The sequence below is a fragment of the Prosopis cineraria genome, unplaced genomic scaffold (genome assembly GCF_029017545.1).
Source record: "Prosopis cineraria cultivar Desert tree isolate PC_DT_omini unplaced genomic scaffold, ASM2901754v1 PC11, whole genome shotgun sequence".
Lineage (NCBI taxonomy): Eukaryota > Viridiplantae > Streptophyta > Magnoliopsida > Fabales > Fabaceae > Prosopis > Prosopis cineraria.
Window position 1 is genome coordinate 11664290 of NW_026555342.1, and position 72089 is coordinate 11736378.

Here is a 72089-nt window from a genome sequence, read left to right on the forward strand (position 1 = left end):
TTTTACACGCAGTTGTTGTTAGTTTATAGATTTTATATATGATTTTACATATTTGATGGAAGGAAATGGTTCCATTGTTTCTTTTTACTATAAGTTGTAGCTTGTAATTGTAATTTGTAATTATTTTTTAATGAAATAGATTGTAATTTTAATTTGTTATTCCTTTTTATTTGTGGATTATGTGTTTTCTTAACTTCACTATTCAAAGATTGCATTTTCTTTGATTCAAATGTTCCAAATATGAGGACTTCCCTTTGTTATATGTATTATATTCAAATATGTGAGGTATGTTAGTTTATTTTTGAGGTCCCTTTGTTCCAAATGCTCTAGATGCTGTTAAATGTATCAAAATTTGAATATTATATATTTACTTTAAAAGTTATTTTAAACATTAGTAAGTTAAATTTAAAAGTTATTCACTTAATAATATTTTAAATTTTACGTTTTTATTAAGTATTATTATTTATTTAAATAATATTTTATTATCTTAACATTCCATTTGTTGCATAGGAGGTTAGCACCGACGTGCTTATTACTAGAGAAGATCTAGGCCATTTAGATTTTTAATATGAATAGTCCAAATTTTTTTAATTTTAATTTCAATTTTATAAAAATAAAATATATAAATTTTTTTTATAAATATATTCATCATCAATCTGAATAGTATTGATTGAATTTAAATGATTCAATTTAATATCATAATTTTCATAAATTGACTATCTAGATATATTTTAGACAATCTAGATTCAATATTAATTTTTTATCTGCAAGGTTTAGATTCAAAGTTTTTATTTTACATTTATTAAAATAAAAAATTATTAAAAAATCTAAAATTAAATCTATCTTATCCAGAATACATCTAGATAATCAATTTACAAAATTTATAATATTAAATTGAATCAATACTATCCAGATTGATGAAAAATATATTTATCAAAAATTTTATAAATTTTATTTTTATAAAATTAAAATTTTAAAAAATATGAATCTTCCCTGATAATGAGTACGTCGTACTGAAACCAGACTCGTGTTTCAGAAGCCATGTTCCAGTATGAGATTATAATGCTGCATAATGCACCCTATGAGGCCCGTCTTTTCATCATTTGCCCTCTCTCGCGTGTCCAACAATTTTGCTATAAGGAAACGTTTGGGACAAAAGTAATAAATATATTCTTTCTCTATTTAAAAATATAAAATATTTTTTTAAAAAATTATATATTTAAAAATATAAAATATTTTTAATATTTTGAGGTGAAATTATTTTTTTTAAAAATATCACTATTGATAATCACTTTATATTTATTATAGAGTATTTAATAAGGATAAATATAAAAAAATAGGGTTCGTTAAAAAGTAAATAACTATTTTATTAAGGGTAAGATTGAATTAAAAATATTTTATATTTTTAAATAAAAGAAATACATCAAAAATATAAAACAATAAAACAATAAAAAAAAACACAAAAGTATTGAAACACATTAAGGAAGCAGGCGTAATAAAATGGGATGACATAGGCTAGACTAGAAACAAAAGCTTTGACGGGAGAGGTAATTAGTTAGATGTGGTTGGGATTTAAAAATTTTAATTTATAATTTTTTTAAAAATATATATTTCAAAAAGTGAGTGTTAGAAGATTATCTTTATTTTAAATATTATATTTATTAAAACAAAATTTTTAAAAAATTAGAGAGAATGACATTTAAGGCTATCTAAAATGAATTTATAGCAATAAATGCCCAATAAATTTTGCAACAGATATTTGCATTGTGAAAACGTATATGTTATTTTAAAAAGTGAACCTTAACTAGTTAAATTTCTAAGGAAATAAATGCTAACAAAAAAATGCAAGTTAAAATTCAGCTTTTAATAATAAGATATAAGTATTTTCACAAGACAATATCTAATGCAAAATTTATAGACTCTTATTCTGATAAATTTTTTTGAGAGAGCCTTAAATGTCATTCTCTCCAAAAAAATTAATATTAAATTTGCATTATCTATAATATGTTTAAATAGTTAATTTATAAAAATTATATTAGCTTTAGTATTAAATGGACCGTCCATATTTAATATGTAACAGATTGGTAGTAAACAAATTTATTAAAATTTTTATAATTAAATTTTCATTTTAATAAATACAAAATAAAAATTAAAAAAATTAATTATGTACGGTCAAGATTTATTATGATTGTCAGCTGGGTCCCCATTCTCGTGCTATTTATATTCATGAACAAAGCAGCCATTGTCGAACAAGAAGGAGAAGAAGAAGGCATATACTAATGGGGATAGCGTGGGAATTGGTGAAAAGAGCAGTGCTAGTGCACATGCTGTTGCTTCCTCTGCTCTCTTCAAATGATCATAAAGCAATCTCAGTTCTTTGCTTTCATCATTCTTCTCACAATAATTTCCCCAACCACTTTCTCTTTGGCACTGCTTCCTCTTCTTACCAGGTTCTTCCTTCTCCTTTCTTTCTCTCATCTATACAATCGTGCGCTTCATTGCTCCTCACATCCTCAAGTCTTTTTTTTTTTTTTTATCACTTTGTGTCTCTCTCACGTTTTTCTTGCTCGATCGGCTATTCAGTATGAGGGAGCATACTTGACTGATGGCAAAGGACTCAGCAATTGGGATATTTTCTCTCACATTCCAGGTACTTTCAGCTCTATCTGATACAACATATTCAAAATACACACAATTTTCGCTCAAGTTAGATATTTATTAAATTACATTAGAGGTAAACATTTATCAAAAAATTAAATGCTAAATAATGAGGCTTTTAATTTTTGTTGTTATTAAATTTTTTTATCCTTTATTAGATAGAATTCATTTATAGTAGAGAAACAGTTAAAAAATTTATTGTTGAAATTATTGCTTCCTCCATTCTTAAATTATTGAAATTTAATAACATAATAGTATATAAAAAAAATTGGAGTTAAATAAACTTTTTAATGGATAAAATGCTTTACCACCAAAGTTGACATAACTGTTAGGACTTTTGTCACTCAAATAAATAGTTAAAGGTTCAAACTCCAATTCATCTATATGTTTTAATTTAGTTAGGACTTGACAAATATTCTCCAAGACAGAGCCTACTTTTTATATTAATAAAAAATGAAAAAATGATATTTTTTTGTTTTTTTATCTTTTGAAGGATGGGCAATTGTAATTTGGGAGAATATAAGTGAAAGACATATCAAATAATTTAATATAAAGCAAGGATTTCTAACAAGTAAATATTAATAATTAATAATTAATAAAAAATTTAAATTTTGACAAGCATCCAATTCATTCAAATTCTTGTCTGATATTAAATTTTTTAAATGATCCTTCATGCATAATTTGTTTTTTAATTCCTTGAAGAGAAAATAATAATATTTAAAATTATTATGTCTAATTTTTTCCTTCCTTGTGGGACAAATTGCTCCTCCATCCCACAAGCTACTAACTAGGTCGGTGCCCACTGCCCAAGATAAGCATGAGTGTATGACATGACTCTTTCCAACGAACCTAACAAACCTCTATTATTACTAGTATTTTCTTTATATTCTCTCTCATCTTAATTGTATATACTTAGAACTTCTTTATAAATAATTTTTATCAATTTTATTAATATTAATAAAATAAATAAAAATATAAAAAATTTTAAATATACTCTATATATAATAAATTTAAAAAATAATAGTATGTTATTTTTTTATAAAAAATAATTTTAAAAATAAATTTTAAATATTACTCAAAAAGTTATACCTAAATTTATGAATAAAATTTAATAAATTTTTTAAAATATGTTTTATAAATGAGATGGAAGAAAATATATATAAATCATTTTAGTTTGATTTGAAATACTCCCTCATATTCATTCAACTAAAAAAAATCTCTTCTATTTCTTCTATTTTTATTATAATATTTTTTAAAATATTTCATTAAACAAATTTTATTTTTATTTTTATTTAAATAAAAAATTTTAAATTTATATTATATTTTCCTCATGATTAATAAAATGTAAATAATATTAAAAAAATTTAATTAATATTTTATATTAAAGTCCAATTGTTTTTTCTGCAAGGCGTGGTATGATAAGAAAGATAGGAGGGAGTACAATGTTTCTTTCCCTCTTGCCCTTTACATTAAATTTTTCTTTCCTATAACACCCCTAATCATTAAATAGCATGGATAATTTTTTAAAAAGTCGCATTTTTAGACATTACTTACAAATAATTAATTTACCTGCTTTTTGTCAATTTTACGAATTAATTAAGAGAAGGTTGTATTTTGGATTGAAGGGACGAGGGAGTGTATATATTTGAAGCTTCATGCATCCATATGTATGAGTTTCACTGCAACCTATGGAATTTTTATGTCCTAACAATTATGGAATTTTTAAATTTAAATTTTAAATTTTAAAAAATTAATAATTAATAATTAATAAAAAAATTTAAATTTTGAAAAGCATCCAATTCATTCAAATTCTTGTCCGATATTACATTTTTTAAATGGTCCTTTATACAATTTTTTTTGGTAATTTCTTGAAGAGAAAAAAATAATATTTAAAATTATTATGTCTAAATTTTTCCTTCCTTGTGGGACAAATTGCCCCTCCATGCCACAAGCTACTACCTAGATCGGTCCCCGCTGCCCAGGATGAGTATGACATGACTCTTTCTAACGAACCTAACAAACTTCTATCATTGCTAGTGTTTCTTTTACATTCTCTCTCATCTTAAATATATATATTCCTCATATATTTTTAATAAATTATTTTTATCAATTTTAACAATATCAATATAAAAAATAAAATAAATAAAAGTGTGAAAAATTTTACTCCCTTCATTAAAAGATAGAAAATATTTTTTAAAAATTTATATATCTAAAAATATAAAATATTTTTAAGTCTTTTAAAGTATAATCATTGTTTTTTTTAAAAAAGTGCCTCTATTAATAATGACTTTATATTTATTATAGGATGTTTAATAGGGATAAATATGAAAAGATAACATTAATTAAAAAGTAGGTAACTATTTTATTGAGAAATGATATTCAGTTAAAAATAACTTACATTTTTTAACGAAAAAAGTAATTATGTTTCATGCATAACAAATTTAAAGGGTAATATTATATTATTTTTTTATGAAGGATAATTTTAAAAATATCTTTTAAATATTATTTAAAAGATCATACCATAATTTATAAATGAGATTAAATAAACCTTTTAAAATATGCCTTATAATTCTGACTGAAAAAAATATATAAATCATTTTAGTTTGATTTGAAATAATACTCCCTTATATTTGTCAACTAAACAAAAAAAATTTCCTTATATTTCTTCAATTTTTATTACAATATATTTTTAAATATTTCATTAAATAAATTTTTATTTTTATTTAAATAGAAATTTTTAAAGTTATATTATATTTTCCTCATAGTTAATATTTTATATTAAAGTCCAAAAAATTTTTCTACAAGGCGTGGTACGATAAAAGAGATAGGAGGGAGTATAATGTTTCTTTCCCTCTTGCCCTTTAGAATTAAATTTTTCTTCCCTATAACACCCTTAATCATTAAATAGCATGGATAATTTTTTAAAAAAAGTCGCATTTTTTAGATATTACTTACAAATAATTAATTTACCTGCTTTTTGTCAATTTTACGAATTAATTAAGAGAAGGTTGTATTTTGGATTGAAGGGACAAGGGAGTGTATATATTTGAAACTTCATGCATCCATATGTATGAGTTTCACTGCAACCTACTTGAACAATGTTCTCTTCTCATTGTTATCATTCAAATTAAAGACCTCAACTTTCCCTTTCTCTTTAGCCTTTACTTTGGCTTCAAGTATTTTCTGTCATTATGTTATTTCATTTTATTGTCAATTATTGCAGGCAAAATAATTGATGGCAGTAATGGGGACATTGCAGTTGACCATTATCATCGCTACCTGGTATTCTCTCTCCATCCCCTGCATATGGCGTGAATCACGCGTGATGTTTAATTTCTTTTATATTGAAAGATAAATAATTTATGGCTTCGTTTGATATAATAAAATAGCTTTTGATAGAATTAAAATTAAAATTAAAATTAAATTTTAATATTGTGTTTGATATGAAGATAAAATCATGATATAATTTTAATAAGTATACATATTTAAAATAAAAAAATTAAAACACTCTTTATTTTATTTTTTAATGAAAAACTTAACAATTAAAAAAAAAAAAACATACTTTTAAAGCTCAAAATATTCTTTATTTTATTATTTTTTAATGACATATAAGTCAATTTATGTTGAGTTTGCCAGTTTCATGACTTTTACAATGGAATTGGATTCCATCAATTTTGATGGAATCAAAATCAAATTCTTTCAAAAAAGTAATTCCAACATATCAAACAAGTCAACTAAACAATTTCATGTTTGATTACATTTCTCTAATCACAATTCTAAAATATCAAATATGGCTTATATGTTATTGTATATCCAAGTATTAATCAAAAGCAAGAGGACTTGCTTCTCCTGATGCAGAGATGGAATCACTGAGATTAGATTTAGTTTATTAATTAATAACACCACATGTAATATGTGATTCAAAATTTATTTGTGAATCAAATTAACAGGAGGATATTGAGCTGATGGATGCACTCAAAGTCAACAGCTATCGATTCTCCCTCTCTTGGGCAAGAATTTTACCAAGTATGTATGCTTCTCTGTCGTTTCAGTTCAATTAATATATATTTGTATTTGTAATTTCAAATACTTGAGAATGATGAAATTTTTAAATCAAATTAATGCAATGTTTACACAAAAAAAAGTAGTTTGATTCCCACGGTGCCATAAAAAATTGTTCTGCCAGTTTGCTGTTTTAGCATTTTTCTAAATAAAATTTACATCAATTGAACTAGTGAGATCTAAAAAGAAAAGAAAAGAAAGGTGAAAGTGTATATTTGATCCTCTAATTATATATAAAGTTTTATTTTATTCTCTTAATTTTACAAAGCATATTTTTCAGTCCCCTAACCCTAGTTTTGCAAAGCATATTTTATTCTTTGAAATGATAATTATTTTTGTGTCAATTATTATTATTTTTTTAAAATAATTAAACTTAACATGTCAACATTTGAAAATATTTTATCAATATTTAAAAGTGTAATGTAAAAATTAATTTTTTTATGAAACTAATGGTATTAGAATTAAATGACTAAAAATACATTTTTTAAAATTGAAAAATCAAAAATAAAATTTGTATAAATTCAAAGTACTAAAAGTTTTATTTTAATTGAAAAGAAATAAAGCACACCTTTGTTTTTGGGACATGAGAAGTAGGTTAGGTCGACAGTAAAAGTTATCGAGGACAAAGCATAAACCTTTTTCAATTAACTTGTTACATAGGCATCCACAGCATTGCACACTTTAGCAAATGTAAATTTAGATTCCAATTAAATAAATTAAATAATATTATTTGGAACAGAAGGGAGATTCGGAGCAGTCAACATGGGCGGCATCCACTTCTATAACAGATTAATCGATGCTCTTCTGCGGAAAGGTTTAATTTAGTTTCTTTTTTTTTTTTTTTGTTTTTTTATGACATGAAAGGTTTAGTTTCTACTTTCAATCTTCAATTTCTTTCAAAAGAGCACAATCTGCGAAGGAATAAAGAAAGCTAATGAGTCCATTTCTTGGACTGGGAAACTTACAGGGATCCAACCCTTTGTGACTCTGACTCACTTTGACATGCCTCAAGAGCTCCAGGATAAGTATGGAGGTTGGCTTAGTCCTCAATCCCAGTAAGCAATTATTATTATTTTCCCCTCTTCATAGATTATTAAAGGAACTTAACGCGTGTAAGTTTTAGATATGTAATCTCAGTGAAACATGTAGTGTGATTTTTCTGAGGACAAGTGCAAGTCTCATATGTAGTAACAGTATATTGATCCAGAACCAAACTATACTCGCATTGATGTGCAGGGAAGAATTTGCATTTTACGCAGAAATTTGTTTCAAATGGTTCGGAGACAGAGTAAAGTACTGGACTACCTTCAATGAGCCAAATCTGCAAGTTTCATTCGGTTACCGTACAGGAAATTATCCGCCAGGTAGATGCTCTAAACCATTTGGAGATTGCATTGAAGGAGACTCTGAATCTGAGCCCTTCATAGCAGCCCATAACATTATCCTCTCCCATGCTTCTGCTGTTGATGTCTATAGATCCAAGTACCAGGTAATAGTGACTACCGAGTCATCTTATTGAGTCTGTACAGCTAGATGATTGTGTAATAACTGTGTTGTGGATGAAACACCTAGAGGGAACAAAAGGGGAGAATTGGCATAGTCTTACCAGCCTCGTGGTATGAACCTATCAGCAATTCTACAGCCGACAAAATGGCCTCTGAAAGAGCACAATCATTCACTTTTAATTGGTGTGTTCATTTAATCTCTTTCAATTTTGTTCAGTTCATTCAGCCCCATCACAAAGCAGCCATGAGATGTGCCATCCACAAATACTTATCGTGATGCAGGTTCTTGGACCCAATTATCTTTGGAAAGTACCCTTCTGAGATGGAGAAAATTCTGGGGACTATCTTGCCCAAATTTTCCAGCACTGAAATGATAAAACTCAATAAAGGATTGGATTTCCTAGGCATGAATTACTATACCAGTTACTATGTCCAAGACTGCATTTCCTCAAAATGTGAACCTGGAACTGGAGTCACTAGAACAGAGGGTTTGTACCTAAGAAGTACAGAGAAAAATGGTGTGCCCATTGGAGAACCTGTAAGTAGCCTCAACTCTATGATGATCATTCCATTTTCCCTTGCAAAATATTATTATTTAGGCTTAGAGTGAATCCATTACATAATCAAAATGAAATTCCATTGAACATGTATTCACTACAACAAAACAGTGGTTTTCTCTGAAGAATTTACTATCATGCAGACCCCAATTGGTTGGTATAGTTACCCACAAGGCATGGAAAAAGTTATCACATACGCGAAAGACAGATACAACAACATTCCAATGTTCATAACAGAAAATGGTGAGGGAAAAATGAAGCAGTTATTTAGTTTAATCCTGTCTCTGTGCATTTATCAACAATCTAAACCATTTTTTTAGGCTATGCTGAAAAGAATAATCAAAATTCCACCTTGGAAGAACATGTTAATGACGTAAAGAGAATGAAGTTCTTGGAAGATCACTTGGATGCCCTTCTTTCAGCAATAAGGTAAGAATATTAAATAAACAAAAACATTAATGTCAAGCAGATCATTAGGATACACTTTTCTTGTTCATTATACTCTGCCATTACATTTACTATAAATTTGTCTGACGAAATGTTGATATTTGCATTAAGACTAATGAAACACCGACGCATAAACATCTAAATTATGGTTGTTTTTTCTGTTCTTTCATTCTCTCTTACCATGTGATCAGGAAGGGAGCAGATGTGAGAGGATATTTTGTCTGGTCCTTGCTTGACAACTTTTCGTGGATACGTGGCTATACAAGAAGATTCGGTCTATACCATGTTGATTATTCTACCCTGAAGAGAACTCAAAGATTATCAGCACGTTGGTATAAACAATTCATTACCAACCAAACAATAACAAAGGCTTCTAGGCCGGAACATGAGAGGGGGCAAGAAAATCAGTACAGGCTTTAGCCGGCCAAGCTTAAATCATTCATTTATAGCAGAGCCTGATCAGGTTCAGTTCAAGCTTAAATCGGAGGGAGTATTGAATTCAGGAATCACTGGCACAGAAACATATGATACTACACTTAACACCCTCTGTTGTCTTCTCCTTTTCATTGTATTGTGGAACCCGTGAATAACCTCAAACCCTATCATCTCCAACCTTTAGGTTGCATTTAGATGTTTGGATTTAGGTTGAGAATTTAAATTTGAAATATCACATTTAAAATTCATAAATTATAAATTTTTTGTTGGAATGATATAAAAATTTTAAATTAGAATATTAAAACCTTTTGTTTGAATCTTAAGTAAAATTTTAAATTTTATATTTAAATTTAAAGGCAACTTAGATGTCAATAATCCCGTCTTAACTGGGACAAGACCGCCAACATTGAACGAGACTGACCACCAACTTCAACGGGACTAGACTTAAATGCTAATCGGGACTAGACTATCAATTTCCATAGGATTTGATTGTTGATGTTGACTAAAATCAAACTGTCAACAAGGACCAAACAACTGACTTCCAGTAAAACCGAATTGCCGACACTAGCAAAGACTAGACATCTAGTGCTGACCATGACAGGATTACAAACTAAAACCGAATCGTCAAGGCTAACCAGGACAAGGGTGAAAATAGGTTAGGTGGAGTTGCAATTTGGCTAAATAGGCCGAGCCTATATAAGGTTTTTCTCACAACTCAAGTCTGAGCTTATCTAAAACTTAACCTGACCTCAAAGTCTATTTGAAAGTCTACTTAAAAGTAAACCCTTTAAATAAGCTCACATTTTAATTTTAAATATCTCAAATATACTTTAGGACTGTTAGTGTAAATATATAACCTAATTTATCAATTATAATATATAATAATTGAAATAACTTACTAACTACAATACAATAAAGTAATAACATTAAAATTAATATAAAAGTAAAATCTAATTGAAAATATAACTAGAAATAAAAAAGAATAAATTGATTGAAAACCAAATGGTGAAACTGATGTGTGTGATATATATGTAAACTGATGTCCCGATTGAAGTCGGCGATTTAGTCTCAGTCAACGCTAATGGTCTTATCCTAGTTTTAGTTTGTCATCTTGTCTCGATAAAAGTTAGCCATCGGTCCCAGTCAATGTTGATGGTCCAGTCCCAGTCAAAGTTTGCCATCCTGTGGTGGTCGGTGCCGACAGTCCGATCTCGCTTGTCATCGATGGTCCAATCCCGATGATGCCAATCAATGAATGAACGAACGCAAAGGAAGAGAGAAGCTTCATTAAAATTTAAAATAATAGGAGTTTATAAATGATTTGAAATTATAAAAGGATTGAAGCATGATTTGGATTCGAGTTAAATAAAAATCTTTACATTTTTAATGACCCAAATAATGGACATACATCTAAACATAACACTAAGGCATTCTTATATAGAATAAGGACTAGAGGAAGTAATTTACAGAAAAAAAGCTGTGTCTTGCATTCCAAACAGACAATATTTTTAGTTAGACGTGAATGATATATGCTCTAATTATCAATAGCAAAATTTAATTGGCCCAACATATGAAAATGCGTGAGTAGAACCACATGAAGTAGGTTTTTGTATTTCTGTAAGAGTTTGAGATTCGAAAGCCGAATATCACTTGTTTAAATTAAATAATAATTTGACCTCTACAGCATAAACCAACTTGATTTACCAAAAGAAATTTAAACAGCAAATTGAATATGTAAAGGTCAAAATTATTTAAAACTAGATAAATGATTTTAGAAAAAATTAAAGAATAAAATAAATGATTCTACAAAAAACATAAGAATTAAATGGTTTGAAATAAAAGTTTTAATAAAAATTATCACTCATAATATTTAAGTTATTATTATTTTTTGTAATGATATTTAAGTTATTCTAAAATATTAATCATCTCTCACTACCCGTTGTTCTAAATTTTAATTGTCTCATTATCAACTTTACACCCTAATACATTAAATCTAAAGTCTTATATGCAAGTCCAACTATACTCACTCTTCTCCCTACACCCAGCCTTTTGCCTAGATTTTAGGTGAATGTCATGTCTCTCTTCCTCTTCTCATATTCTTTTTTCAATCAATGAATTCAAAACTAACATATCAGTGAAGCAAATCAAAACTCAATCCACATTTGCATGAGGTCATGAGATATTACAAAATTGAAGAGGGACAATTGTCCACCCTCAAATATAAGTAGCCATGTTTATGTGTGTGAGGATATGCCATCTTATTTAAAGTGTTGGGTTTACATGATACCCTCTCCATATCAAATTATAAGACAATTATGGAAGTATTTCATTGTTTCAAAATATAAAATAATTTAATAAAAATAAGATGTTATTAATAATAATTTTTTCAATATTATCTTCTAAGTGGAGAGAGAATTGAAATAATTATAGTGTAAATTTAAAGTTATATTAAGTGAAAGACATTTTTAAAAATTTTTATTTTTATTTTGAAAATATAAGTTTATAAAGGGTCATTATTAAACTTTATTTGTATGTATATGTCTACTCTCAACTCAAATTGTCTTATACTTTTATAATTTGGGACCGTACTATGCAAATTGTTAGGTTGTTTGCAATTTGATGCCTACAAATTAAAATAAGCATGCTAAGCCTAAATAATTAGACCATGAATCCAATGTCTTTGTATTTTTAGTTATTTATTTTTTAACGGTATTTACGTGAATAAAAATTCTCAGTGTTTTTCTGGGGGCGAGTCATCATCAGTTGCGGTGCAAGCAGATAATTTGTGGAAGTAATTGCCAAAGCTGGGAGGTGTAAACGTAATGGATGTGATTCAAGTCAAAGTCAGCGGTTATCGATTCCCAATTTTGTTGGACAAAAGATCTGATATCCGAATAAGAGAGATTTGAATTGGCTAAAAAAAGAATAAGAGATATTTGAAAGTGACGTATAATGTTAAAATAGGAACATTTCATAATTTCATTTCAGAGAGGTAACTTCAATAAATAGTTCATCCGGTTATTGGAGTCATTTTCCAAAACAATTTTAAGATTTTTTTTCTTAGTTTATTATTTTCCCTGTGATTTTATGATATCTTAAGGACACATATACATTGCAAGGGCTTAATAGTTATATTTTTTTAATACTCAAACTCAAGATTTTCGTTTAAATTAGAACAATTTCAATTGATCTAAGTACTTGGTAATTGATTTAATTTTTATTTTAAAACTCTTATAAGAAAATACTTCCCAATCCTAAAGGTAGAAAATTGTTAATTCACTAACATAGATTAAGAAAATTAGGTAAGATAGTCATTTATTTTAAAAATGTATGTTAGTTTTTTTCCAAATACCCCATTCAATCATTTACATTTAATTTTTTCTTATTAATTGTATATAATCAATCAAAAAAGAATAATTAATGAGGGAGACAAAAGAGGTTGAGTATACATTGTCAAGTGATTATAATTCTAATATCTCTACCTCATTTTTTAAAAAGAGAGGAAAAAAAAAGATTGCATTGATAAAAATTAGAATGACAGAAATTTGATTAAATCACAGAAGCCCAGCGAAGATGTCTACCCTTGATTGAAAATGAAGATCTACTCTCTGCCCCACCTGAAAAGGAAAGAAAAAATAATGTCACATCACATAAAATATCATTTGCACGCAACAACTAACAAACCCCTTATAATTGTCTTGTAATCTTGTTGGTTAAGAAATAAAAAGCTATAAAAATATATATATATATATATATATATAATTTTCTTATGCGACGTCTCTATATATACACAAACAAGCTTGTTGCTCAACACATGAAGGAGGCATTATAATGGGGATCTGGGAATTGCTGAGAGGTGTGCTTGTGCTGATAATATTGCTTCCTCAGCTTTCATCAAACGACAATGTCGTGTTAGCTTTTTCCAGTACTCTTCATTCTTCTTTCCCCACCAACTTTCTCTTTGGCACTGCTTCTTCTTCTTACCAGGTTCACTATATTATTTTCCTTCTTTCTCTGATCTAATTAGCATGCTTCTGCAGAATTAGCTTGAATGCATTTTTCACTTTGTCAAGCTTTTTCCTTCTTTAATTTACAGTATGAGGGAGCTTTCTTGAGTGATAGCAAAGGACTCAGCAACTGGGATGTCTTCTCTCACATTCCAGGTCCCATTAAATTTACACTTGTCTATATATTTGGAGCTCTGATGCACCAAACATACTCCAAGTCAAGCAAAGCACAATCTGTATTCGTTTACTAATTTTATTTTATCACTCCATTCGATCCGAGACCTCCGTATGAGATCATGACTAATACTTCTTCTGTGGTTGAAACTTGAAACTCCATTCATGCGTCCAAATGAGTTTCCTTCCGAGCTATTCATTCAGTTGGAGGCTGAACAACTACGTACAACGCTCTCTTTTTCTTATATTTGAATTCTATGAGACTAAGTTCACTAATTTAATAAGTGTCTTAATTATAACTAATAGACTTTATCAATGTTTAAAAATTATTAAGATATATTTCTCTCAAAAAATATAAAACAATCCTCAAGATCATAGCACTCATCATATATATTGTCTCTTGCAAAAATTTTGAAATTTAGTACTTTTTGAATATTACATAAAATAAACAGTTCTCGTCATGTTAACTGAAACATTTTTTGAATGAGTGAAATTAAAGATACTCGTTGGATCCAAATTCTTCTTGCTGTTACAATTTGCTTAATTTTATAATCCTCTTTCGTTCAAAGACCTCAACTTTCCCTTATCTTTCATTATATTATTGTTATAAATTATAATTATTTCATTATCAATTATTGCAGGCAAAATAATTGATGCAAGTAATGGGGACGTTGCGGTGGACCATTATCATCGCTACCTGGTAATCTATATTTAATTACATGCATCAGTTAATTATACATCCCATGTGTGAGATATTTAAAAAGAAAAGTATGTTATATTGTATTTGGCATGTGACAAAGTGATTTGAGAAAATTATTCACACCCCAAAAATTATTTACTCTTAAATACCCCAAGTTTCATAAACTATTTATTCTTAAGGACAAGGTTCAAATATTTACACTCATACTACGAAATTTACAAACATTCGTCAAACACTTAACACTTAAAAGTCCGAGGAGTTTAGTAAATAGTTTTTAAATTTGGTCTTTGCGATTAATTTTTTTCAAGTGATTCTGTTTGAAACAAAACTTCCCATGTTTATGAGAAAAAAAAACTTTCTTGTTCTTTTATTCTCTTTCCTATTTTCATGTTTAGATCAAACGAGCACTTAATTTAATAATTAAATGTCAAAAAAAATTATTTAACTGCGATTCAAGCTAACAGGAAGATATTGAGCTGATGGATGCAATCAAAGTCAACAGCTATCGGTTCTCTCTCTCTTGGGCAAGAATTTTACCAAGTATGCTTCTTATATGTATTGATAGAAGAATTATAAATAAGGACTTTTGAAAAATATGAAAGATCCTTTATAACTGAAATATCAATATTTTACAACTAAAATTTCATGAATTTATAACTCAAAAGTTTTTATTATAAATTAATTTTCTTACAAAGTCCTTATTTGTCATTCTCTCTGTATTGATAGTATACATTATTATTTAACTTTTCATTTAATTTTTATATAATTTTAATAGTTTAAACTTTTACAGTTGAATTTCTATCCTGTTGAAAAAATTAATTTGATCCCTACCATAGTGCATACTAGAAAAGCTTATTACGATAGAGTGCTATTTTATTACTCTAAATAGGCATCATCTAAACCCATGACAGCTGACGGGACTTTTGCAGTATTAGGATATTAATTGAGATGGCACAATTTAGAAACCAATAGAGTAATTAAACCATAATTAGCAGAAAATGAGGTTTTTAAACGAAACAAATAATCTAGTCTCAGTCTCACAACTACATGTAAAATTTAGATACTAATTATGAATATATGATGTTGAACAGAAGGGAGATTTGGAGAGGTCAATTTGGCTGGCGTTGACTTCTATAACAGACTAATAGATGCTCTTCTGCTCAAAGGTTTAGTTTCCATGTCTAACATCCTAATACGTCTATATATATATATATATATATATATATATGTTATCAAACGCATAATAAATAACGCTATTTATAAAACATGAATAATGCAGCAAGTCTCAGACTCGGTATCAAATAAAAACCCCACAGTCAAGTTTTCTTTCAAAAGAGCAAGAGGCTATGAAAGAGGAAAGAAAACAGATGGGCCAATTTCCTGACATGTGTTTTTTTGTTTGGACTGTTCAACTTACAGGAATCCAACCTTTTGTGACTCTCACTCACTTTGACATGCCTCAAGAGCTCGAGAGCAAGTATGGAGGCTGGCTTAGTCCCCAATCACAGTGAGCAATTTAGTTTTTAAAAAAAAATAATTAAAGAGATTGTTATAATGGAACTCAAGTTTAAGTAATCATAAACACACACACACACACACCCCTCAATATTTATCTGAGCATGTGTATTTTAATCCAAAATCAATTTGGTCCTGTGATATAGAATTCCTCGTTCACCTTCCATATACGATCCGTTATGTTAGCAATAAAATAATATTTTTGCTCTTAGTTAAGAGTAATAGTCATGAAAATGGAAGTAGTGTCTATGTTGCATATTACATAACCAATAAGGATCACATGTTGTGTGTTTGATGTGCAGGGAAGATTTTGAATTTTATGCAGAACTTTGCTTTAAATTGTTTGGAGACAGAGTGAAGCACTGGACTACCTTTAATGAGCCGAATCTACAAGTTTCATTCAGTTACCGCTCTGGAAATTTCCCACCAAGTAGATGCTCTAAACCATTTGGAGATTGCATTGAAGGAGACTCTGAATCTGAGCCCTTCGTGGCAGCCCATAACATTATCCTCTCTCATGCTGCTGCTGTTGATATCTATAGAACCAAGTACCAGGTAATAATGACTCTCAAGTCATCTCATTGAGTCTATTCTCTCTTTCCTAATCTTTTCTGGTCCATGGGACTATAGTTAACAAGTTTATAACTAGATGATTGTGTAACAACTGTGTTGTGGATGAAACATCAAGAGGGGACAAAAGGGGAGAATTGGCATAGTCTTACAAGCTGCGGGGTATGAACCTATAAGCAATTCTACAGCAGATAAAATGGCCAGTGAAAGAGCACAATCCTTCACTTTTAATTGGTATGTTCATTTACTATCTTTCAATTTTGTTCAATTCATTCAGCCCCATCACAAAGCAGCCACATGGGTTGTTCCATCCACAAACACTTCTTCATGATGCAGGTTCTTGGACCCAATCATATTCGGAAAGTACCCTGCTGAGATGGAGAAGATTCTGGGGACTATCTTGCCCAAATTTTCCAGCACTGAAATGATTAAACTCAACAAAGGATTGGATTTCATAGGCATCAATTACTATACCAGTTACTATGTTCAAGACTGCAGTTCCTCAACATGTGAACCTGGAACTGGAGTCACTAGAACAGAGGGTTTGTACCTAAGAAGTACAGAGAAAAATGGTTTGCCTATTGGAGAACCTGTAAGTAGCCTCAACTCTATAATCATGCTTTCATTTTCTCCTTTGAAGAAATTATTATTAGTTGGACCAAACCCATTGAACATGTCGATTTATAATCAATTAATGCCTTCATGCAGACCACAGTTGGTTGGTGTGTTTACCCAAGAGGCATGGAAAAAGTGATCACATATGTAAAAGACAGATACAACAATATTCCAATGTTCATTACAGAAAATGGTTAGGAAAAGTATAAGTATCTGTATAATTTAATCCAATTTCAGTGCATTTGTTTACGATCCAAACCATTTCTTAGGGTACGGTGAGACGGATCAGCCAAATTCCACCTTGGAAGAGCATATTAATGACGTTAAAAGAATGAAGTACATGAAAGATCACTTGAATACCCTGCTATCAGCAATAAGGTGAGAATATTCAATAAACAAAATCAGAAAGATAAATGTCAAGCATGTCATTCACATGGCCTTTTATGGTTCAATATAATTTGCCATTACATTTGCTATAAATTTGTCATATATTTATTTTCTTTCCTTCCCTCTTAACATGTGATCAGGAAAGGAGCAGATGTGAGGGGATACTTTGCCTGGTCTTTGCTTGACAACTTTGAGTGGACATATGGATATACAAGAAGATTCGGGCTATACCATGTTGATTATTCTACTCTGAAGAGAACTCAAAAATTATCAGCACGTTGGTATAAGCAATTCATTACAAAGCATAAAACAAAGGCTTTTAGGCCAGAACATGACAGAGAGCAAGAAAACCAGTACAGACAATTCAAGTTAGAAACTGAAGTTAAATCATTCATACCAAAGACCAATCAGCTTCGCTTCAATAATTTGTGACCTTTTCTCAATGTATCCATCTCCAAGCAGAATCTGTAAACTTAATTCTCTCTCCATAAACTATTATTTAAGTTCTAGAATCGCTTATGCTTTAGCTCACCCGTTCAATTTGATTCTGAAGGGATGTAACATCCAAATGAAAATTTTGTCTTATCTGACATACCCCAACCTTCACCAGTCAACAAGAGGGAATAGAAAAAGTATAGTGATGATACCCCTCAAAACAAACATCTGCCATATGGACGAAAACAAATATAATTATATAATATTAAAACAAATGGTTGGCTAAAAAATAATTAAAAAAAAACAAGTGAGAATTGGCTACACCCTCTTCTCTCCAATTTTTTCTTTTCTCTCTATCAACTAAATCTAGCCACTGGTGCAAAATGACAACATCAGAGGGGCCATGATGCGAATGCATTATTCACACACATTGGTTTTTCAAAGATTCCAAGGGGTGCATCTGCTGGCATGGGTCAATTCTGAGTCAGATGCTTTGACAGATTGTAATTTACTATCCTACTTCATTTTCTTAAATGAAAACAGAAGATAGGACGACAGAAATTGTATTAAATCACAAAAGTACAGTTCAATTATTTAAACAAGTAAGGAATGTAAAATTGAGGCCAGAAAAGGGGGGGGGGACTAGAACTCAAAAAATTCTTTCAATCAAACCTGACCAAAATATAATTCTCTAAATGAAGATCTCTACCCCACAAAAATTTTTTGCAAGGTATAATGGCTGTGCGTGTGTGTGAACAAAGTACCCATTGTTGCTTACGAGAAGGCATATCAATGGGGTTGGTGTGGGAATTGGTGAAAAGACTAGCGCTTGTGCAGATATTGTTGCTTCCTCTGCTCTCTTCAAATGATCAGAAAGTCATGACAGTTGTTTGCTTTGATCATTCTTCTCACAATTTCCCCACCGACTTTCTCTTTGGCACTGCTTCTTCTTCTTACCAGGTTCCTTCCTTCCCCTTTCTTTCTCTGATCTATACAACCATGCTTCATTGCTTCTCATGAATTAATGTTGTCAAATCCTCAAGTCATTTTTCCATCACTTTGTTTTCTTTCATGTTTTTCTTTCTCGACTATTCAGTATGAGGGAGCGTACTTGAGTGACGGCAAAGGACTCGGCAACTGGGATGTTTTCTCTCACATTCCAGGTCAGCTCACATCAAATTTATAATCTATATATTTTGAACTGTGATGCATCACAACACATACAATTCCAACACTCCAATGTAAAACCTCAATAAGTAGCACTTCTTCTGTAGTTCAAACTCCATCACAATGATTTTCATTGCAAGATACTTCCCCCAGTTTCAAAATATAAGCAATTTCCCTTAGCTAAACTTGGTTCAAAATATAAGCAGTCTTGCACAAGTAAAAAATATTTTTTCCATTTTACCCCTTGTAATTACGAACCTAGAAACTTGTATAAATCTCACACTCATTATAGTGCACGGTTTACTATAAAAGTATGAATGCATGCACTGGGAACATACAACGGTATCAGATGAAGTTGAAAAGTCTTTCTTGGAACAAATACAACCTCATTCTCGCTGCATTCATTGTGCTCATCTGACGTCCAGTTATTCAACTTTGGCTATGGAGGAAAACTCACCCTACAAAGAGTAATGATTGTCATTTTGAAAGTCATTTTATTGGTCAGGTGCGTCTATCCTGTAAAGATAAAATGGAGCAATTTTATTGGTTTGTTTTATAATTGGAGTCATTCTTTATGGGTCTGCTTTTTATGGGGAGGATCATCATTTTTAAACTATCTTTCATTTATTTCAGCATTAGTAATTAGGAATAAGGATAAAAAAAGAAAACAACATATATTTTTATGAGAATGAACATTTCATTGGTATGCAGATTTTTTGTCAAAACTGTTTATATTTTGGATTGGAGGGAGTGATTATTAAGTTAAAGCTACGATTTGCTTACATTCTGATCCTGATTCGTTCAAAGACCTCAACTTTCCCTTATCGTTCCGGCTTTCATTATTTTCATAATTATAAGTTAGCATTTAGTTATCAATGATTGCAGGTAAAATAATTGATGCCAGTAATGGGGACATTGCGGTTGACCATTATCATCGCTACCTGGTATTCTCTATACATATGCATCAACTGTTCAACCCGTGTGTGTGTGTGTGTGTGTGTGTGTGTGTGATGCTTGATTAATGCATTCCAGGCCCACGTCTACCTGCTGGCGTCTGGCGATCGTCAAAATTGTTTTTTTTTTTTTTCAAGACGAAAGACTCAAGCAAACACACACAGTTTTATCTTCCATGTAACAACATGTCCAATTATTTATCACAACTAAGAGATCTGCTTTTCCTTAACTATCTTTTTTTCTTCTAGAGGGATCAGAACCCGTATAATAAATTGGTCATACTCCCTCCGGTCTTAAATGTAAGAGTTAATTAAGGAGTTTACTTTTGTGTTAAAGGAAGCATATTTTAGGAAAACTAACACTCATTTTTTTATAAATAACTAACTCAGCTAATTCCCTTAATTTATGTGAATTAGTTATCTCTAGCTTCTACATTTGGGATTAGAGGGAGTGAAACGTGTTCTAACTTAACAAGGAAGGATCCATTGGAATTTAATATTTATTAATTAAATGTCCAAAGTTTATTAAAGTTCAAATCAAATTAACAGGAAGATATTGAGCTGATGGATGCCATCAAAGTCAACAGCTATCGATTCTCTCTCTCTTGGGCAAGAATTTTACCAAGTATGCTTCTCTGTTATAGAACAAACTCATTGCAGGGACAAAGATAATTATTTTGATAAAGTTGATTGAATTGAGTTGAAGTGAATTTTGCATTATTAGGATACTAAGATAGCAAAATTTAGCAACCAACAGAGTAATTAAACCAAAATTAGCAAAAACAAAATGCGGTTTTAAATGAAATAAATAATATAGTCTCAGTATCACAACTACATGAAATTCTAATTAATTAATACACGATTTTGAACAGAAGGGAAATTCGGAGAGGTCAACTTGGCTGGCATCGACTTCTACAACAGACTAATAGATGCTCTTCTGCTCAAAGGTTTAGTTTCAATCATTAATCCATATATTAATATATATTATCACATATATAGAAAATCATACTGTTCAAAAGACAAAAGTAATATAGCTTATTTTAGATTTCACGTACATCACGGAGGACACAGTCTACTGTTCTTTCAGGAGAGCAAAAGGCTGTGAAGGAAGAAAGAAAGCAAATGGTTCCATTTCCTTGACATGTGTTTGGACCGTTAAACATGCAGGAATCCAACCCTTTGTGACTCTGACTCACTTTGACATGCCTCAAGAGCTCGAGGATAAGTATGGAGGTTGGCTTAGTCCCCAATCACAGTAAGCAATTTAGTTTTTTTATTTAAGGGAACTTAAGTTTAATTTTTTTTCATAAAGAAAAATATAAATATATATTAATCTCAACAAACCATGTACAGTGATTTACCTTAGTACATGCATTGAAATCCAAATCAATTTGGCTATCATTCAGAACTTCTTGTTCAACTTTCATATCATCTGTTCTGTGGCCACTAAAGGATGTTTTTGGTCTTGGTTAAGTGTAGCAGCCATCCAAAAGCAAGAAGAGGTGTTTATGTTGCATGTTATAAAACCAATGTTCGCAGCTCACAAGGATCATATGTTGTGTGCGTTTGATGAGCAGGGAAGATTTTGCATTTTATGCAGAACTTTGTTTTAAATGGTTCGGAGAGAGAGTAACGCACTGGACTACCTTCAATGAGCCAAATCTGCTAGTTTCATTCAGTTACCGCACTGGAAATTTCCCGCCAAGCAGATGCTCTAAACCATTTGGAGATTGCATTGAAGGAGACTCCGAATCTGAGCCCTTCATAGCAGCCCATAACATTATCCTCTCCCATGCTGCTGCGGTTGATATCTATAAAACCAAGTACCAGGTAAAAAGTGGGGATCACATGAAAAGGATACACATGTATATATATCAAAGAGATGAATAAACAAGAAATGATTGTGTAATAACTGTGTTGTGGCTGAAACATCTAGAGAGAGCAAAAGGGGAGAATTGGCATAGTCTTAAAAGCTGCGTGGTATGAACCTGTCAGCAATTCTACAACAGACATAATGGCTAGTCAAAGAGCACTATCATTCACTTTTAATTGGTATTTTATTTATTTAACCTCTTCCATTTTGTTCGTTCAGCCCCACCTCGAAGTAGCCATGAGTTTTTCCCCCATACCCCACACAATTTTTTGTAATGCAGGTTCTTGGACCCAATCGTCTTCGGAAAGTACCCTTCTGAGATGGAGAAGATTCTAGGGGCAATTTTGCCCAAATTTTCCAGCATTGAAATGGTGAAACTCCAAAGAGGGTTGGATTACATAGGCATCAATTACTATACCAGTTACTATGTCCAAGACTGCATTTCCTCAGCATGTGAACCTGGAGAAGGGATCACCAGAACAGAGGGTTTGTACCGAAAAAGTACAGAGAAAAATGGCGTGCCCATTGGCGAACCTGTAAGTAGTCTCAAGTTTTCCTTTTCCCCATCACGAGATTATTTAGGTGGACCAAACCCATTGAACATGTTGATTTAAAGTCAATTAATGTCATCCCTCTGCGTTACCTGTTCAATTCTGAAGAATTTGCAACCATGCAGACCACAATTGGTTGGTGTGTTTACCCAAGAGGCATGGAAAAAGTGATCACACATGTAAAAGACAGATACAACAATATTCCAATGTTCATTACAGAAAATGGTAAGGAAAAGTATAAGCAACTGTTTAGTTTAATCCAGTTTCAGTGTATTTGCTTACAATGAAAACCATTTTTTAGGGTATGGTGAGACGGATCATCCAAATTCCACCTTGGAAGAACATATTAATGACGTTAAAAGAATGAAGTACATGGAAGATCACTTGAATGCCCTTGTATCAGCTACAAGGTGAGAAAATTAAATGAACAAAAACAGCAACATAATTTCCAGACGATCATTTGAATACCCTTTTATTGTTCACTATAGTTTGCCAATATATCTATTATATATTGTCTAACCAATAGCTGATATTTGCCTCGAGATTAATGACTAAATTTAGATAACTTTCGTATTCTTTCCTCCCATCTCAAGTCTTAACATATGATCAGGAAAGGAGCAGACGTGAGGGGATACTTTGCCTGGTCCCTCCTTGACAACTTTCAGTGGGAATATGGATATACAAGAAGATTCGGGCTATACCATATTGATTTTTCTACTCTAAAGAGAACTCAAAAACTATCAGCAAGTTGGTATAAGCAGTTTATTACAAAGTATAAAAGAGAGGCTTTTAGGCCCGAACATGACAGGGAGGAGGGAAACCGGTACAAACAATTCAGGACAAGCGCCAAAGTTAAATCGTTTGTACCAAAGCCCAATCAGCTTCGCTTCAATAATATGTGACTTTTGCTCGATGCCTTCATCTCCGAGCAGAATGTGTAAATTTAATTTTCTCTTCGTAAACTAGTATTTAAATTCAGGAATCACCTATGTCTGGCTCATCTGTTCAATTTACTTCTGAAGGAATGCATGCTACAAGGTACAGAAGCATATGATACTGCACTTGACAGCCTATAATCGTCTTCTCCTTTTCATTTATTTCTGTGAACCTTGGAGTAGACTTTCAGTCTAACTTCTCCAATCTTTAAGGAAATTCTTGCGTCCTTGCTTAATATGATGAGAAACCCTATCAATTAGAATGACAGCACACTCAAAAACTAGAGGCAAAAGAAATAGGAATTTGCCGTCATTTCTTGCCAATAAGCATAAACTCAAGCATTTTCACACCTCCACCAAGGAGACCCAGCTTTGTAAAAGTGTTCGCCATCATCCCACGATATTTGACAAGCTTGGAGGCCAATTGCAACACTTGGTTCTTTCCCATGTTGTGAAATCCAATTTAAAACAGCCATTTCCATTTCACCCTGACCGCTGAGATCTTTCTTGTGTTTTCCAAATGGATTAATTCCAGGATTAGCCATCTCTGCAAGGGCAGCTGGCATGTACATAGAATCACCAACTAATGGTGCCTCACACGCTGCAAATTGAGCTCGAATCTGCACGTTTAAAAAAAGTAATCTGTCAAAGAGAGTTTCATATGGAAAAGAAAATATGAGAAAATCCAAGATTCATCCATTAGAGAGGCAACCTTGGAAACACTGGCAAACATTACCAATCTTAGGAGGAAACAAGAACAACTAATTTATAACAAAGTGTAAGGTATTGAACATTTTGTTAGTGCATGCGGGTTTTTTTTTTTTTTTTTTTTTGGGGGGGGGGGTGGGGGGTGTTGGATAACGTTTAGAAAATGTAACCTTTCCAAATTCTAAGCTCAATTCACCAGCCTTAAACAGTTAAACCCACCATCTCTGGCACAAATTTTTTTCCCAACCATTGTATCAGCTGATTCATTGTTCAGCTATCAAATGTCATTGATCAAAAAGCTTATGACTCATTAAGGCATGTTGATAACCAGGATGGAAGAGAGAATACCACCCAAAAAAAAAAAAACAAACAAACAAACAAACAAAACCAAAATGCAAGGACAGACCTGATGGGTTTTACCAGTAAGAAGGTTGATTGTACACTCATACGCATAATCTTCAGAAGGCCATCCACAGTCTTCAATACAAAACTTGTCTTGAATAAGAGTGATTGGCCAGGGGACCTTTCTACATTCCATGACCTCAAGTTGACACAAGTGCCATCCCTCAACGTAATCTGCATCGCATAAACCAATAGGGTTTTAACATGACTCTTCTCTATAAACTTCCTGTGCACAACAAAAAATGTTTCAAAACTCACCTTTGCAAAGAAAAAGGTTGTCGTCAATTTCCCTATTATGTTTCTATACAAAATGCAGTTTATTGTAATAGGCCACAGGGTCGAAAATTTCAAATTAGTATTAGCCATAGAATATAACAATCATACATGTTGTTGGAGTACTTACGTGATTACATCCATCATTGTTAATGCGTCTATTCAAAATATAATGAATGACAATGTGATATTTGCAATTTTTACCCAAAAAAAAAAACTAAAATTCTGCCTATTATTTTCAAGATTTTTCTAAATAGCTAGAGCACCATTTTCATATGTATTTAAGAACATCACTATATCTTCTTCTGTTAACTCTAAGAAACACTGCTACTCAAGTACTGCTGACAGGACAACCAGATAGGCATGGGCATATGTCCTTGCCTTCTCTATCTGGCCATGTTCCAACAAGGCCAACAAATGAAGCTTACTCAACTCTAAATGTTTAACTGCTTCAAGGTTATGAAGAACTATATTCAAATCATGTCCCTATGCATGATTACCTTCAGAAATAAGACGAGGAGCCCTGTTAACTGGACGCATATAATGGCTAATAATTCCACATGGCACGGGAGCAGCTGCAAGAGCAAGATAAAGCTTCTTCACCTTTTTCTCCTGGACAAGAATGAACACACAAAGACATGAGACAAATACAATATTGAATGGACTTAATTTCTACATTACATTCACTTTTTAAAGAATGCACTATTCCATATGGAAAACCATTTTACAAAAGGGAGGCCCTTCAGCTTATGTGCAAATTATAAAGAATGCACTAATCCATATGCAATACATGTGCATGTTTTCATGTATTACAAGCCGTCCTAACATGACGCAAGAAATTATGTCACAAAACTTACCCTGATTTTACCATGAAAGACAGAGCAATATTCTTTAGTCCTAGCGAAGACTACACTGCATGTAAATTACCATTCATTACGATCTATGAAAGATAGACTGACAATGAGCAACAAATAAACTCAACAAAAATAAAGTACCAGCCTTCCGTGCAATTGTCTATCTGATGGGTAGTCATCAATGGGGTTGGAAGTCCCAGGGCACGAGTTGCAAAGGTTGCACAAGTTTCTTCAATGTTGTCAGTAGTGCCACCCACCTAAACCAAGAGACAGCAAAACTTAAGGAATTGACAAACTAATCACAGATACGAAATGGACAAATAAATTTCCAAAAATACCATAAAGAATCTGGAGTTTTCAAATCAACCAGCTTCGTAAAGCTACACTCTATCCAAAGCTTGCACTGAACAAACTAAACACACTCCACAAGCCAATTCTTACCCTTAAGTGAGTGTTCGGTACATGCCTCAGCTCTCAATTTATGGTTGGCCTTGGATTTATGCTTAGTTTATTTTCATGGTTAAATGTTCTTTACTACATCAGGAGGTCTAAATCCTCAAAGGATAAGTACTTCATTCCTTAATCCTTAGTGCTGTATATTGAGTTATGAGAAATCTATCAAGACAGTTTTGACCCATAAATTATCTCTACTTCGAAAAAGAAGAAACAAAGAAAGACAGAAAGAATCATGTCCTTGTCTGATAAATGTCAGACTGTACTAAACAAGGCACAGCATTGTAATTTACATATTGATAATTCACATCACATCATGTCACTATGTCTACATTAGAGGCCATGTTTCTTTCGCTGTGACATCTTATTTCAGATTCAGCATTTGGTTTACAAGTTACTAAGAAGATTGCTAGGTCCTTAACAATGTGATGCCTACAAAGGGATGCAACCTGAATTAATTTTCCTGTTCTCAACTTCCATGAAAGTTTCTTCAATGTCATAGCCTGTCAAGGCCTTATTTTCTTTGAGAGAGAGCATTAAAAATCTTTGCCTTCAACATCCTCATCATTCCTCCCTTGAAATTTCCCCAAACTCTATCCAGAGACTCTAAAGTAAAAAGATTCAAAAGATTGCCAAAAAACCCTACAGCCCATCCCCTTTCCTTCAATATCATAAAATAAACTGTCAATTCACTGTCTTTATGACCTTAATTCATTCTCAAAAACAATTCTGATGTCACTCATCAACATAAGTGAGATATTGCAGCATTGACTACATACTGATGTTCCAGCCGGTTTATCCAAAACCACATATGACTCAGCCACAGCTATGATTCTCGATCGCCAGTCAATCTCATAGCACCTGAAAAGAGAGTAAACGTCAAACAAGATTTTTTTCCTCAAAAAATTAACAGATAATTCTAACAAGCATTCAGTAGTACCTTGGAAAGCGTTTGGGATGTACATGTACTCTTAAATAGGTTCCTGCTTCCACAAACTGATCCACATGAGTTATTCGAAAAGTCTTTTGTGCCTCTCGTATAGTTTTCCCTTTGATCGAAGATCTCTTTCTCAAAACTGATGGTTCTGTTGCTTCTTTGAATATCCTAATCTCCTCCTGAGTAGCACTGGGAGGGGGTTGTGGACAGACAAGAGCATAGTATACGGCTCCAAATTGGATTAGATCTGCAACAAACCTTCAAGGAATGAAACCTTCAATTTATCATGCCACACAATAACAGTGTCATAATTTTTTTAATTAGAAGAGATAAAGAGTACCACTTACAAAGGAGGAAAATCTAGAGCTTTGCAAATATATTCTAAGACGGGTCCTCCTTCTGAAACAACTAAGTGTTCAACTCTTGGTGTACAATTTTGTGATGGACACGGAAGCAAGCGATCATACTTCGGGTAGCTTAAACAAGATCAGATCTCATTAACAAGCCAAAAGTGGAAGCAATGGAAATCAACTTCTAGCAATCATCCGAATATAATTCACTGAGGGCATTCACACACATACAGCCATATATAACGAACAACATAGTGGTTAACAAGCAAATAGATAAGCACCACCTCTTTCTCAATGTAACAATTACCGGTCCGACCAAATCGCAATAAGCATAGAAACATAATGGCTCATCGTTTTAAAAAATGGAACTCAGCACAGGAACTCCAGGGAAGATGCAATGGCTATGCTCAAAAGGGCAAATCATATAGATATGATTTGGCCTCGTATGTAAGTTGAAGCATCAACAGCCAAAAAGGGAAAAGGCAAAAAGCTTTCACGCAAGAAAATAAGCCATGAAAGGAATTTATGTTATTATAAGAGTAATAATAAATACCATTTCAAAGCCATTTTTCCCAGTCAGTTTTCTCGTGCAGAATGCAGAGAGTTTTGGGGAAAAATCTCTTTCAAACGGGGGGAGAAAAAAGATTATAAAAGAAAAACGACAGAGTGGGATATTGAGGGTACCCATTAGAAGCAGTGGTTGAGTTGTTAGAGTGTACTTTTGAGGATTCACTGGTAAGTGAACTGCTATGTGAACTCCTCGGACAACACCATTTCAGAGAACGTTTGTTGTAGTGCTTGATAAGAGCCGAAAGGGAGATGTCAAGTGTTCGCACGAGAGCCAATGGTAAACCGAAGCTCCGACAGCCACTGGTCAACATAGCGGCCATGGTCACCGACCCCATCAAGGGATCTTCCTTTTAAATTCTAGGAACCAGGAAGCACTTTGCTTCTCTGCAACGTCCCAAACTCGACTCTAAGCAGCAAGCAGGAGAACAAAACGAACCAGTGACCATTATCAAGTTGACACGAGAGAAGCCAGAGTCCCCCTTTTTTTCTTTTTCATTTTTTTTTAGGGGCCCTGAATAAAGAAGATTTTGTTTTGGGCCTGAAAAAAAAAGGGAAAAGAGGATTGAGTCCTTGTTTAAACCTGAAATTTTTTTTTTTTTGGGTAGAATTAAACCTCAATATTTGGTTCCTAAAGTAAATATGAATTGTTCAACCCAAAAAAGGAATTGCGCTTATTCGGCTGCACAGTATTGGGTATCAAATCTGAATTGGCTTTTTGGGCTGTAACCTGTACGTATACATAGAAAAGAAACCACTACCAATTGGTTTAGGATCTTTTTAAATTTTAATTGAGTATAATAGATTATAAAAATAATTGATTAAGTAATAAATTTTAATTATAATTGATTATGTTATAACATAATTTATTTGGATACTGTTTTTTTAAAATTAATTTTAACAGAATTAAAGATGTTTGAATAATTTAATCAGAATTAATTTTTAACTATATAAATTAATATATAATTTAATTTTTAAATATTAAATATTAATTTTTTGAAGATACAAAATTTAAATTTTATTAAGAAAAAAGAGGAAAAAGAAGAGAGTTTAATTTTATTTTTATTAAATTATGTGCTTTCTTTGTAATTTTTTCTTGAGTCTATTTTTGTAATTTTTTTTAACATTTTTGACAAACTTTTGGCAGAAAGTAGATAGAAAGAGCTTATGAAAAAACGCACATTTTGCGATATTTGCATTTTTGTACTGTTTGGATAATTTTGTTTAAAAAATTGATTGTGGGCTAAAAACACACGTTTCTTTTCTATCCAAACACACGCTTAGTTTAGCAAAAGGACTTGTCCTCACAACAAAAATTGGCTCACATTTACATGTGAATGATAAAAGAAAAAAATCTGGCTGGGCTGTCTTAGGCTCTTGGCTACTCTCGCAGAAATTGTTTTTCTCCTTTTTTTTTATAGGAAAACAATTCACGTAAACAAAATTTAAAATTTTCATCGTAAATCTTAGGGAGCAAAATTTTATTTTTATATGAAAAAAATATTCAGTTTTACATGTTATGGATAAATTAATTTTTGTATTTAATTTGTCAGTAAATATTTTTGTTTGATCCCTTATTGATTTGTCTTTTTAATAAAGTTTCTAATTTCTAATATATATTTTTTATTTTAATTTGATCCCTCACAAAAAAATATTTCATTAATATAATTAAAAATAAAATAATTTGATGATATTATTAATCTTTCAAAAATTATGTTAAATGTCATTATATTTGTTAAATTCATTCGCCATTAATTAATAAAAGGATATCCGGTGGTAAATTTATTTGGGAAGAATTAGATAAATAATACTCATTAGTGGAGGACTACATTAGAATCAAAAAACAAATTCTATGAGCAATCAAATTGAAAATATTTCATTTAAGGAGGACCAAATATAAAAGATAATCATACCAGTGGCTATATTGAGACTTCTACGAGTTAAACATGCCACACTAAAATAAATTTTAAAATTATCAACATGATATAAGCAATTGTGCATGTTTGGATATGTCATTAGAATTGATTGTCCGTAAAATCACATTTTGATCAAAATTATCCAAGCACTCATTTTTACACAATTGATTATCTCAGCTCAAACTGTTTTTGGCATTAAGCTGATATCCCTTGTTTTTCAATATCAATTATTTTGCATGTTCAAACATTAATTATTTGTCAGAATTTATAAATTACCAAATACACCCGCATTTCGAGACTCGTGATTTATGGTTCTGTGTGGTTCATGGTGTCTTCCTCACGTCCAAATATATACCTCTAGCATTCATTTTGTTAAATAATTTTATATGAGTATGTTTTGAACATTTATTATATTTGTGTTAAATAATTTCAATGCAAACAATTGAAGGTGAAGAACGTAAATTAATCAGGTTCACTTCAATAACAAGCGACATTTGCTCGATGGCTCAATCTTAAAGCAGAACCTGCAACTTCAATTCCTTTCTAGAAAGGTCGTTAAATTCATTAATTACATATTCTCTATCTTTCCATTTCAAGTAGACTACTGAAGGATACATAAGCAGAGGATAGTACAATCTAATATCTACATTTTCTAAATTTAAGGAACTTGTGGAATTTGCATCCTTACTTCTTTAGGGATACATATGGATTTATGTTACGCAATCCATCTCTCATAATGATTGGAATCATAATTGTCATTAAGCACAGACTCTAATCATGTTCACCACTCCACCAAGGTGATCCAGCTTTGTAAAAGTGTTCACCATCATCCCAAGATACTTCACAAGCTTGAAGGCCAATTGCCACACCTGGTTCCTTCCCATGTTGTGCAATCCAATTGAAGATAGCCATTTCCTTTTCACTGTCACTGCTAAAATCTGTCTTTTGCCTTCCAAATGGATTAAGTCTAGGATTTGCTATCTCTGCAAGTGCAGCTGGCATGTACATAGAATCACCAATCAACGGTGCCTTACATGCACCAAATTGGGCTCGAATCTGTATAAATAATCAAGTAAAGTATTAGAGTGTGTGTGTGTAATGTAGTTTCATCTTTCTACAATATAGGAAAACAAATAGCCTATGACTCATAAAGGCATGTAAACACCCAAGAATGGAAGAGACCAGTACAATTCAAATGAAAGCAATAAATAAAGTGCAGATGACAGACCTGATGAGTTTTACCAGTAAGGAGGTTGATTTTACACTCATATGCATAATCTTGGGAAGGCCATCCACATCCCTCAATACAGTACTTTTCTTGAATAACAGTTCTTGGCCAGGGGACCTTTCTGCATTCCATGACCTCAAGCTGACACAAGTGCCATCCCTCCATATAATCTGCATCACTTAAACCAATATGGTTCAATGCTCATTACAGTCTTACAGAATATACAAAATTTATCTGCAGAAATAGGTCAACTGTAACTCGAGCATTCACGTTACATGAAGGCACGTTGAGCTATAATAAGTATTTAGCTACTTCAAGGTTCTCAAAAGACAGTTCTCCAATCACACCAACAAGCAAGATCACCTTCAGAAATAAGACGAGGAGCCCTTTTTACCGGACGCATGTAGTGGGTAATAATTCCACGGGGCAGAGGAGCAACTGCAAGAGCAAGATATAGCTTCTTCACCTTTTTCTCCTGGAAAAGAATAAACACTCTAAATCTAATGATATTGGATGGATTTATAATTTCACTTCGTGAAGAAGGCACTATTCCAAATAGGAAACCCCTTTACAAAAGCAAGATCCAGTAAACATATCAGCTATAGTGATCAGAGTTTTTTTTCATGCAGTACAAATTATTCGTGCATTAGGCAAGAAATTATATCATAAACTTACCCTGATTTTACCATGAAAGATAGAGCAATATTCTTTAGTTCTTGCCAATACCACACTGCACAAATGACAGTCCAATACAGCCTATGACAAACTTACAAAGAGCAACATAACTGACATAACGGAATAAACTATATACCATCCTTCAGTGCAATTATCAATCTGATGGGTAGTCAACAAAGGCATCGTGAGTCCCAAGGCACGAGTTGCAAACATTGCACAGGTTTCTTCAATGTTATTAGTAGTGCCACCAACCTAACCAAAACAAAATCAACAAGAAACTAAAAGCAATTCATAAACTAACCATATAGATATGAAATGTACCAATGAATTTCAAACATGTCGTGAAGAATCGCGAGTCTCCACTTAAGGTTTTTATAATGCTACACTCCACTTAGGCTTGCAGTGAACCTAACAAAAGCAAACATGTACTCCAGAAGAACAGATGATCACTTTGCAAGAACTATTCCCACTTTAGATCATTACTTGTCATGGGGGATGGTGATGAAATGGCTTTAGAGATTTTGAGAAAAAGACTTTAACTATATGCATCACTTAATTGGTGGGGAGAAACCAAGAAAACAATAAAGAATGATAGTTCCATGGTAACGAGCGAATAGAGGAATTAAAAAAGTTGTGGACAAGATGGCGAAATTGATGGAAGACAGAACGGACCTCATCTTTAGTATGAATGGGATAAAACCAGATATATCTTGAGAAGTCATCAACAAAACTTACATAGTAACGAAAACCAGTAACAGAAACAACAGGGGACAGTCCCCATACATCTCAAAAGACTAAATGAAAAGGAGCACTAGAATGATGTGAAGACAATGGTGACAGTAGATGATAACTTTTGGAGGAACAACAGGCATGACATTGATGTGAGTCTGTGAGGCTTGAAACTAGAAGTGAGTACTTCTTGAGGACATGACGAACAATACGGGTGGCTGGATGACCAAGACGGTTGTGCCATTGAGTCAGAGAGGTACGTTCACCATAGTGAGCTTAAGGAGATGGTGAGACAACAAATGGATACAGATGATGATGACTAGGTCCTTGAAGAACTTTCCTTGTTTTGGCATCCTTCACACAGAAAGCATCAGAATGAAATTCACAAAACACATGATTATCTCGACAAAATTGTTTGACACACATAAATTTGTAGTAATGGAAGGAACATGTAAAATGTTAGAGTGAAGGTATTTGCCAAATGAAGTGTTGATGGTGCCGATGCCTTGACGTTGAATGGTCATGGGAGAGCCATCACTGTTACAAATGGCATTAGTGCTAAGGTAAGGTTCAAAGGACATGTTAAGGTTGGAGAGGTCATTGGTCATGTGACAAGTGGCACCAGTATCTGGGTACTAAAGAGAATTATTTAGACTAGAGTAGTCTGCATAATGAGCGGCAAAAGAGGGTGGTGGAGGAGCATGGAGTGCTTGGTTGTAGCGTTGGTTGCAGGTATGAGCTGTATGGCTATGACGCTCACAAAGTTGGCAAGGGACAACAGTGTCAAGTTGAAAAGTAAAAAAGCAGCCTGTGCCTCCACGAAAAGAACGTCACGACCTCTGTACAGAGAGTCTCTGCTAGTTCGACCACGAGCAAAGAAGTTGTACGGTTGTCGACCACTACCTCTGCCACCACGAAAGTGTTGTGAACTTCTGGTGGAAGATTGAAAAACAGCATCTGCTGTGATTTCAGTCGAAAGTTAAATAGAGTTTTGGTGAGACATTCATGCTTCGAGGTTAAGGAGATGACTCAAAATTTGTTCAGTAGTAAGAAAATGATGTTGGGTGGTGATTGAGGTGACAACAGTGTTATACTCAGAACCAAGGCCAGCAAGTAAGTAGGTGATAAAGTCATCATCAGCCACTAGCTTTCCTGCAGCGGCAAGAGAGTCAGCTAGGATAGTTGCTCGACGGTGATATTCAAAAATGGATTCTCCTCCTTTCTTGATAGTGATAATTTGTTGATGAAGATAAACAAGACGTGTTTAAGTTTGTTGGGAGAAAAGAGTGGCAAGGGCCAGCCACAGGTTACAAGAAGCTTTGTGACGGAGGACTTGGCAAATGAGTTTTTTAGTGATAGATGCAATGAGAATGGAGAGAACAAGTTGATCTTGTTGGAACCATTGAAGATAGCTACGATTAGGTAAACCGGTGGAAGTTTTCGGTGATGGTGATGGTGATGGTATTGAACTATCAATATAGCCAAAGAGTTGCTAACCATATAAATAAGGCATGATTTGTGCTTTCCATATGAGGTAATTATCCTCAATGAGTTTAACTGTAATAAAATGATGAAAATTGATGGGAGAGGAAGACGATTGTGTGAATGGAGGTGATGGTGTGGTTCCAATGGTGGAACCAGTGGGAGATGGAGACCCAGCCATTGAGATAGCTCAAATGCTCTGATACCATAACAAAATAAAAGGAGACTCAAGCAAATTGAAAGTAATATATATTTCTCTTCTTGATTAATAGTGTATACAAGTGTGCCCATATATATAGAAAGATGGGATCAATGCAATCCTGACACATGTTACAAATAGAACTATCTAGAATAAGCTATGTGATGCAAGTCACGTGACTTGGATTGTGTGCTTTTTTTTTTTTTATGTCTGATTTATAGTGTTAGGCTGACTTGGAATTCAGTGACTGCTTATGAGGTTCAATATGGCTCATAATTGGTGTACAAAAGCCTGCTCTTCCTAATTTCCCCTATGAATTTTGCTTCTAGTTTATTTTCATGTTTAAATGTTCCTTATCGAGTAAGAAAAGAGAGAGGTTAACTTGAAAACAATTCTGTTGGTTATCTACTTGAGGTTAATTTTTCTTATGTCAGAGATCAACAGAACTGAGATATTCTAGGATGACGCTACGTACTGATGTTCCAGCAGGTTTGTCCAAAACCACATACGACTCGGCCACAGCTATGATTCTTGATCTCCAATCGATCTCATAGCACCTGAAGAGACGCTAAATGTCAAACAAGATCTTCTTCGTGAAAAATAAATAAATAATTCCAACAAGTAATCCGTATCACCGTGGAAATCGTTTGGGGTATACATATACTCTTAAATAGGTTCCTGTTTCTACGAACTGATCTCCATTGGTTACACGGGAAGTCTTCTGTGCCTGTTGTATGGTCTTCCCTTTGATGTTAGATCTGTTTTTCAAAACTGATGGTTCTGTTGCTTCTTTGAATACCCTAATTTGCTCTTGAGTAGCAGTAGGAGGAGGCTGTGGAGAGACAAGAGCATAGTAGACAGCTCCAAATCGGATTAGATCTGCAACGAACCTTCCAAAGAATGGATCAATTTATCATGCCGTACGATAGAAGAATATTGGCATACATTGGTGAATATTTAGAGATGAAGAGTCGCACTTACGAAGGAGGAAAATCAAGAGCTTTGCAAATATATTCTAAGACAGAACCATCTTCTGAAACAACTAAGTGTTCAACTCTTGGCGGCGCACTATTATGTGATGGACATGGAAGCAAGCGATTATGCTTTGGTTATCTTAGATCAAAGAAAAAGCGCACACTAGTGGCAATTAGTTTCGAAAAACCATCAAACAAATAATTTCAATTAAATCAAAGGAAAAGGATAAGCAGTTCCTATTAGATAAGAATATGAAATTGACGTAATTCAACAACAATGTCCTGTGAAGCTCCTAGGTGTTCAACACCTCTAATTGATACATAACAAACTAATAACTTAGTTAACAGTTTGTTTAATACTTAATAACTACTCTGACACAATCAAATAAAAAGAGCTCATTCTAGTCGTAATTCCTCTACATTTGGCGTCATATGGATAGTAAACATGGACGACAAAAATTAAAGTCAGGCTTTGAACAAAAAGATCAATACAAGTTACAGAAGAAAAAAGAAGTTGAAATGCAGAAGTACCCAGTGGAAGAAGAGGTGGTGGATGTGCTGGTCAAGTCTGCTCTTGAGGATTCACGGGCAAGTGCCGTAGAAAGAGTGTTCATCGGAGAACAGCATTTCACAGTATAATTGGTGTCGTGCTTTTTAAGATATGAATGGGAGATTTGAAGCGTTCGAGCCAGAGACAAAGAAACAACGAAGCTCCGGCAGCCACGGACCACCATCGACGCCGGAGTCACCGACCTCATCCTCCTCTGGAATTTTGTGAAGTACCGAGATTTTTGGACGTTGGAAAGGTGGGTGTTTGTGTTTCGGTGGCGAAAATTTATTACGAAAAAATTGACTAACAGAAGGTTGTTTAGATAATTTAGAAAAAATAATAATTTTGATAGAATTGAGGATACTTTCACAAATTGAGGGAGAAGTTTTTATTCTTATTTTTTATTTTTAAAAAAATTAAAATAAATTTTTAATTCTCTAATTTTATATAAAGTTTCAATTCAATCATTTAATTTTATAAATTATTTTTTAATTATTTATTCTTAATATCATTAGTTTTAAATAATTATTTTTTATGTTAATCATTATTATTTTAAAAAAATTAAACTTAATATGTCAACATTTAATAATATTTTATTAATATTTAAATATTCAATATAAAAATTTGTTGAAATAAAACTAATAGTATTAGGGTTCAAGAACTAAAAAAATAATTTATAAAGTTAAAAGACAAAAATAAAATGTTGTGTAAAATTAAAAAACTAAATGTATACTTTAACTTTTTAAAATTATTTTGTAATAAAGTTTTTAAAATTATTTCTAAAACAAAACATAATTAAAATCAGTTTGGTTATGTTAATTTAAAAAAAATTTTGGAATTAAAAATACACTGATAGTAATGATTATAGGCCATTAATAGTAGTGATTTATAAAAAAAATTAATCAAAATAATTAGAAAAAATTGGTGAAAAGGACATAGCTATAAATAAAATTGGCTATAAGGACTAAATGTACTTAAAGGACTAAAGCTAATATTTTATTTATTAAATAATTTGAACAAATAACTAAAATACCCCTCTGTGTTTTTTTTTTTTCAAAAAGGCACAAAATTCAATCGTCGGAGTTCAGGCAAGTGATAATGCACCTGCTAGAGCTCGATCGGCAAGTGAAGGGTCGTTGAAAAGTGTCATCGAAAAAAATCAATACCACTTGATTACATGTAATCATCAAGGATTACATGTAAACTTGACAAGTAGAAGGTATAAGAATTTTAACTTAGGGTGCAAAGATTCTGACTTAGATGCAAGCCTTCTAGTTTGGGATACAAGGGTTATGGCTCGAGTGCAAGACTTCTAGCTTGAGATGCAAGATTTCTAGCTTGATGTGCAAAGGTTATGGCTAGGGTGTAAGGCTTCTAGCTTGGGGTGTAAGGCTTTTGGCTTGAGGTGGAAGGCTTCTGGCTTAGGTGCAAAAGATTTGACTTAAAGTGCAAGGAATCTGAGTTAAGGTACATGTGTTCTGACTTAGAGTGCAACGCTTCTAGCTTAAATAATTACATATAATATCTTGTCAATTACATGTAATTCAAATACATAGAAAGCATCCACTGTCAATAACCCTGTAATTACATGAAAATACTATGGATTACATGTAAATCGATATGAGAAAAAAAATTACGAATATGCTTGAGGAATAATTTACATATAATCTCCAACAAATTACATGTAAATCAAATACATAGAGAACATGCCCCTATCAATCCCCCAAAATTACATGAAATTGATTATGGATTATATGTAAATCAACATATGAAAAAATTTGCGAGTATGACAAAGGAATGATTTAAATGTAATCTCTAGCAGATTACATGTAAATCAAACACACAGAGAATACATCTATGTTAGTACCCTTAAATTACATGAAAATTATGACAGATTATATGTAAATCAATATATGAAGAAATTCACAAGCATGCCTAAGGAATAATTGACATGTAATATCTAACGGATTACATAAAAATCAAACATACAGAGAGTACACCATTGTCAGTGCCCTAAATTACATGAAAATGACTATAAATTACATGAAAATGACTAAGCCAAAAGCTTTACACCCTAAGCCATAGTGCATGCACCTTAAACCAAAAGCCTTGCACCTAAGCCATCCCTTTTACACCCAAACCAAAAGCCTTACATCCTAAACTATAACATGTGCACCTTCAGCCAGAAGTCTTGCACCTAAGCCATTCCCTTTACCCCTCAAGCCAATATCCTTACACCTTTTGATTCTGGTACCCCAAATCAAAATATATATTATGGGGAGTATGAACAAGATCATGCTTATATTAAACTATATCCTAACTTACATAAAAAAAATAAATAAGGGAATACTTATAATAAATTCTCTCTTTTTAAGTATTATACATTGTATATCAAGCCATGTTAACTTGTAAAAGATGCGAATTCAACAATGTAACATGGAGAACAACTGAATTGTCCTAAAAAATTAAGAAAATGTGAAGAGCGATAATGAATAATAATAATTTCAATGAAAGAATACTAATTATATTAGGTTTGATTTATCTTTCTATCAAGTACAATCAAAATAATAAACAAGACCATAGGGTACCTCGTGTTAAAAAATATACCATAAGGAGTTAAGAATAGCCTCATACCCATGTTAATTTACATCTAACCCTATACAAAAAAAAAAAGAAATTAAGGGGATGGTCATTAGTATATTTTAAAGTACAATCATAATTTCATTCAATCTTGCAGAAAAATTCCTTGATCAACATTTCTTTGTAACTCACTTGATTTATAACATGCATAAGTTGAATTTGCAAGAGCTTATTGGCTTGAACTTATTTTTTCTCATCTTCAAACAAAATCTTATGCTTCAGTATTTTTAAAACATTATGCCTGAAATAAAAATTAGTAGCCATCACAAGTAGGTGATTCATGCCATACTACATTCAGGTTATAAGATGTTCATCCAAAATGAAATTATTATGAGAATTTTCTCCTTTAATCAGTCAATCATCTGCTTTTTCTCTAAGGTACTAAGCAGCAAGTGAGAAACTATGATCATGACTAAATTAATGAAAGAAAACATGAGAATTTGTGAAATGAAAAGGCATCCAGGCATCATTTTAGGTATCTGTCTTATGTCACATGGTACCTTGCAAAGGTAAGAAACAAAACTTACCCATTCCAAGAGGACTTTCTCAGTTCCTCCTTAAGTTGCTGTTGAACTACTTTTGCTATTAATACAAGAACTCCAAAGCTATATACATCAGCCTTTAAAGTTAACTGATCGGCTAATGCATATTCTAGGGCGAGATAATTGTTGCGCAAATGAAAAACAAAGCAAGGTACAATTTTTATCAAAATCAATGTATAAATTGACCAAATTCCAAATTACAAACTAGTAGAAAGGTGAAGATAAATAGAAATAGACAAAAACTAATTTGGTAGAAGAAACACATAAAAGAGTTCTCAATTGGTTTATAATATTACAAAACTAATTTACACCACAGAGACTTTGATTTAAAAGAAAAGGGGGAGTAAACTTATAAGATGTATGTTTTAAACCATAGTTATCTTTTTATTTTATTTGGTTAACTAACACTCTAATTACGGATTAAGCCTTGTTTTTATGTAGAATACATGAATTGGCCAAAAAAAATGTAAAAGACATGAGATCTGATGATCGCATTTGAGTGTATATAATCGGTGGAATTGACTCTAATTTTGAGAATGTCGAGTTTGTCATCAAATGTTGGTAGAATTGAGAGATACAAAAGCTAATTTGCAAAGACAATGAAGAGTTATTCTTATCTTTGTATAATAGTTGTTTTGTTGATATTACAATGAATGATAATACTTTCTAAATGATTGTTATTCAAGCATTATCTTTATCATTCAAGTCACACAAGTCTAAAGAATATAACCACACTAGAAGCATTTATATTATATTGATATGAAGTTTTTGTTCATAAGGAGCAGTATGCAAGTCAAGTTCAAACAATATTATATGAGCATCAAATATTAGAGTAAAAAAATTGAAGCAGACTTCAATTCTATACCAATAAATATATATAGCTCTCTCTGTGATTCTTTGAACATTTTTCCCCACATTGCTAATGTCTAATATCAATTTGTGAAAATTAGAGAAGAACAAAATAAAGATGATACTAGAGATTTAATGTGGAAAATTTCTAAAAAAGATAAATATGGCATAGGATAGTCCTACTGTAGTTGAGAGATTCAATCGTCTTGGTTTTACACAATAAGAGGTCATTTGGTTCCTTTTTGTCAAATGAATATTAGCTCGACCTTCTATACAGGGATTCCTCAACTTGAGTGATGTCACATTTGCAATTTTTCTTTATCAGAGATATAAATTTGAGATATGAGATTTACAAACAACAGCTTTTTAGCTTAATCCGTAACTAGGCTATGCCCTACCATGTTCAAGCCTTGTCCCGTGATGCAGCTCATTTCGTCAGCATCCTCTATAGGTGAAAACACAAATTTTTTGGTTTCACATACAATGTAGTGGGATTTAGAACGAGATCTAAGGTGATAGACGAGGAGGCGATGGAGGGAGGAGTTGCCAATCACCTTTAGTAGGCAAAGGTAGAGGCAGTGGTAGTGGGAAGAGACGCCATTGCCAATCATCTTCAAACTCAACAATTTCAAAGGCATTTTGGTGGTTCTCCGATTAGGGGGTGCAAAGAGAGAATTTCACACAAGGGCATTTCAGCCAACACAAAAAAATATTTTGTGAATATAATAATAGACTTGGTCCTTTAAATATATTTGATCTTTGGGACTAATTTTGATTTTAACTAGGTCATTTTCACCAATTTTTTCAAATAACTATAATTTTTAATAATTAAATGTAATTTATTTTTAAAATAAGATAAATAAAATGAAAACAACTTGAGATCATTTTTTATTTTTAAAAATAAAAAAAGAGTTTTAGAAACAATTAAATTGAAAACACTATACAAACAAGTATTTAAATATTTGTGTTTTCAAACAAGAACCAATTTTCAAAAACTGAAAACAAACAATCCTGATTCTCCAATGAAAAAATATCTTATACCAAGATGGAGTTTATATGGATAAATAGAATTTGGAAAAAGATTTGAGTATTTGGATCATTTGTTTAGAAACCTTAGTTTGGGATTTGTAATTGCTTGTTTGTGGTTATTCAAATACACTTCAATACCGCTATTTTAAGGAAGTTATAATTTTAAATTTATAATTAATTTTATCATGTAATGGAAATAATTGGATATATTTTTATAAAATCATAATTTTTGATATGTAAAATTGATTATTCAGGAAAGAAATCCAAACATGCACCAGAATGTTCGGATTTCGGAACGTAAATAGATGGATAATAGAATGGAATAGCATCTATATAAAGAATTTATATTTAATTATAAGTATATTTTTGCATAAATTTTTAAAATATTTAGCTGCATGAATGTATAATAAATTTAGAATAAATTATGATTATATTGTAATTTAAAAATATAAATTCATATATTATATAAAATCACTATTCATTTATTTTTTTCATCAATAATAAAATCAAATCATCATGTATAAAACAAAATAAGTCATCAATCATTATTTTTCCGTTAATTAAAGTGATATTAATGTCATCGTCAATATAAAACTATAAATATATAAATTTTACACCGCCATGAACAATGTAGCTCGACAAAATACACCCCAAAAGATGTCTCTAAATTTTGCTATAAATGATATATATTTTTATAAATTATGTATTTTCTTACGGGGGAAAAAGTTCATGGCAAATGATTTTCGTACTGACATATAGAAGTTTTTTTTTTTTTTTGTATAAATCATTTGATATTTTGAATTTATTGCTCACCTCAAATTAATCCAAATCTCTTACAAGGTAATTTTATGATAATAGCGAGGCATCGATGAAATAATTTGTTTAAAGTTATGCTAATTATTACGTCTAGTATATCATAAGGTTTGAAACTTCATCCTGACAAATGTCAGCAATAACCTTTATCAATTCCACCAAACGTCCATTGGTGACATGATAGAAGTTGAAAAAAAAAATGATGGGTTAATTTTATCAATATTGTAGTGGGCTTCAAAAGTGAAACTGACCAAAGGGCATGAAGGCCGTGGATGTATGGTCTTTAGACGTGGATTGGGCTCTTTTTAAAATCTGTTGTGATGATCTATTTATTTATCAAAACTCAAAAGAGAACTACCAAAAAAGCAAATGGGAACCAAAAACTGTACCAAAAAAAACAGGGAGAACCAAGAAGGGTTGGGTCAAGACTCAGGCAAAAAATAATAATAATAATAATAATAAATGAAGATTTGAATTTCCATAAAAAAAATGTGCATGTCTAATATCTGACAGTATTTTGAATAAGAATAATTTTTATGAGAAAATATCTACGCATAAGCCCAAAAAAAATCTCAAATGAGAAATTAGAACAGAAAAGGCACAGATCCTCAAAACTCTTGGTCAAAATTGATAATTTGGAGAGGACAGGTTTATTTAAATAGATTCAAATATTAAAAGAAAAAAGGTTTACATATCAAGCACAGTGGTAACAGTCCTCCTGCTTAGTGGCTGCACAAATTCTTGACTTCCTTCACATGAGATTATTCCTGACGAATACTTCTCGACTAAGTGTCAGTTCTTGGCACGGTATTGGCTTCCTGCAATTATCAATAAGATCGATGCAATCCACAAACAAAAGCACGGAAAAGTTGATAGATGCTTATTTAACTTATTCTTTAAAGATGCAAAGTGTGATGCTCATTTGTGATGTTATCCTAGGCTTGACTTAAAAACTGTTTGGATTTCAATTAAATATAATTAATTATAAAAATAATTTATTAATATAATTAATTTTAATTTTAATTTATTATGTTATAATGTAAGTTGTTTGGATATTATTTTTATAAAATTAATTTTAACAAAATTAAAGATATTTGAATAATTTGGTTAGAATCAATTTTAGTGATATAAATTATTATATATTCCTTCCGTTCAAAAATGTAAGATATTTTTTAACGAGTTAAATGTATAAAAATGTAAGGTATTTTTAATCTTTCGAGGTGTACTCATTGTCTTTTTATTAAAAGTGCCCTCATTGATAATGATTTTATATTTATTGTAAGTTATTTAATAAGGGTAAATATAAAAAAAATAAGATTAGTTAAAAAATAGTTAACTAATTTATTGGGGTGAGATTCAATTAAAAATGCATTACTTTTTTGAACGAAAAGAGTAAGACATTGCTTTTTAAAATTAAATTATTAACAAATTCATATCTAATATTACTAAATTTGTTAACTTTTATTTAAGAAATAAAATATATTATTTAAATTATATATCTTATTAACAAATATAATAGTGATCTGTTTAATATTTATATAATTATTTAACATATAATTATATAGTAATTAATTATAAATTTCAATTATATTTTAAGGTAATATTAATAACTTAATTTGTGCAAAAAATATATATCTGGTAAGGGAGGAGATGGATGGAGGGGCAGTGGGGCAGGAGCATACAAGAAACACCAATGAGAATGGAGAGAGAATATGAGGAGGGGCATTTGAGAGGGACATATTTGGCAAGTCAACACTCTGACAATCAATAAATGCCAGTAACTATAAAAGTTGGAATTGATAAATAAGTGCTGCCAACTTCAAGTAAAACGTAATTATAGCCTAAATAATCGATTATGAAGAAATTGGGGGTGTTTGGGTTTTTTTTTCCCCCAAACCATGATTTTAGCCAAAATAATCAATCCTTTGAAAAATCCAAACAGGCAGTTAAATGACTGATTTTACTTTCAATTTTAGCAACGTGTTATGCTTATTTTATTTAATATTGTAAGGCATTTTTTTATAAATTTTATATTTAAAAATATAAAATATTTTGGTATTTTTTTAAGGAATAATTGACAAGATTTTTTTAAATAAATCTCTTAATGAATATTTAAAATTAATGGCATTCTTATATTTATTTGTAATTAAATTGTCCTATTAAAGAGAGATAGGTAATTGTTAACTCTATTAATTTTTTTACATAGAATTTAGTTAAAAATACTTCATGCAATCTCTGTTATAAACAATCTCTAGCCATCTAGTAATCAAGGAAATATGATTATATCAAGGAATAATAATTGCTTTCTTTTCAAAAATGCTCATAATGAATACATTATTTTATAGTGAAATACGTTATTAAATAAAAATAAATATAAAAAATATTGTTAATTTTAATATAAGTACTATTTTATTAAAGTAAAATTTAATTAAAAATATCTTACATTTTTTAACAGAAAAAAAAAGAAACTATCATACATCTGTTCATTTTTTATTTAGTTATAAATAAAATAACAAATTTCAAAAAGTATTCATTACGTTTTTGCCCATCTCTCGTAAAGTAAATGCTTATTTTAACTAGACTAATTTATTTCATTAATTACAGGACAATTTAATCCATATTTTTAAATGTTGGACATAATTATCATACTTAATCAACCTTCTCAAACTATGTGAATTTATTATTTTCTCTTGTATTTAAAAATAGAGTGAATATGTGCTCTAAAGTTGTGGCTCTTGAATCATTTTTCTCCAAAGTTTAGTGTCTTCACAGTTGAATTAAATTGATGTGAAGGTAATTACTTCATCTGATAAAATATAAGTAATTTTTAGGATAAATTTGAATGGTAATAATTTTTTTATTCTCATAAATATATATATTAGTTTTTTTTTACTCTTAATCCCAATTATCAATGAAGAAATGTACTTCATGATGAGTGAGAGATAACCTTACATAAATATTTAAATTAATAAATACAAAGAATAAAATAAAAAAATTACATATATTAAATTATTTATATTTTGAATCAAAGTTAACAAAAAGAAATGCTTAATTGTTAACCTGGGGAAACAAAATGTTAAATATAATGTGTGTTTGATTTTTAATTTACAATAGATAAAAATATATTTGAGAATTTAATTATTTATTAAATTTAACAAAAATACTCCCTCCATCTTAAGTTATAAGATATTTTTAAATAAAAATTTACATACTAATAAATTTTATTTAATATACTTAATAATTTTATTTTTTTAAAATAAAAATATAAACTTTTTAAAATACTCATCATTTAATATATTAAAAAAAAATGATGAAAATTACTTATAAAAAGAGAAAAAATAATATTAAAATTGATGTATTTAATAAAATTTTAATTTATTTAAAATATTTTATATTTCAAAGTAAAAATATTTAAAAAAATATTTTATAATTTAAAAGGGAAGGAGTATAATTTATCTGTGATTTGAATCCAAACAGACTTATAATTGGCAGATGAAGAGGAGCACCACAGAATTTAAGGGTGACAAAAGAAGATGTCAATAAACAAGGCGGCCTCGCACGTGGTCTGTCTAGTCCAATCCCAACGCCCATCTGCCATCTCGCCTCAACTCATAAATGATCCCACACGTAATTGTATCGTACATCGCCCGCTTGGTGAAAATTACATGTAGAGGGGGTAAAGTTTGGGATTCCCCCTTCTAACGTTGAAATCATTAATTACTGGCAGGCACTCTCATGCATATTTTTTAGATTTTTTTTTTAACATAATCGCATTTTTCAATATTTGAATTTGAAACTTTATAATAAGCTAATTTAGCTTTGATAGGTATGATGAATTTTTTTTAATGGAATTAAAATTGGAGTCAAAATTAAAATCAGAATAAAATTAAGTTTTAAAGTGTGTTTGGTATGAAGATAGAATTTTAATATAATATTAATTAATATATGTATTAAAAATAACAAAAAAAATAAATTGTCCTTTTTTCTCAAAATTAAAAAGACTTACCTTGGCATAAATGGACAAAAAAGATGAGGATAGTGGAGTCCACAAAATGAATTCAAGAAAATTGAAAAAATTCCATAATCAATATGATGGAATTGAATTCTAGTATTTTTGATAGGATTAGAATCTTTAAGAATTGTAATTCCTATATACCAATCATGCTTGAGTTAATATTTTATTTTTGATTTCATTCTCATTTTACCAATTCAATGATACCAAACATGACCTTAATTTTCTTGACCAATAATCAAGGGTTTTTGGTATAAAATAATATGACTCCTTGCCCTTTGTTTGACTGAATTTAGATTAAACCAATTTAATTTTTATAATAATCCCATTAAACTCCCTTTTTTAGCCAGGCGTTAAACTGAATTAGGCTGATAGCTCACATTCCTGTCTATTTGTTAATGATCTTAATATGCTTTCTTCTATCCTATTTAAAGGACACATTTTTAAAATATTTTTTGGTCCAAAATATATGAACATCTTATAAAAATTAAATTATTTTTTTTAATTTTATCCCTTTTAATTAACGTAAAGGTATTAATACAGTTATATTATAATTAAAAAACTAATGGCAAAATTAAATTACATATTATTTTTCTATGATATCAAGAAAAAATTAACTTTTTTAATATATGTAATATAGTTGAAAGTATTTTATAGTAATAACAAAATGAAATATGTATTTAAACTGTTGAAAGTATGCTTTTTATAATTTTTTGGGTTATTATATAAATTTATGGATTTTGTAGCATGGATAGATGATTACCTAGTTCTTTTTGGCTTAATTAAATATGCGACATTATTATTAAACTCTTGGGAACCAAAAACTCCAATTAAAGCAAACTAAAATTAAAATAAACTATTTGTCACGATATCCCCAAAAAAATAGAAACTATTCAGTGCAATGCCCTGGGGATTTTCTTTCTTTTTGGCCAAATGCCCTGAGGATTGGAGATACTTAAGGCATGTTTGGTTTTTGTTCTCATTTCCTTTTTTTAAAAACTATTTTATAATATAGTTTTTAAAATTATTTTTAAAATAAAATAAAATAAAAATTAATTTGGTTATGTGAATTAAAAAATAATTTTAGAATTAAAAATGAATTGATGGTGATGGTCATAAGCAATTAATGATGGTGATTAATAATAAAAATTATTCAAATAACTATAAATTTTAATAATTAAATGTAGTGTATTTTAAAAATAAAAAATAAAATGAAATGAAAACAACTTAAAATTGTTTCTATTTTTTTATTTTTAAAAATAAAAAATAAAAAAAATTGGAAAACAACTAAATAAAAACAATTATTCAAATAAATTTTTAAATTTTTTTATTTTTAAAGACAAAAAAAAAAAAACAAACGGGCTCCTAATTTCCATCATACATCACCCTTCTTTTTGTGTGTGCGTCTGTGTGTGTGTGTGTGTGTGTTTTTTTTTTTTTTTTTGTTATCACCCTTCAACATTTAGCCACTTTTATCAACTATTGACATGGAAATATAGATTAAAAAATTTTATTATACAGTTATCCTAAAATAAAAAATTACATGGAGATAGGTGAAAGAAATATAAATAATATTTTATTTAAAATATTAAATTAGTTTTTATCATTTATTTTTAAAATTAAATATTACACTCCTGGCGAAGTGTCATGGATCTACTGCTAGTACTCTTCATCATTTCCAGTTAACTCTCAAAATGTTTTTTGTATGAAACTTGTTACGAGAAACTGGATAATATTACTTTTCATCATATCTTTAGAGCAAACATATAATTGTGGTAATTGGCTACCACCAAGCTGTTAATATTAACTTATATGTTGAGATTTTTTTTTTTAAAGTCGACCACTTGGGTGGAAAAAAATTTTGTGCTATGAGATGACACGAGCTGCCAATCTCTTTTCTGTGACCATTTATTAAAAAAAATTGTGTATATAGGAAGTCAAAATTGAATTGGAGATTGAACGAATCAAATTGAATTTGGTTTACTTGATTTAATTTATTTAATTATATAGTTTGATTCAGTTTTTTTTTAATAAAAATTTCGGTTACTCAATTCGGTTTGATATGGAAATTATTGAAGTAAATGGACCAAACTTATCAAATTATATGTTTTTCTTGTTTATATTTTAAAAAATGTAAATAAATTGTCAGTGTATACGTACGGACTGGGTTAAAATTCAAAATTCGCATGCCATGATGCCATATCTAGCGTGGGATTATAGAGGACATCAATGCTAGTTGAGTCCTCTGTAAAAGGATTTTTTTTTTTGTTTGGGCCAAAAAGTCCTCCGTAAAAGGATTAATTAATAAGAATTGTTAGAGTTCATGTCCTTGTTTTCTTCTTGTCGTTTCCGTGACGAACATGGCTGGATTTAATCTGCTGGATACGGTTTTCGATAATTAAATAGACTTTTTCTTGTTTTGGGATGGTTTTCTTGTTCCTCTTTTTGCTTCATTTCTTCAAGCTCAAAGTTAGCTTTCTCGTGTTAATTAGTTTCGACATTAAATAGAGATTGTATATACAAGTGTGACGACTGACGAACAATATATAAAAATAAAAAAATTTGAAAGAATTCGTATTTAATTCCAAAACTGGCTGCAAGTTGCAAGACATTACATATTTGAATCACTCTGTGAGCTGTCCAACTTGAGGCATGTCTCGTAATAAATACTATATACGGATTACAGGTCACAGATATAATATTCAATAAGATGATATAGTTAAATTACAAATGCCAAGAGGTATTTGAATTATATACTTTCTTGGTATAATTATATAATTGACACCCCACTCTCTATAATGGATATGTGAATGGAATCATGGAACAGCAATGAGCCGTCTTCAAATTCGGCTACTTTTCATTCCTTTCCAAATTCCTCATTTTTCAAAACACACAAACACCCCCACACCATGTGTGTGTAAAAAGCATCTTGTAATAAAAATTAGATAGAGTATGTTATATTTTATATAAAATAATAGAACTTTTTTTTAACTAAATGGGCCTCCTATAACCAATTAATTCTCTGATCAACAATGCACAGCCAATAAAGTTGCAGAAAATGAAGAAATATTAGTATTCTCTCCTTTAAAATATATAAAACATTTTTTGTAAAGTAAAATGTTTAACAATATAAAATATTTTGGATTTTTTAGTGTGCAATGAATGTGTTTTTTTTCCAAAAATACATTTAATTTTAAGTAAATATAGAAATAATGTGTAATTTTAAAAATAATTAACTATCTCATTGAGAAGTGTCATTTGATTAAAAATGTTTAGGAAAAACACACATTTTAATCCATGTATCGTACTCAAATTTTTTTATAGGTACTTACACTTTTTTTTTTTTGTATGCCATGTATTTATACCTTTTTCTGTTTATAATGTTAGTCCATGTAATTTTAGAGAAAGGTTGATATGGTACAAACATTATCAAGACTATTAATGTGTTCACTAATACTGTTAAATTTGTGTTCATGTGTTAATAAGTTTGACTTTTTGATAAACAAAATAAATTTAAAAAGCTACATCTGATTTAAAAAAGGTTGACATGGAGTTATAAAAAGCTCTCAACTTAAATGTCTCAAAAAATATTTAAAATGTATTTTAATATTGATTTTTAAACACTAAGGCTTGCAGTTATTTTTTAAATTGATTTTTCACATTTTTAAGCATCCTAAAAATACATTTTAAATTTTTATAATATTTTATAGATACTTTAAGTTGAGGATTTTTTTAACTCTAGGTTAGCTTTTTTTTTTATTTGATGTAGCTTTTTTTATAAAATTTATTGTGCCTGTTAAAAAATTCAAGTCACCACCCATTTAATATATTAGCACAAACTTAACGGCATTAGTAGCCATGTTGGTACTCCTAACATCATTTATATCACTTTTACATTCCTTTAAAATTATAAAAATCAACATCATAGAAGGAGAAAAGTATAGTACCTATAACATAAAGAAAAAAATATAAAAACAAAAAACAAAACTCAAATAAAATATAAAATTTAAAAGTAGTGTTTAGCTAAATGTGTAATACTAATATTCAATGGTGCGAGTATTATTGACACTGTTTGCGGGCAGATGAGCACTAAAGCCACCAAATCAGTTAAATGATGATGTCCTCACTTTGAGACATCATTTGTCGAATTGGTTATACATCAAGTAAAGGAAAAATATGTTGAAGTACATACAAAAAATAATTAATTATTATAAAATTTGTTAATAAATTTTAAAATAATTAATTTTTTTGTGTGAGATATGAATTTAATTTTCCTTTAAATAAATGCCTCTACTTCTCTCCCACTCATTTTTAGTAATCTCAACTAGTAACAAAAGAATTGCACTGCAGATCTTAAAATAGTAAAAAATTTCATTTCGAGCCCAAAACATCATGATATTGCATTGCAGGCCCAAAGATTCTTGTTGCAATTTTTCTTAAAAGCAAAAGTATAATGTTGCCTTTATATAATTTGAAAACTCATATCATGTACAATACAATGTCTATGGATGTACAAGACAATGTTCATAAATTTTAAACACAATATTCCTGTATATCTAGTTGATTTGTAGGTTAAAATATACAGGTCGCACAAAGCATGTACAACATAATATTCATGAATGCACAATATTATATTTATGAATTCTCAACACAATATCTATGCGTGTCCAATTGATCTATAAGTTAATTAAATTAAAGTCATATAGAGCATGTACAATGTAATGTCCATAAAATCACAATACGATGTTCATGGATTATTGGCACAATATTCATGAATTCTCAACACAATATCCATGCATGTCCACTTATGAATATTCAGTTAAGAATGTATGAACATTATGTTGTACATCCATGAATATTGTGTTGTATATTGTCTGTGTCACTTATACATTTTATTCGACATACTGATCAATTAGACATACATGAATATTGTGTTAAGAATTTATGAACACTGTGTTATACATTATTTGAGTTTTTAAATTATACAAGGACAAAATTGTACTTTTACTTCTAAAAAAAATTGTAACAAAAACTCTTAGAGCTGCCATGTAATATCAAAATATATTGAGTTTGTGGTGTAACTTTCTATTCTTTTAAAGCGTGCAGTGCAATTTCTCCTAAATATAAAGAGGAGGAGGAGGATGAATTCATGAAACTGTTGTACGGTGGACGGGATGGAGTAATTTGTTTTTCTTTGTCGCTACCCTAAACTCTTCGAGCAACAATGTAGTACTAATAAAGTTGCAGAAAAATGAAGTAATATTAGTGCTCCCTTCACTTGACATTTTCGGTGAAGTAGAATGTTTAAAAGTACAAAATATTTTGAGATTTTTAATATGCAATTAATGTGTTTTTTCAAAAATATATTTAATTAAAGATAAACATAGAGATAATATGTAATTATAAAAATAATTAATTAACTCATTGAAAAGCTTAATTAGATTAAAAATATCTTATATAAACTAATACTCTATTCGTCCTAAATTATAAGACACTTTTAAATAAAATCTCACATATCAATAAAAATCATCAAATACACTGTACAACCTTACTTTTTTAAAACAAAAATTTAAACTTTTAAAAATATCTTTCATTTAATACTTCATTGATAAACGTATATTGAAGAGAGATAATATATGGAAAGAGTAATATTAAAAAATTATTATTAATAAAATTTTATTTTTATTAAATGTCTTATATTTTAAAATAACTCTGCCTATGTTTATAGCCGGTCCCAAGCCCGGGTAAAAGAGGAGGGTTGTGTTAGGCCATCAACAGTCAATATAAAACTTTGTTGAATCTATCATGAACATGGACAATGCTAGGTCGTTGCCCGTAAGTAACGCGCTGCATGGCTCGAGTACAGTGATAAGTGAGTTAGAGCCGCTGCATCGGCTCCCAGATGTAGTGTTAAATAAGCAAAGGCTACCGCATCATTCTGGACGCACGCAGCTAAAGAAGTTAGTCCATGAGAGCAAAATTAGATTTGGTACTTGGAATGTTGGGACATTGAATTGTAAATCTGTAATGGTTGTAAGGGTTATGATTCAAAGGAAAATCAATATCCTTTGCCTGCAAGAAACAAAATGGCGTGGAGAAGAAGCTAACGATATTCAAGGTTTCAAACTTTGGTATATAGGAAAAGTAAGTGCACGCAATGGAGTAGGCATCATTATAGATAAGGAGTGGAAGAAGAACGTTGTAGAAATTAGCAGAATTGGAGACAGAATTATTTCCTTAAAAATGATAATTGGACGTGAGACTGTTAATATTGTTAGCGCTTATGCACCGCAAGTCGGGACAGAAGTCAATCTTAAGGAATTATTTTGGGAGGATCTGGAGGGGTTGATTCGACACATACCACAGAGTGAAAAGATTTTTATTGGAGGAGACTTTAATGGGCATGTCGGGAGGGAAGCTGGTCAGTATGCGAGGGTGCATGGTGGTTTTGGTTTTGGAGAGCTAAAGAATGAAGGACAAACTCTTCTTGATTTCTCATTGGCGTATGATTTTAAGATTGCCAACACTTGTTTCAAGAAGAGAGATGAGCATCTCATCACTTACAAAAGTGGAGCCTCAAGGTCACAGATTGATTTTCTTTTGGTTAGGAACACAGATAGAAGACTTTGTAAAAATTGCAAGGTGATCCCCGGAGATGCTATAACGACACAACATAGGGTCCTAGTCCTTGATGTGTGTATTATGAGTAAAATCCAAAAACGTCGATAAGTAGTAGCACCAAGGATTAAGTGGTGATAATTAAAAGGTGAGAAACAATATATTTTCAAGTGAAATCTTTTGGATAAAGGAATTTGGGAATATCAAGAAAATGCTAACATCATGTGGGAAGATATGGCTAAAAAGATACGAGAGGTTGCAAAAGTAGTTTTGGGAGAATCAAAAAGTTCTGGTCCGAGAGATAAGGAGTCTTGGTGGTGGAATAATAGTGTACAGGACAAAATCAAGTATAAGAAGAACTGTTTTAAAGCCATACATTTGTGTAACAATGAGGAAAATTGGGAGAGGTACCATATGGCTAAGAAAGAAACTAAGAGAGCTGTGGATGAAGCTCGTTCTAAAGCTTTTGAAGAATTTTATAAGAGCCTTAAGACGAAGGAAGGAGAGCAAAATATTTATAAGATTGCCAAGAGTAGGGAAAGAAAATCAAGAGATCTAGAACACGTAAGGTGTATTAAGGATGAAGAGGGAATAATTTTAGTTACAGATGATGAAATTAAAATAGATGGGAGACTTACTTTTCTAAAATTTTCAATGATGGAGAGGATTCATCTAGTAACTTGGAGGATTTAGTAACTGGTGAAGGAGAACAAAATTTGTCATTCTATCAAATAATACGTGATAAGGAGGTAAAGGAAGCTCTTAAGAAAATGACAAATGGTAGAGCCAACGGACCTGATTGTATATCTATCGAAGCGTGGAAATGTTTAGGTGAAGAAGGGGTGAGATGGTTAACTAAGTTATTTAATATGATTTTACGGTCCAAGAAAATGCCTGATGAGTGAAGGAGAAGTACATTAATTCCTATTTATAAAAATAAAGGAGATATTCAGAATTGTACAAACTATAGAGGGATTAAACTCATGAGCCACACAATGAAATTGTGGGAGAAAGTAATTGAGCACAGGTTGAGATTGAAGACAAGTATTTTTCAGAATCAATTTGATTTTATGCCAGGTAGATCAACTACAGAGACGATTTATCTACTAAGGGGATTAATGGAAAAGTATCGTTGTAAAGATAAAGATCTACACATGGTTTTTATTGATTTGGAAAAAGCTTATGACCGTATACCAAGAGAAGTGCTTTGGAAAGCGTTGGAAAAAAAGGGAGTACGGATTGCTTATATTAAAGCCATACAAGATATGTATGAGGGGGTAAAAACTAATATAAGAACGCCTAGTGGTCAAACAAAGGATTTTTCTATAAAGATTGGACTACATCAGGGATCATCTCTGAGTCCTTATTTGTTCAACTTGATCTTAAATGTTTTGACGGAACATATTCAAGGGAAAATTCTGAAATGTATGCTCTTCGCAGATGATATAGTTCTTATAGCAGAGACAAGAGAAGAGGTTAATTGCAAACTTGAGTAATGGAGGAGGACATTGGAGTCGAAAGGTTTTCGTCTGAGTAGAAGTAAGACGGAATATTTATATTGTAAATTTGGTAAAGGACTATTCAACAATAATTTGGAAGTGAAATTGGGAGATCAAATTATACCTCAAGTGGAAAAGTTTAGATATTTGGGAGCTATTATTCAAAATGATGGCAAAATCAGTGGAGATATTTCACATAGAATTCAAGCTGGGTGGTTTAATTGGAAAAAAGCTAAAGGAGTTATTTGCGACCGTAAGGTGCCTAATAAACTTAAAGGAAAGTTTTATCGCACTGCTATCAGACCAGCAATGTTATATAGTAGTGAATGCTGGGCTCTAACAGGACAGCAAGAGCATAAAGTTGGAGTAGCAGAGATAAGAATGTTACGATGAATGTGCGGACATACACGTAAAGATAAAATTCGAAATGAGCACGTACGCGAAAAAGTGAGGGTGGCACCTATTGAGGAAAAAATGGTAGAAAATCGATTGAGATAGTTTGGGCATGTACAAAAAAGACCAAGGGAGGCACCAGTGAGAAGAGTGGAACATATAACTTTGAGTCCAATTAAGAGAAGTAGAGGAAGGCCTAAGAGAACACTCTTGGAAGTTATTGAACGCGATCTCTTAATTAATAATATTCCTGAAAGCTTGATAAATGATAGAGCACAATGGCGTCTTGCAATCCATGTAGCTGACCCCACCTAGTGGGATAAAGGCTTGTTGTTGTTGTTGTTGTTGTTGTTGTCGTCGTCGTCTTATATTTTAAAACATTATATTTTTTAAAATTATTTTATAACTTAAGACAAAAAAGTACTTCACGTGGGGGAGTACTAGGGACATCGTTTGCTTGAAGATGAGCACCAATGCCACCTAACCAATTAAATGACGATGGCTTGGAGACATCATTAGTTAGATTGGCTAATGCATCTAGTAAATGCCCCCTACTCATTTGTCCCTCGTCCTTTAGCACGTTCTGCTAGCAATAACTGGTGCCTCTTAATTAACTACTCTCTTCATCTTTATATATAAAATATTTTTAATTAAATTATATAAATTAATAAAAGTTAATTATCTATTAAAAGCATTAGGACTATGCAAAAATTCTTTGATCCTGCCTAATTCAGTTTGACCCAGAATGGTATAGTTTAGTCCGGCCCGTGTAAACATTGGTTCTTTAGGACCAAAAAGATTAATTTTTTTTTAATTGAATTGGACAAGAGACTGAGCATTTGAACCACTTGATCTAGTCTAATCCTATTAATTAATTAATATAATTATAATTAATTTATTTTTGACAAATGCTTCAAGTGTAATTGATGCTAAAGAGATAATTGGATAAAAATTTGTTGAGTTTGTTTCTAAATTGTTATTGAAATTTGGTAAGTGTTGTTTTTGTTGAAGTTATAAATTTAAATTATTTGACCTATAACTAAATATATTTTTCTTCTTGTTAGAAATTATTATAAATTTATTATAATTATATTTTTTATTATCTTAATTGAATTTATTAGGTTGAAATGAATTATTACTTTTCATAGAGAAAAAAGAAGAAAAAAAAGCTAACCTAATATTGGACTAACAAGATTAGTCTTTCAGTCTTATGAACCAAGTCTAGTCTTGTTAAACTTCGGGTCATTACTAGATGAGATTGAATTATGGGTTGCCTAACCCAATCCTTTTCATGAAAGAGACCGAACTTCAGGTTAGGCCGAAGTTCAATGTTGTTCAGTCCTTTGTGCAACATTAAAAAGTACGATAACATTTCAATTTTGTCCCTAATTATTGTAAGAAAATAAATTTCTTTTTTCAAAATAAATTAATAAAAGTACTTATCTTTTTCTCTTTTCAATTTAATAAGGATATAATGGTTTGTTCATTAATAAATATGCTAACAACCTCTTATATTTACTTATTTAGAAACAAAAAAGGTTCTAGAAGACTTCTTATATGTAGGGATGAATGGAGTATAATATAAAGCATCTTTTAAAAGTCTTGTTTAGTCTAAAATATAAGGCATTGAATAACTTTTATAATTATTTTCTAACTATACCTCTACTTCATTTATTACTCTATTTGAAAAAATGATGCATTACAATCTTAATTACTATTATTAAGGTTTTTATATGAGGTATTTATTGGAATTGGAAATATGTAAAAAAATTTAAGAAATTAAGGTTTCAACCAATTTTTTTAATAATTGCATATTAGTTATCAATACCCTATATTTTGGTTCAAATGAAGTAAATATAATAGAAAATGACAATTAGGGATCCCTAAGACCATTCATTACAATTAGATATCCAAATTATCGAGATCCCAATAATAAACCATGGTCCTTACTTAAAATTAAAAAAATATAAATAGTCTAAGATGCCTGTTAGAAATAACTTTAATAAATTTTCAAGTAATTATTTCATATTCACAAATGTCATTGAAAAGTTTTGAAAATAAATTTTACTTTCATATTAAAAAACAATCCATTCCCAACTATTATTCCTTGGTTTTTCAACTAAGATTAATAATATTCTCATCTCATTATAGTAATTTCAACAGTGTCATTTCTTTATTTTTTTAAGTGGTCTGCCTATATTAACAAAAATAAAAATTCACAGGTGAATTGAATTCATATTCATTGGTAATTTTAGTAAATTTTTAAGTGACTACTATATATTTACAAATACCATTAGAAAGTTTTAAAAATAAATTTTAGTTTCATATTGAAAAATAATCAATTCCTAACTATTGCTTCTCAATTTTTCAACTGACATTAACATTATTCTCATCTTGTAATGGTTATTTCAACAGTGTCATTTCTTTATTTTTCAAGTGGCAGGCAATTTTTTAAACTCATGTATGTTTTTAATTTCAAGTAAAGATTATAATCTATTATTGATATTTCAATAATTCAGGATTTTTAATTGAAATTAATAACCTTAGGGATTCCTAATTATCATTTTCCCTAAATATAAAAGGGCAGGCGATGATGAAGAATTGATGACATCATTAACACTCCTTTATTTCTTTTGAGGTTGGAAGGAAAAAAAAAACTATCCTATCTATAAATCACATTGCTGATTTTTTATTACAAATTTTTTATCTTACCCTCGGTAAATATTAGTGAAAGAAAGTGTATTGTCAAAACTAATAAAAGTTAATCCATTTGATAATAATTTAGCTTATAACTCACAAGATGTTGTAGGTTAAAATCTTATTGTCAATGTAAAAACTGTAAATATTTTTATAAGTGTTTTTTGAACTTAGAAGGCATGCTCTCACCTTGGTGAGTCTACGGGATCTAATTCACCTAAATTTTTCAATGTAAGAAAAAAAAATGTGTTGTTAAAGTATATATTTAATAGGAGTAAAGTTATAAATTTAATAAGTTTTTAGACAAAGTCAATAAACTTTAAGGTTTTCTTAAATTTTTGTGAGCCTATTGAAATTGAAAGTTATTTATAAATACTCTATTCATTAAGCATTAGAAGGCATTTTCAATTGAATTATACTCGTAATAAGTTAATTAATTATCTTTAAAATTATATTTTTTTATATTTATCTTCAATCTTGAATAAGGGTAGTTTTAGAAAAACTCTATTAATTGTACATTGAAAGACTCAAAATGCTATATATTTTTTAGGACAAATGTATCCACAGATCTTTATAATTTCATTTAATTTTAAATTAGGTCACTGCAATTCATATTTTTAATTAAGCCCTTATAGTTTAATCAATTAAATTTTTTGATCCCTAAAGGTCAAAATCCTTAAATTTTAATTTAAAATAACAAAATTAAAAATTTTATATTTTTATTAAAATGATTATATAATTTTTATAACTCAAAATTTATAAAATTAGGTTGTCTTCTAAATATTTTTTTTTGTTACATATAGAATTTTCATCAAAAAATTATAAAAATATAAATAGTATATTAAATTAATTTTTATTTACTTTGTCTAAATATATTAAATTAAATTTTATATAAACTTTAAAAGTACTTTTGTTTTGTGAAATTTAATAATTCATTATTAATTTTAACCTTTGGGGTTAACATATATAATACATCAAATAATAAGGACTTAATTACAGTAAAATAAATTATAGGGATCTAATTTAAAATTGAGTAAAATCATAAAGATTCACAATTAATTTTTTCTATTTTTTAACATCTTACTTAAGAGAAATGTTTTACATCTTTTAATGGCCAGAGTTGAACAAAAAAGAATAGATATGCCGAGGCTTTAGCATACTCATTAATAAATGTAACTAATATTATACCTTCCAATCTTGTATATAAGTTATCTTTTAAAAAAAAGAAGTTAATATTTTTTATTATAAGCTACTCTGCATAAAAAGGTGGATTATTAATTATTTTTTTAATCTTATCCTTTTGTAATTTTTGATGAGTAGATAGTAAAAAAATTACTTGAGAGATGAAATTTTTTAAAGATGATACATTAAATAAGGATATGATGCATGCAATGAGGATGAATTGAAAAATTCTTTTTTTTTTAAGACAACATCAATAATTTAACTACAAGCCTGTTTGAGTTTCCTTCAAAAATCTATTTAAACTTTTATTTAAGATGTAATCTTGCCAAATTGAACAAATGGTTACTTTTCCCAGATGAAGTGTTGAGAGATGCAAACTGAAAATCAAAGACCCATTACAATTCCTTAATTTAGTTTTGATGAAATAATTAAGAATGAATCATAAATAAGACTAAATAAACATGTTAAAATATACAAACGATTGCTCAATACATCACAAGTCAAACATATAAACAGGGGAATATGATAGAAAAATGCTAGTAAATGTTGTTTTAAATTTCCAAAATTATATTTAAAATAAAACAAAAATTTCAAGCACTCTGTATCCAGAGGCCTACTAATTAATGAGTGATAATGTTTTAAAAGCAGCAGTAGTTGTTCTTAATTAATTCTTGCTTGGCAGAATTTGTAACCGTCCTGATGGCCTTGTTTGCCCCTACAATCGTTTATGCTGCAGCACGATTAACGTACTCCCTCCGTCCTTAAATATAAAAGAAAATAACTAATTTATATAGTGTAAAAAATTAATTAAGTATCATAATTATATTTGGAATGAAATAAATTGAATTAAATTATCCCTACAATTAATGAAACAAATTTATCTAGTGAAATTAAATATTAAATTTATTAAAGATAATTTTAAAAAAATATAATAAATGCTCATTGAAATTTATAGTTTTGTTTATAATAAAAATATGGAGAAAGAGAAACAAGGCAGTTTCTTTTATATTTAAAAATAGAGAGAGGGAATAATATCATCTTTTTATATTTATTTTTATTTATTAGATTATTTTATTTTAACATAAATATAAAACAATTTATTCATTAAGGATATTTTTAAAAAATACAATAATTATATTTTAAAACAATAAAAATACTTCATATTTTTTTACCTGTTTTTCACCCCGGGGGGAGGGGAGGATATATTAATGTCGCATGCTCGTATACCTTTTTCGTCATATGGAGGATTCGCTTTATGTCAATATTGTGACTCAGTTATTTTCAGTATATTTTAATGCCTCGAGTAACATATGGGGAGAATGTTAAATAAGGTTATGAGGATGGGATATGACATAGTTACCGGTGGATTTCAAAAAATTTTAAAATTTTGATTCAGTTGTTAGTAATTTACAACTCATTTTAGTAAGTTAAGAATAAAGTTAATAAATTAATAATTAATATTACTGTTTATCTGTCAAACAAATTTAATTTACAAGTGGTATTGATAAATTAACAAGTAAAGTAAAAAAATTAACAATTAGTGATTTTACATAAAAAATGAAGGATACTTTAATTTTTTATAGTTAAAATTATTTTTACTTTTATCCCTCTAAACTGAATGAAAATTTCAAAATTTTTTGAAATCCATTAATAATTATATCATATTTCTGATTCTTATTAAAAAAAATTTCTAACGTATGTTTCTCTAATGATAAAACAGAGAAAATGTCATTAAATGATGTTGTTTTGAAAGTCTGAAATGACATGTAATATAAAATACTTTCTTCTTAAAATAACAGATGTAATAAAACCGAGAGAGTAAAGCTTGAGAAAAGCCTAAATACTGAGAAGATGCGTAATGATGTTTTGATGTTGAATGAAATTTAAGTTGTTACGGGTTTATTAAGAAAACTTAAAAACAAATTAACATGATACAAACCTATATGTATAAAATGGCTCATTATTAAAATGGTATACACTCCCTTCAAACTACAATATAAGTTATTGATAACTAATTCACGGTTCAAAAAATGTTAGTCCAAATCTAATTTAAAAAAATTGTATTTTTTTAATTATACTGTCATTAAATATCATATATAAATATTTTGATAATAAAATTAAAATTTCAAATTATTTTTTTATAAAATGTAATAAATGAAGTATAGATATAGTTAAAAAATAATTATAAAAATTATTTAATATTTTATATTTTTAACCAAGCAAAATTTTTATAAGATGCTCTATAATGTCGTGCAAAGAGGGTAACGCAATAAGCACTTCAAGGCCACTATCATCAACGCGTGTTTTTTTTTTTTTTTTTTTTTGTGAATGACCACATGTTTGTTTTTATAAAATGAAAAGAGTAATCTCAATTAATGTTGAGATTAAGAGAAAGAAACCAGAGTCCTGATAACAAGTATTTTCCTCCTCCTCTATTTTGGGCCACCAAATTAAAACTTAGAGCTTGTTTGGTTTTTGTTCTAATTTTTGTAAACTATTTTATAATATAGTTTTTACAATTGTTTTTAAAATAAAATAAAATGAAAATATGTTTAGTTATATCAATTAAAAAAATTTTTATAATTAAAAAAATAAACTGATAGTGATGGTTATAAGTAATTAATAATAAAAATTAGTTAAGGTAATTATAATTTTCAATAATCAAATGTAGTGTATTTTAAAAATAAGAAAAATGTAATGAAAATAACTTAAAATTATTTTTATTTTTTTAAATAAAAAATGAAAACAGTTTTAAAAATACTTAAATGAAAAACACTTATTTAAATATTTTTTTTATTTTTAAAAGTAAAAAACAGTTTTTGAAATAAAAAAAAAAAACAAACAGGCTCATAAAGTCCCATCAACTATCAAGTATCATCTCTTAATCATTCGATCACTGTATGAAAAACACATGACGCAGCAGTGCACCATATATTCAAATCTTTATTAAGTAGTAGCTAGCTATCACATGAATATACAACGTTGTATCACTGACCTAACTATTACAGCCATAATATGTATAGAAGACGGAGTGGTTACCATAAATTTGTGTAGATATATTACAATTAATATCCTTAAAATGGTTGGATTTATATTTATCATATTCAGTGATGGATATATATCTGTATGTTTATGAAAGAAAACACTATAAAATCTATGTTAGAGAAAAATTCTTTGAAGTTAATAAGATCCGTAAATTTTTATAATGTTTTAATTTTTAATATTTTATTATTTTTCTTAGAAAACGTAAAATATTTTCTTTTTTTAAAAATAAACTTATTGGAATTTATCTCGAATATTTAGAGTCTACAGTATCTTTAGAAAAAAAGAAAATATAATTTTAATGGACGAGTTCTAACTTCCAAGGCCTTTTCTATCCAACATGGTGAATTATCATTTAGAATGAGAATCATCATTCCAATTTATTTAATTAAATTATAATTATAAAATGTTTAATTAATCTAGAATGTTCTTAGCTATTTGAAAATCTCAAAATAATTTATAGTATATAATTTTTTATCCACAAATGCTCAAATTTAACATTAATTATGGCCACCATGCTTTGATCGAATGCAGACAATTGCCCAGTGTGGCACTTTCTTTGGCCCTATTTATAGAGCTAAAAAAGAATAATTTTTTTAATTTTATTTATAAGTCACGTCATTAAATTTTTATTACAAATGTTCTCCTTTATCCTCCATTAAATATTTGAGAGACAAAATTATTATTGAAGTATGTATATTTATTTGGGATAAAATTAAAAATTTATTAAATTTTAAAATACAGTTAATGAGATTTAAATTTTTTTAATACTGATAAAATATATTAAAAATAATTTATAAATAGAATTAAAAGAATAATTGGCAAGTGTCATTAAAAATATTGATTATGGTGAGGTCTTTATTATTAGTACCTTGCCTGGGCTTTCAATATTTTTACATCAAGCTGGCAAACAGGGACGGAATTTTTTTTTTTTTTTTTGGGTGGTGGGGGATGCAGGTTGCTTCCCCACAATGTCACAAAATGTTTGCAAAAACTACATAGTTTTTTACTTGTAAAAAGTGTTAAAATTAATTTTCTTACTCACTATTATGTAATTTTGCATTTTGGCCACAATTGCTTCTGGATCCGTCTTTTCGGTCAAAATATTTTCACATCACGCTATGTTTTCTCACATTAACTTTACAGCAGAGACAACGTAATGGCCAAAAATTTGGGGAATTTTTTATTTCCTTCGATCATTTTTATAAATCAATTAATTTATTAAAATTAAGATGAGTTAGTTATGATAATTTATTTAGAAAATAAATTATTTTTCAATTTTGTTGTTTCTTTTAAAATAGAGTGATTTGATATATGAAAAAGGTTTTTCTAAAAATTAAATTATTGTACTTCTTTTTAGTATTTGCCGGAGAGTACTTTTCAAATTATATTTTAAAAATTTATAAAAATAAAAAATGATTTATATAAAGAATCAGAAAAATTTTTAAAATTTGACTTATAAAAAAAGAAATATATAAAAATGGCAAGACTCCCTCAAATAAATGCGTGCAGCTACTCTTCCCCCTTCCAATGCGGCGGCCAACGGGCCCACCCCCTCACTTCAAGTAATGGCATTAATGTGACCAATTAATAGAGTAGTTTGTTTTGATTGTGCCCACCCATTACGTTAGAAAATAAAAGATTTTTTTTTTGAAATGATGAATATTAAAAAAAATAAATTATTTTTAACGTTTGAAAGCCTGGCCATTGTATTTTTTTTAAGTATCCTTTATAAATAAATTATTTTATTTTTATTTTAAAGTAAATTGTTTTATTAAATAAAAATAAATATAAAAGATGATATTAGCTTAAAAATAAGTAACTGTTTTATTGAGTAATGAGATTTAGTTAAAAATATTTTATATTTTTTAAAAAAAATATTAATATTAATATCACTTTAAATGTATTCTCTCCATGCCACAATATAATTGTTAACTAATTTACATTTTTTTAAAAATAGTCACAATATTATTTTTTTAAAAAATCACATCATTCTAACTGTGCATTTGAATGCAATAAACATATTATAAAAAAAATGTAATAAATAAAAAATTAAATTGATTCATTCAAAATATTCTCATTAATTATTGAATATATAAGATAAAAATGTAATTGAAAAACGACAAATATTTTGACAGTATTTTCATCTCGAAGTTTTTGGAAAGATATGTTGTACGTAGCACTCTAAAAAGAATTGTAAACAGTATAAAATGTCATCTTTAAACATAACTCTTAATTGCAAATTAAAAATTACATTTAAAATTAAATATCTTATTTGTAATTAAAACTTTTAAATTAAATTTATAATTTATTTTTTAAAAAAATTATCAAGAATTTAGCTGTCATTCTTGTAAAACTTAAATGTCATAAGGCTATCTTTCTTGTTCCTTTTAATTTTCTATGTTTTTTTTTTGATAAATAGTTTTAGAACATAAAAGAAGTCTTACGTCTAAAGATTATAAAATAAATTATAAATATATAAGTTTAGAAAATATCTAATTAAATGACTTATGTTATTTTTATAAAATATATTACCTTTAACTATACTTAATATAAGAAATTTAATGTGATATCATGAGACATTCAATTGGAGACAATAAAAGGATAAAAACAGAAAAAAAATGAAAGAATAAAAGATGAAAAAAAATTAGAGACTAAAAAAAAAAGCAAGAGAGAAGGATAAGGAGAAGAAAAAAAAATAAATAAAGTTAATATCTTTGAAACTATAAAAAAAAAGTACAAGTTCGAGTAAAAAAAAGAAGAAAAATTAAAAAAAGAGAAAAAAATATTACAACATGAAATAAGTTTTATATTTAAATATTAAAAGATAAATTATAAATATATAAATTTAAAAAATATTTAATTAAATAATTTAAATTATTTTAGTGAAATGTACTATTATTTAACACAGACATGATGCATTATTTTTCCCATGGTGTGATGCACAAGATGGGAGATGCTTCTGATATGGTGAATCGTGACATGAGTGATGCCCACCAGCCAGCCCATACTTTTGAATTTTGATATACTGAAATGGGGGATGAGTGCGACGGCCACCAGACTCTGCATGTTATGGCTGCCTCGTCAAGTTTCAACGTCTGGAATTTAAAATTTTCAATTCATAATTTTTAAATAATAAATCATGTTTTAATATATTTATTTTTAGTTACTAAAAATATAAAATAAAATTATATTAAAGCTGAATCCGTCCAATCAGTCTATATTTGGTGCATGCACGGACGCCCAAACTGGAAATATCCAGGTGAGTTAGCATTCCCAGAGTATCTGATTTTTGAGCCATGACTAGTAAGATTTACTCCCTCTAATTTCCACATTTAACTACATCCTATCGAAACCAAGTAAAGATGGTTTTATCTATACATCAATAAAAAAAAATTAAATTTACATTATATTAATTTTCATAATTAATAAGTTTAGTATGAGTAATATTTAAAAAAATTTTTAATACTACATTAAAGCGATTTATGATAAGAATTATTCATAACGATCTCTTCTATAGGTATTTCATGGTGACTATTTGACAGTGTAAGATTTAATACTCACCCGTATATTATCTCACTTTGACTAAAGAATATGGAATGCAGAACTGAATCGAACCGGCCAGTTCAATTTGTAATTTGATGGATTGCTCATTTGACTGGTTTGATTTATGACACTGTAAAGAAAAAGAGAAGCTCTCTCTTTTTATGTATACTGTTCATTCTGTGGGTATACAATATATATATATATATATATATATATAGAGTGTCGTATCTCTAAACTATCATATCTACATGATCTAGGATTACAGTAATCAAATAACACGAGATCAGGGATGTTGATATATTGTCTTCCAAAATAGCATAACTCACGCCGTAACTAATGTGCATGCATGATTTGCATGATCATGGAACACACGTCATTCTTTCATTCTTTCTTTACTCCCCCTCAAGTTGGTGCGTGGAGGTTAGTAACGCCCAACTTGGCAACAAGTTCATGCAATCGATCACGGCCGAGAGTTTAGTGAACATATCAGCTAGCTGCGAGGTGCTAGAAACTTTCAGTGGTCGAATCTCGCATGACTAGACACGTTCGCGGACGAAGTGGCAATCCATCTCAATGTGCTTCGTGCGCTCATGAAACACAGGGTTATTGGCAATGTGTAAAGCAGCTTGGTTGTCACAGTAGAGTGGTGTGGCGGAATGGCAGGGTACACCCAACTCAGAGAGTAGCCAACGGAGCCAAAGAAGTTCGCTGACTGTGGTGGCCATTGCACGATATTCAGCTTCAGTCGAGGAGCGTGCTACAACAGATTGCTTCTTCGAATGCCAAGAAATGGGCGAGCCACCAAGTTTGACAATATAACTCGTACAGGAACGTCTAGTGAGAGGGCAACCTGCCCAATTAACATCACAGAATGCTTCGAGGTTAAGGTTACCGGAACTTGTGAGAAGAATACCCTGTCTAGGTGTTGACTTTAGATAGCGAAGGACACATTTAGCAGCATTCATATGAATTTGAGCAGGGGAGTGAGAGAACTAACTGAGTATAGTGACAGTGAAAGCAATGTCGGGTCTCGTGATAGTGAGATAAACTAATCTGTCGACGAGTCGTCTATAGCGCTCAGGGTCTGTACTAGCGTCGTCATCTGTGGCAACAAGTTGGACGTTTTGTTTCATGGGAAAGTGACTAGGCCGACAGTCGGTCATCCCAGTATCTTTAAGAATATCCAACGTGTATTTGCGTTGGCTAAGTACAAAGCCTGCAGGTGAGCAAGCAACTTCGATGCCTAAGAAATATTTAAGAGGCCCCATGTCTTTGATGCTAAAGTGACGATGGAGGTGGGTTTTGACTTGAGACAGATGCTTGTCGTTATTGCTGGCTAGGAAGACATCATCCACGTAGATAAGAGCATATGTGGTAATGTGTCCTTTTGTGTACACAAATAGGGAATAATCCGCCTTTGATGGACGAAAGTCGATGGTCAGTAGTGAGGATGTGAACTTCTCATACCAATTTTGTGAGGCTTGTCGTAACCCGTAAAGAGACTTACGTAACCTGCAGACCTTTGTGTCACCATCCTTTTGGAAACCTTGTGGGATTTTCATGTAAACCTCTTCATGTAGGTCTCCATAAAGGAATGCATTGTTGACGTCTAGCTGGTGTACAATCCATTGCCGTTTTGCAGCCACAGCTAACAATGTTCGAACAGTTACTAATTTGGCAATGGGAGCAAAAGTCTTAGTAAAATCAATCCCCTCCCGTTGTGTGTAACCTTTAGTAACAAGCCGTGCCTTGTACTTGTCGATATCACCATTTGGTTTATATTTTATTTTATAGACCCATTTAGAGTCAATGGCTCGTTTGCCAGGTGGAAGTGACTCAAGGGTCCATGTGCCATTGTGCTCTAAAGCTGTAATCTCTTGCATGGCTTCTAGCCAATGGACATATTTTTGTGCCTCTGTAAATGACTTCGGCTCATTGTGAGTAGTAATGGCCGTTAAGAAGGCTTTATGTGAAGGAGAGAAGCGATCATATGAAACATAGTTAGATATAGGATAAGGTAAGGTACCTGAGGGAGATGGCGTAGCAGTGTGGGGATGTAAAATGGAATATGGCAAATCGAGATCAAATTTATCCAAATGCTTGGGCGGGCGTCTTTGTCTTTGACTTTTACGAGTGTCTTCTAGTATGGTGGACGATGAAGGCAGTATCATTGGTGGTTCTGGATTTACTTGAGGAGACTCAGGCAACGTTGGCGGTGCATGTGTGTCCTCATTGTCAATAACCTCAATGACATGGTGATCACCGTATAGACGTGTAGTAGAATTATTAAATTCAATGTTGGGTATATGCAAATATGGAAAATCATTTTCAAAGAATACCACATCTCTTGAAACATAGACTTCCCCAGTAGTGAGATCAAATAGTTTATACCCCTTTTGACCATGTGGGTAGCCAAGAAAATCCCTCGTCTCCCCTTTGCATCGAACTTGTCTGTGCGTCTAGGATTGTGGGCATATGTTAAGCATCTAAAGACCCGCAAATGAGAATAATCTGGCCGTTTACCCATGAGAATGTCATAAGGAGTGCAGTTGGAGATTGCCTGTGATGGCAAGCAATTAATAAGATACACAGCCGTGAGAACACACTTGCCCTAAAATTGAAGAGGCAAGTGAGCTTGGAAACAAAGTGCCCTAGCCATCTCTAAGATATACCTATGCTTGTGCTCAACAACCCCATTTTGTTAAGGCGTGTAGGGACAAGAGGTTTCTACCAAAATGCCTTTGTCTGAGAGTATCTGTGAAAGCAAGGTGGATTGGAATTTCTGTCCATTATCTGTTCTAATTTTGCGAACTCGAACACCAAATTGTGTTTCTACCATGTTGAGAAACAGAGACAAATATTGCGTAACATCAGACTTATATTTTAACAAATAAACCCATACCCCTCTACTATAGTCATCAACGATGGTAAGGAAATAATGTGCCCCAGAAAGTGAAGGGACCTTATAACTACTCCATACATCACAATGAATTAATTCAAAACAAGATGAAGATTTTATTGAACTATCAGGAAAGGCTAATCGAGTCTGTTTAGCTTTAAAACATGAATCACAAGGAGCTATGCTCTTATTGATATTGGCTAGAAAATGTAAATGCTTTATCTTCTCCTCAGAAGGATGCCCGAGCCGCCAGTGCCATAAAGCTGAGTTTGTGGATCTTGTAACATGCAATGCCACACCTCTTCTTTCTGGCTGCTCCATAATATATAATCCACCACACCGCCTAGCCACTCCAATCAGGTTCCTCGAATGTAAGTCCTGTATGACAACCATAGCAACAACAAAAGTTATCAAACACATAAGATCTTCAACTAATTTACTGACCGAGATGAGGTTGCACTTAAATTCAGGGATATACAATACACGACTAAGATTCAAATGTTTAGTCAAAGTGATCTTCCTTGTGCTGTGAACAGAAAGACGTTGACCGTTTGGGATGTGAACAGGAAGATGATGTGTGGCCACCTTCTCGTTATCGAGCAAACTTCTGTCACATGTAATGTGCTTTGTGGCACCAGAATCAAGAACCCAAAGGGAGTTAAAATATATAGTACTTGCCATATTGACGACGGGCAGTGTAGCAAGTTTCTCCCCCTCAGTGTTCAAGTAATTCACGAGTTGCTCATATTGATCATGGGTAAGTCCTGGTATTGGACTCTCATTGACAATGACCTGTGCAGCGTGTGGAGCATGTCGTTTCTCCTTTGAGCTTGCACTTGACTTCTCTTTTCGTCCTCCTTTTCACCAATCTGGTAGATATCCCATAAGATCATAGCATCGATCTTCCGTGTGGCCAAGCTTCTGGCAGTGGGCACACTTGGGTCTCTCTTTCTTTGATTCTCGTCGGTCCATGCCATCCTTCCCATTTTGCATTGCTTGAGTGAGGAAAGCAACTGCTTCAGGGGATGGTTTGGTTATTGCAGAGATCTGACGCTGCTGTTCATCCTCTACTACAAGGTGATATGCCTGCCCCAGCCGAGGTAGTGGTTTAATGCTGAGTATCTGGGTCTTGACAATATTGAAGCTATCATCAAGACCCATGAGGAACTCGTACAACTGCTCACGCTCTTTCATCTCCATGATCTGCTTCTCGATGCCACACTTGCAGTTACCACACGAGCACCTTGGCCATGGCATGATTGTCATGAGCTCATCCCATAAGCTTTTGAGCTTTGTGTAATAAGTCGGCACAGATTGTTTATTCTCCTGCCGTGACAGTACAATTGCTTTGCATAGTTCGAAGGCCCTTGGAGCACTTCCCTTGCCGAATCTCTCTCCAAGGTCCAACCAAATTTCTCGAGCCGTTTTGGCATACCGCACACTCATTCAAACATCTTTATCCATAGCCCCTTTCAACCACCCTTTCACCATTGCATTATATCGCATCCAGTTACTAAGGTGTCGAGAGTCGACGGCGGGCATGGAAAAACTACCATCAACAAAATCGATTTTATTTTTTGCAAGTAGCATGTTAGTCATATCGTTGATCCACTCCATATAGTTGCCCTCATTCAACAGGTCACTGATGTATACTTGACCTGGATTATCAGAGGGGTGAAGGTAATATGGTGAGGATGCATCTACCATAGTGGCTTGCGAGTCAGAGATATCAGACTTTGTCATTCTGTTACTGATGAATGGTGCTCAAATATGAAGGGAAATGTGGAGAAAGAACCTCCGCTCTGATACCATAAAGAAAAAGAGAAGCTCTCTTTTTTTATGTATATTGTTCAGTATGTGCCTCTGTGGGTATACATATATATACAAGAGTGTCGTATCTCTAAACTATCATATCTACAGGATCTGGGATTACAATAATGAAATAACACGAGATCAGGGATGCTGATATATTGTCTTCCAAAATAGCGTAACTCACGCTGTAACTAACGTGCATGCATGATTTGCATGATCATGGAACACACGTCATTCTTTCATTCTTTCTTTACACTGTTATGGAATTAACTTGAATAACTCAACATATTGGCTGGATTATATTTTTTCAGTTAGCAAATTCTCAAAATGATTTCATTTAGGTTTTTAAAAAAAAAACTGAAATTTTTCAAATTCTTAAAATCTATCCCTAGCAAATCCCAAATTCAAAATTGTTCTTTGCGGCTTCTGCTTGTCTCTCTCTAAAGAACCTTGCCAACAACTTCAGCCCCATGTCTTTTCTTTAGAAGTGGTAATATAGGCTAACCTATGGGCCATGGGTTGGCTGCAATGATTCATGAGCTTAGCGAGGCGGATTGGCATAACTTGTACGTTGGTGAGTTGTATTTTTGTGTAGTAAAAATATTTTTTTTATAATTCTTTTCAATTTTAAAAATTGCAAAATCACCTCATCATAGTTTCTCCTAAAAACTAATAATTTGAGTGACAATAAAAGTTTGCACTCGTAGCTATTAGGGGTCATCAAAATAACACGCAAAATTTTTTTCTTGGAACACTTTAGACTTTGTGCAAATCACATAACCCACAATTTAGTTAGATGTAATTTATCACATCCATATTTATTTATTTTATAATCAAAACATGCACAATAATTTGATTCAATTTTGTTAACAAACAATTATATCTTTTAAATCATGAAATGCATAATTAGACATTGTCTAGTGCTCCATACCATACTCGTTGTATAAGTTATAAAGAATTTTAGCACTAAAAATATAAAAAATTATTAATTTGCTATTATTGTCCAACTTCATTGATTTTGGTGTGATTATTAATTTTATTATTCTTTTTTTATACATACAATCTAATAATATTATTATTTAATGTAACAAAAAATTTGAATCAACTACACCGACACTTTTATGTAATTAATGATGTGAGTCAATTATTATTTACTTTCAATTCATGGGAGGCATATTAATTTTTTTATATATTGTATGAAGTTGAAAACTAATTTAAGATCTGTTCTACTAATGTTATTTTTATAGTTCTTTTAAAATTTGATTCTTTGACTCACTTGTCTGTTTATATGCTTTGAATTTGAGATAATTTATAAAATCAATTTTAAAATTTAAATGAAAAGTTAAGAGTCACTATCCATCGAGCAAGCAAAGATTTGTCTTCTCAACTTCTATTGTATTTTTTTTAAAAGAAAAAATGACTAACTCGTCAATCCATAAGTTAGCCTGTTATGAATCCAAGTTATAAAATCACTTTACATGTAAATGAATTCATTTTATTCAACCTAACCTGCCACATTTTTGCAGATTGAGCCTACAAGTTCAACCCATGTTCTCAACACTACTTTTTCCCACGTTCTGGTTTATTTGAAGCTAAAGTTCACACCTTGTTTGTCGAGTTTGCTATTGCTCGTTGTCTGTGCTTTGTCCACGCTGCTCATCATTTCTCTCCTCTCATTGTCTGACCTATTTTTAAGACATAGAAAAGATTAATTTTGGTTTAATTTATAAGATAATACACTATTTCTATATTCTTATTTTTTTGCTCTTATTAAATATTATGAAAAATAATTAAGATAATTTTTTTGTGTTTTTTAAAAATGAAGGTAGAAACTTATTAAATTTTAAAATAGAGTTAATAAAGTTTAAAAATTCATTTGATTCGATAAACATATTAAAAAATAATAATCTCTTCTCTAAAAAGTGTCGATCTTCCAGTAAGTATTTGACACATTAAGATTTAATACCCATCAGTGTCAAAACCTTGTTAACTGGATTGGCATGAGCGCCTCCATCATTCAAATTGTTTTTTTTTTTTTTTCTTTTGGGGGGGGGGGGGGGGGTGGTGTTGGAGGTGGATGACTAAATTTTGAAGATTAGGATTTCCACCATTTACGATCCCCGATTAAACGCATTTTCCCTGACCAAGTGCTCTCATCTTTGGTGCTCGTGGACCATTTTGATCCTTGGGTTCAACTTTAAAATTATTATAAATTTTTTATTTCATGTTTATTAAAATAAAATTTTTTATATTTTTTATCTAATCTAGGTATAATTTAGAGGGTTTAATTCAATATTAAAATTTTTATAATTATTATACATTAACTATCAAGATAGTTATTAAACCTAGGCCAAATTAAACCTAGATTAAAAATAAAAAATTATTAAAATTATTTTATAATTTTTATAAATTTTATTTTAATAAATCTAGACCGTTCAGTTCAAAATCTGACAGACGTCGACGAGCACTGAAGTTCAATGCCCTGACCAAATGGGAAATCATCGTTTCATTATAAAAGCTGTAAGCGGCCTTTCTGCCTGTCAAGTGTTAACACTTTGCATTCGTCTTTTCATCAACCATCGCCGGTGAGGCAACTCTCTGTCTTTCCAAAAATGATGGAGCTCATAGACATTCTTCTGATCCTCTCAGCTTTCCTCTTCCTCCGTTACTGGT

At 30.7% G+C, this 72089-nt stretch overlaps 6 protein-coding genes and 1 non-coding gene across 13 annotated transcripts in view; 4 read left to right on the top strand and 3 right to left on the bottom strand.

The window, feature by feature from the left end:
• The first annotated feature begins 2269 nt into the window (after positions 1-2269).
• LOC129285595 (beta-glucosidase 46-like) lies at positions 2270-9923 on the top strand. Its single transcript, XM_054921343.1, has 12 exons — positions 2270-2450; positions 2584-2650; positions 5882-5940; positions 6609-6684; positions 7460-7534; positions 7688-7775; positions 7957-8209; positions 8293-8408; positions 8508-8763; positions 8926-9025; positions 9103-9211; positions 9421-9923. The coding sequence occupies exons 1-12, from the start codon at positions 2280-2282 to the stop codon at positions 9647-9649; spliced, it is 1599 nt and encodes a 532-aa protein (XP_054777318.1). The 5' UTR covers positions 2270-2279; the 3' UTR covers positions 9650-9923.
• Positions 9924-13475: 3552 nt separating this feature from the next.
• On the top strand, positions 13476-18158 carry LOC129285593 (beta-glucosidase 46-like). 5 transcript variants are annotated; one of them, XM_054921338.1, is made up of 12 exons: positions 13476-13651; positions 13761-13827; positions 14487-14545; positions 15010-15085; positions 15637-15711; positions 15965-16052; positions 16363-16615; positions 16749-16864; positions 16967-17222; positions 17339-17438; positions 17515-17623; positions 17773-18158. In XM_054921338.1, exons 1-12 carry the CDS (start codon positions 13496-13498, stop codon positions 18062-18064), a joined length of 1647 nt encoding a protein of 548 aa, XP_054777313.1. In that variant the 5' UTR covers positions 13476-13495; the 3' UTR covers positions 18065-18158. The 5 variants fall into 5 exon arrangements, with proteins under 5 accessions (XP_054777313.1, XP_054777314.1, XP_054777315.1 ...); XM_054921339.1 differs by having other exon boundaries at positions 15965-16022; XM_054921340.1 differs by lacking the exon at positions 15637-15711.
• A 214-nt stretch (positions 18159-18372) lies between these two features.
• LOC129285592 (beta-glucosidase 46-like) lies at positions 18373-23687 on the top strand. Its single transcript, XM_054921337.1, has 12 exons — positions 18373-19027; positions 19164-19230; positions 20120-20178; positions 20737-20812; positions 21060-21134; positions 21355-21442; positions 21765-22017; positions 22124-22239; positions 22341-22596; positions 22737-22836; positions 22913-23021; positions 23222-23687. Exons 1-12 carry the CDS (start codon positions 18803-18805, stop codon positions 23511-23513), a joined length of 1716 nt encoding a protein of 571 aa, XP_054777312.1. The 5' UTR covers positions 18373-18802; the 3' UTR covers positions 23514-23687.
• On the bottom strand, positions 21875-28530 carry LOC129285596 (RNA pseudouridine synthase 6, chloroplastic). 2 transcript variants are annotated; one of them, XM_054921345.1, is made up of 10 exons: positions 28208-28530; positions 27521-27649; positions 27177-27431; positions 27016-27097; positions 25925-26040; positions 25787-25841; positions 25430-25541; positions 24661-24830; positions 23898-24166; positions 21875-21998 (listed from the first exon to the last, which is right to left on the bottom strand). In XM_054921345.1, the coding sequence occupies exons 1-10, from the start codon at positions 28426-28428 to the stop codon at positions 21968-21970; spliced, it is 1440 nt and encodes a 479-aa protein (XP_054777320.1). In that variant the 5' UTR covers positions 28429-28530; the 3' UTR covers positions 21875-21967. The 2 variants fall into 2 exon arrangements, with proteins under 2 accessions (XP_054777320.1, XP_054777319.1); XM_054921344.1 differs by lacking the exon at positions 21875-21998 and adding an exon at positions 22938-23796.
• A 1982-nt stretch (positions 28531-30512) lies between these two features.
• On the bottom strand, positions 30513-36095 carry LOC129285597 (RNA pseudouridine synthase 6, chloroplastic-like). 2 transcript variants are annotated; one of them, XM_054921347.1, is made up of 9 exons: positions 35825-36095; positions 35301-35387; positions 34955-35209; positions 34795-34876; positions 32046-32161; positions 31910-31964; positions 31598-31709; positions 31235-31404; positions 30513-31062 (listed from the first exon to the last, which is right to left on the bottom strand). In XM_054921347.1, exons 1-9 carry the CDS (start codon positions 36049-36051, stop codon positions 30778-30780), a joined length of 1389 nt encoding a protein of 462 aa, XP_054777322.1. In that variant the 5' UTR covers positions 36052-36095; the 3' UTR covers positions 30513-30777. The 2 variants fall into 2 exon arrangements, with proteins under 2 accessions (XP_054777322.1, XP_054777323.1); XM_054921348.1 differs by lacking the exon at positions 35301-35387.
• On the bottom strand, positions 33702-33785 carry LOC129287376 (small nucleolar RNA Z247). Its single transcript, XR_008587695.1, has one exon. It is a non-coding gene; the product is annotated as a small nucleolar RNA Z247 (small nucleolar RNA).
• Positions 36096-71962: 35867 nt separating the features above from the next.
• Positions 71963-72089, top strand: part of LOC129286655 (cytochrome P450 77A2-like) — a 1787-nt gene continuing 1660 nt past the window's right edge. The window contains 1 exon segment of the mRNA XM_054922632.1: positions 71963-72089. This exon segment is cut by the window's right edge and continues 30 nt beyond it. Within this exon segment, the coding sequence (XP_054778607.1) occupies positions 72029-72089 (61 nt within the window). The 5' untranslated portion in view covers positions 71963-72028.

What these genes read in the sequence shown, in the direction of transcription:
- LOC129285595 (XM_054921343.1), top strand. Translation starts at nt 2,280, where the DNA reads ATGGGGATAGCGTGGGAATTGGTGAAAAGAGCAGTGCTAGTGCACATG. An exon ending in CTGCTTCCTCTTCTTACCAG is followed by an intron (nt 2,451 to 2,583) that starts GTTCTTCCTTCT and finishes TCGGCTATTCAG; the next exon opens with TATGAGGGAGCATACTTGAC. An exon ending in TGGCTTAGTCCTCAATCCCA is followed by an intron (nt 7,776 to 7,956) that starts GTAAGCAATTAT and finishes ATTGATGTGCAG; the next exon opens with GGAAGAATTTGCATTTTACG.
- LOC129285596 (XM_054921344.1), bottom strand. Translation starts at nt 28,428, where the DNA reads ATGGGGTCGGTGACCATGGCCGCTATGTTGACCAGTGGCTGTCGGAGC. An exon ending in TTACTGGTAAAACCCATCAG is followed by an intron (nt 24,167 to 24,660) that starts GTCTGTCCTTGC and finishes TTAAACGTGCAG; the next exon opens with ATTCGAGCTCAATTTGCAGC. An exon ending in GCTGGGTCTCCTTGGTGGAG is followed by an intron (nt 23,797 to 23,897) that starts GTGTGAAAATGC and finishes TCTAATTGATAG; the next exon opens with GGTTTCTCATCATATTAAGC.
- LOC129285593 (XM_054921338.1), top strand. Translation starts at nt 13,496, where the DNA reads ATGGGGATCTGGGAATTGCTGAGAGGTGTGCTTGTGCTGATAATATTG. An exon ending in AGATGCTCTTCTGCTCAAAG is followed by an intron (nt 15,712 to 15,964) that starts GTTTAGTTTCCA and finishes TTCAACTTACAG; the next exon opens with GAATCCAACCTTTTGTGACT. An exon ending in GTTTGCCTATTGGAGAACCT is followed by an intron (nt 17,223 to 17,338) that starts GTAAGTAGCCTC and finishes GCCTTCATGCAG; the next exon opens with ACCACAGTTGGTTGGTGTGT.
- LOC129285592 (XM_054921337.1), top strand. Translation starts at nt 18,803, where the DNA reads ATGGCTGTGCGTGTGTGTGAACAAAGTACCCATTGTTGCTTACGAGAA. An exon ending in TGTTTTCTCTCACATTCCAG is followed by an intron (nt 19,231 to 20,119) that starts GTCAGCTCACAT and finishes CAATGATTGCAG; the next exon opens with GTAAAATAATTGATGCCAGT. An exon ending in TTGGGCAAGAATTTTACCAA is followed by an intron (nt 20,813 to 21,059) that starts GTATGCTTCTCT and finishes GATTTTGAACAG; the next exon opens with AAGGGAAATTCGGAGAGGTC.
- LOC129285597 (XM_054921347.1), bottom strand. Translation starts at nt 36,051, where the DNA reads ATGAGGTCGGTGACTCCGGCGTCGATGGTGGTCCGTGGCTGCCGGAGC. An exon ending in TCCTCGTCTTATTTCTGAAG is followed by an intron (nt 31,405 to 31,597) that starts GTGATCTTGCTT and finishes TAAGTGATGCAG; the next exon opens with ATTATATGGAGGGATGGCAC. An exon ending in TTACTGGTAAAACTCATCAG is followed by an intron (nt 31,063 to 31,234) that starts GTCTGTCATCTG and finishes TTATTTATACAG; the next exon opens with ATTCGAGCCCAATTTGGTGC.